Source organism: Genypterus blacodes, unplaced genomic scaffold, assembly GCF_046128005.1.
Source record: "Genypterus blacodes isolate CSIRO-AG114 ecotype Tasmania unplaced genomic scaffold, CSIRO-AGI_Gbla_v1 ptg000017l_1, whole genome shotgun sequence".
Taxonomy (NCBI): domain Eukaryota; kingdom Metazoa; phylum Chordata; class Actinopteri; order Ophidiiformes; family Ophidiidae; genus Genypterus; species Genypterus blacodes.
The window spans coordinates 3,437,419-3,509,507 of NW_027466831.1; the positions used below are offsets into that span (position 1 = coordinate 3,437,419).

Consider the following 72,089-nt stretch of genomic DNA (forward strand, 5'->3'; position numbering starts at 1 on the left):
GTCGTTAAGTAAAGTTGCATCAATGGATTTTTGGCCGCAGATGAACTCCGACCAACTGTCTATTCACAGACATAGAGCCGCATGAACAACCCACTGAATCTTTTTTTAAATATCTATTTAGCTGCTTAAAGGCTCAAGTCTCATTTCTTTATCATCTGTCGTTAACTTTGTCCATTGTTTGGTGTAAGTAGCGATAAGATTAACCCATCAAGACTCAGATTCTACAGTACCTACAGTAGAGAACTTAAAAAAGGCAACAAGTCTGAGCTGTAACTTATAATTGAATCAAAAACGCAACCAGGATTCAAAAATCCAATTTGCTTTTGCTATTGGCAACATGGAGATGATGCAGGAGTGAAATGAAGGCACTCGCAGGCAATACTGACCTCCGCCCTCATGAGCAAATTACACCTTTCTCTTTTTCCTTTCCTCTAAAGCAGGAGAACATAAAGAGAGCGGTGAGGTCATATGTTTCCAGTAGCAGTAGATGGAGCTATCGTCTCTGGAGACAATCAGTTCTTAACTCAGTTTGTACTGAGACGTGGCGTGCTGGGTAGTGATTTCATTTTTTCCTCTCTGCAAACTATTATAAAGCGGTCAGGAGGATGATGAACAGACCCTGTGAAAGGTTATCGGCTCAATCTCAAACACAATGACGGCGCACGCAAAAAAACCTGCAGCTGCCACCCGGAGCCGGCCGGGACCATTTTTAGCCACGGGGGGAAGGAAGGGACGGACAGAGAACAGGAGCCACGAGGGAGGTGCAGAACAAACGGGCGCAGACTTAAGCTACGGCGCTTTGTGTTGGATACGGCGTTATGCCCCGAACGGATCGAGCCAAACACCGCCGGTTTGGCTCCCGCTTGTGTTTTTCTCAGATTGCATGACCTCATTCCTATTGGCTTTTGGTTTGGATTCCGGCATGACAGTCTTGTTTGAACTGTGCCTCAGGTGAGAAGTAGATAAAGGAGCCTGCACGTGTGACTGACCTCACCGATGATGATATCAAAGGGTTTCCACATAGCGACGCAGGTGTGAGACCCGAGTTTAGACGCGATGGCTCAAGGGCACGTCGGCATGTGTAGCTCTAAATCCACACAGGAAGGACTCGTGTTTTTCCACAACTCTCAGTCTGTTGTATGAAGAGTGACGCACATCATGCTTACAAATAACACATTGTCACTATTGTTGCGACGACTTAAAGTGCTTTCTAAAGGAACAAATGGAAGTTGACAAGTTCTTGAGTCCAACAGCTTAAGTAGAAACAATGAAAAGCTACGTTTGCTTCTTTGAATACTGGCACATATACATTTGCGACCAGTCTGTCAGGGTTGAGTTTGAGTGTGACTGTACACTGGCTGTGGGAGGAATAGAACCCAACCTTCTGAGGTCAAAGGTGAAATGTTGAAGCTTGACCTGGCAGGACCCCACACAGACTGACCTAGAGTTCACATTTACAGGCGCTTACACACTCCTCTTCCTCTAGAAGCTGCAGAACGATAAGGGATGTAAATGTCTATGAATCAGTGTCTTTTAGGAGGACGGGATGCAGGGGAGGAGCTGATAACTCTGGAGAAAGTTGTGTATGGTTCCTGTGTCGTGCTCCAGCGACTGCGAGATCGAAATCAGTCACGGTGGAAAGCAAACTGACAACCTTGGCACAGACGCACTCTGTTTTCAGAACAGAGACGCCGCAACAGATTGAGTCCCACATGGTCCAGTGCAGGGGAGACGGCCTCAAATTTTCATGGGCATCTGCTATATCCGCTCTCCTTCTCTATGATCTCCAGGGGGCCGTTTTTATTTCTATTACGTTACCGAACTTTGATATGGCAGCATAACGCGACGTGCCCGCACCCCGAATGAGGTCGGCATACGAGTGCCGCTTGACGGACGTGTGGCTACATCAGAGCAGTCCATCAAGGAGGCAACACAGGCAACAGGCAACAGGCACGGACCTACTGGGGCCTTTACTGGGGGGGGCTGGGGGTCTATCTCCTTTGAAGATGATTCCAAACCAAATCTGTGACAGTTAAGGCTCCTTTGAAACTGAGTGCACAGCGTGGAACTGCCAAAACATTTTGAGTTTGCAGATTTAAAGGAGGTAAAACATGCGACTCTACATATGAGATCAAGGCAGATAATTGGATCTATTAAATAAATGAGAGTGACGGATTAATTTAGGACACGAACCGTGAAACTCACTGTATTCCCCCTGTGAACACAAGACCTCACACAGCAGCTGCTTTAGACCACTAAATCTGACCATTAATCAGTTCAGACATGAAGGAAAAAGCACATTAGGAGGAGGAGAAGATGGTTTTTAAGATCATTAATCTGGAAAAACATCTGTTACAGATGCATGGATGGGGGAGGAGTGGGAAGAGGAAGAGGGGAAGTCATCCTAAAGCTTAATCCTCCTCAGATTAATGCGCTCTAATGCTCCTCAAGTCAAAAGTCAGAGAAATACAGAAATGAAATCAGCACAGATCGTATTGATGTGATTTCAAGCGCGATCATGAGCGATTTCGTTTCTATATTTGTTTACATTTTGTCAAGTTTGGAGGTTTTACATAATAGACTAAATGATGAAGAACACGCAGCAGCAGGTCCTGATCACAACACACACCTCGGCTTCAGATACGTACCACTTCCAGCTTCAGCCGCCTCAGACACGCGTCCATGTTCTTGCATTCCGGTTTGGAGAGCTGCCGGTCCATTCTCACTACAACTGCACAACTTCAACCGAGACAAACACACACACGCTTCACCGGTCACCGCTCCAGCATGACGACGGGGACGATCACACACACGCGGTTTGACGACAGCTGGAGGAGAAAAGAGCTGATGAAGGGGGGAAGAAAAATGCGTAGAATGGAGATGCGCAAATCCTGTTGTGGAATGTTGCGCGTCAGGGGCGATGAACCAAAAACCTCCTGCTGGCGAAATTGTTGTTTATTCCGTGAAATGATAGCGGTTCCCTCCTGATCCTGCGGGGAGTGTGTGTCCCTATCGTATCTCTCAGCACCACTACTTAGCTACTGTAAACTGAGCCGTGTGTGTGTGTGAGTGTGTGTGTATGGCTCGTTCTTCCTTCTCTCTCTCTCTCTCTCGCCTCTCCCTCTCTCCTCTGTTTCCCATTCAAGAGCAGAGGTTACGTTGCTCATCCAGTTTCCTCCAATGACTGAGCTCGCAGCAGGAATCTCATTCAAACTCACCGGATGAGAACACAACAATGTAGAATCCATCCGTCTGTTAATGGACTTGGTGGTGGGATTCGATCCCATCAACATCTGGATTTGTCTCTAAAATCTGCGAGCAAACGCCTCAGATATTGATTGATTATGATTGTCAAAGCTGCCGGTGTGAAGCAATGAGGAAGTTTGAGGAGGATGTGACAGAGGAAACACCTGAGCCGCGCGTGCTCGCGGGGAGACCCTGATTGAATACTTTCTGAGCACAGGAAAGAGCCATATGTAAAGAAATGACGCAATCTGGAGGTGGTCACTTTATTAGGTTCAACTACATAACATGATCCTGAGAGAAGGTAGCGAACTACATGTTAGCTACTTCAATGTTTAGTGTTGCCCTTTGAACTACATTTGAGCTACATTTAAGTTAGCTTAATGTAGCTTAGATGTAGGTCAAAGGGCAACGCTACACATGTTAATTTGCTGTTTCACCATCAAAACAATTAACTTAAATAGAAGAAAAAGACGTATTTGAAAACCTGTGTTTATTCCTGCAGTGTATTCCATAACAATCATAGAGTAGCTTCATAAATGAATATAGTTGTGTTATCAGTGTTCTCAGTTTTCAATGTGCAGCAGTTTTCATTATCCTAAAAGTTTTTCAACAGATTCTTGCAGATTCATGTCGACCAAAATGTACAATTAGGCAAATATAGTATAGAAGTGCAAGTGAAAACCAGCCCATCTGTCAATCAAAATGGAGACGGCGACACGAGGGGTCTATTAAAAGTGAAGCAGGCTCATTCTTTTGGATGATTCAGAAAAATTTCGGCCCCGGTTGTGACCCTGACCTGCAGCTGCTGCTTATGCATGTACCCACTTCCCCCCCAGCTGTCAGCACAAACACAGTGGAGCGAAACACACCGGATTAGGAAACCAGTGTCTCCCAGCAGCCGGACACAGGCAGCACATTCAGCAGCAACTGGTGAACCCTGTGGCACTCCGGATTGAGCTTGATTTGGTTTTAGATGCGTCTGTGTTTTCCCTCGGAGGAGCAAATGTATCATAGAGACGTTTTTCCCCCACAAATAATACACTGGGTTGGGAAAATGTCCGAAAAATGAAAAATCTGTTGAGTATCTGAGGTTAAGATTGTTTTTTTTGAAGTGCTTCCTTAAAAACCCCAAACCTGGAACTTTCACAAAACAACCCAACCGCTCCAGGCTGAAGCCACAGTGAACTTACAGAGGAATGTGTGACTTCAGGATGAGTCACCCTATTTAGAAGGATAAATATAAACGAAACGTGCAAGAGAAACATGCAGAGAGGATAATTGAATAAGATGCTGCTTTAATATTTTAGATATGTCAAGATTAAGATCTGTGTGTAAACAGTGTAGCAATGGATGATGTAATGAGCAGGGGAAAAGAACGAAATGTAAAAGAAGCTACAGCGTGCTGCAGTAGATTATGTAAATGTGACTTTACAAAGCATGGAAGTATAAGAACAACCTAATAACGTCCGTTCTTATATCATTACTAAATGGATGTTACATCTTCAGACAAATCTAATAATACTACATTGTTCGGTGAAGTATGCAAGTGCTATGTCAGCATGTGTTCTTTCATCTGACAAAGAAGGGCATTTTATTACGCTATTAATACATTTACAACATGCAGGGCCTGTGGAAGCAGCTGTGGACTTTGGCTACATCATGGATTTAACTATACTGCCATCTACTGTTCAGAATGTGTCACTGCAGGGTCTTCAGATGTGTTTTGTAAGTTAATATTGCGGAAATTGCTTTGTTCAGTTAACATCAAAGTTCTGTAACATATGACGTATTGTTTATTTATATGCTGAGACAATGTTTGAGACCACAACATTATGGTGGTTGGTTGGTCGGTTGGATCTCCTTTCATCTTTCACGCTCTGCTTTCATCACACACACTCTCATTGAGTCATATCATTGACTCAAATCTTTCTTCAAAAAGGTGTCGACTGTTTTCTGTCTCGGCGTCTGACTCACACACAGAGAGATGACATCACCCAGACAACCACTAATGATAGGTAATAAGCTGTGAAAGTTGGAGATCATGGCATTCAATGATGTGGTCATGAATGAGGAGGGAGACGCGCCCGGTGAGACACGGCCAGGAAGATGAGTTCAGGCAGAAAGATGAAGTGTTTGGGATTTTTTGGATCATGTTGGCAGTGTTTGTGGAGGGGACACAAACAATCATGGCTCCAGTTTGGATTTCTTGAAATGTAAATAATGGGCAGATCATATTCATAAGTCTGTTCAGCAACACATTAAACAGATCTTTGCTCCAGTTTATTTACAGTATATAGTTGTTATGAATTCTTAATGTCAAGATGAAAAAGTTTCCCATTCAATAATACAAAACCGGATTATTGCAAGCTGAGCTATGTCGCAATTTCCACATTGGCAGACGTGATGTAAGAGTGAATCACGTTCTGTTGTCTGAATGTAATCATAGCAATCTGGGGATCATTTAGAGAGCTAATGTGAGCTTGTGTAAAGATCGAGAATAGAGTTCAGCGTTGGTGACCTGAGAATCAAGTATATGTTAAACGTGGAAGTGTGTTCCATCAGCACGGAAGGAGGTGAAGACAGACAGATAGATAGATGGATAGATAGATAGATAGATAGATAGATAGATAGATAGATAGATAGATGGATAGATAGATAGATAGATAGATAGATAGATAGATAGATAGATAGATAGATAGATAGATAGATAGATAGATAGATAGATAGATAGATAGATAGATAGATAGATAGATAGATAGATAGATATGTAGTGTCGTTGGTTGTGTGCTGTGAGACGCTCATAGATGTGTTTATGCTGCCATCTAGTGATACTCCTGCATACACCCTGGAGTCAAACATGCACCAAACACACTGACATAAACAAATAAACAAGCTTATGATTTGGTGAATATTATGTTTTTTGGAAGGGTAAGAGCTTCAGAAACAAAATCCTGAAATTCAGAAAACTTTTGATTTTGAGAAGATTTTGAAAACATATCTTAGGGGTCCACATCCAAAATCCTCTGTAATGCATGTGTTTGTTGTGTTTCTTGCACCCCCATATGAGGGGGTGCAAGATAAATTTTAATTGCATGCGATTTGCTGTGAATTGCATGCAAAATGACGATTAATAAAGTATCTTATAACATCTGATACCAAGCTGGCTGGTTGGGTTTTTGCCAAACACAAATCTTTAGTTTCATGCCACTTGCACAGGTGTGTAACCACTGGGGACACAAAACTCTGGATTTACATTTGTAAGAGATTGGCAGAGTCTTTGAAACAGCAGCCACCTGGGAGAGGAAAGCCATCATCTTCAAGAGCTGCAGGAGGAAAATCACCTGGAGCAGCAGCAAAGTGCTCAAAGTGTCTGATTAGCAACTCAAAGGTAAACCTGCTCATTTCACTGTGCAAATGAAGCCAAGGTAAAATGTGCAGTGTGTGAGTAAAGTCGTGTCTGTCTGTGTGTGTCTGTGTGTGTGTGTGTGTGTGTGTGTGTGTGTGTGTTGGTGACTGAAGATGGAAGAAAGACAAAATGTGACTGTGGCGGCAGATTTTAATTTGGGTCTGACACTTCACAGTACCTTTAACAAACAAACTGACAGACTACTGTAATACACAGAAACCGGACAGAAAAGCTCAATGCAAAAGAAGATGAATCAAAAGGAATAAACAACACAAACGACAAAGCCAAGACTTTTTAAAAACTGAGCCCACAATGCCTTTGAAGTCCATCTTTCATCAAAGTCCATCAAATGTAATCACACTGGAGTGAACGTTGGAGAGATCAAGGATACTGCAAATAGCTCCACTAGTATAGATACAGTATCAGTGGTAACCAAGGGACACCAGGAGGATGCAACACATTTAGAGGATCTATTCATCTTTAGCAAATACCAGAGGAAAGAAAAAAGTCTCTAAAGGGTTTTTCAAATATATTACAGCATTAAAAGGAACTACGACGTTGTTTCTCCTACAAAGGGTAGAAGAGATGAAGTTGATGGCACAATACATTCACCTTGATTTTAAAACGTGATGAGATAGAACACAAAGTGTATCAATACAGCAAAAGCAGCTTCACTTGGCACTTCATCATTGAAAAATCTACAAAGTTGGAATCAAACAAACAAAAAAGGAAAATAAAGACAAATATTTTCTATTGATTTGAACCACAACCAGGACCTTGGAAAGTAGTCACAAACTATTCCAAACACAAGGAATGATAATCAGTGTGTGGAGGGTGAGAACAGAACACACTGCAGGTTGTATTCACACAGGAGTCCACAGCTGGATCGGAGGGAGAGGCACAACACTCAGTCATAACCAGAATGCATCTCTTTGGTCATCTGCGAGTTCATTCAGCAAATTTGTGACGTGTGGATCAATGATAAGTAGACGACTTTATCCCAGGAGACACATTTGGCTGTATTCTGCTTTCTTGGGAAACTATTGAAGTAACTAGAGGCTCATGATTCTATTCAAAAGGGGACAAAACTACTTTACCAAAACAGTCAGCAGTGAGATAACGGATCTTTGGTGACAGTCAATTCAACTGGTGACAAAATGGTGCGAGTGCCCACAAATTATTCAGACATCACAGAAATCAACCTAATTTTCAGTGATGGTTAAATAATAATCCAATAACTCAATAGTTTACAAATGGAAAATACCGACTACCCACAAGCCACCGACTCTGAGAAACATCACAGAAAAACCAAAGTCATGCACGTTCATTCTTCACTAAAACACAATAATCGTTATACTAACTAAAAACTATTGATCAATTAAACATGTTTTATTTGTCAATTATATAGCACAATTACAGATCTTTCATAGATTTCAATTGTTTGCCTTCTCTGGAAATTTCTGGTAAAGCCTTGGGCACTCGGGGTACCACTAAGGGTACCCCTACCACATTTTGAGAACCCCTAATTTGACGAACTTCCATTCATTTCTTTTTATTTACACTGGATCTGTTACAGACTGCATTACAATGTCCCAGACTATTTGCATTTCTGCTTTATTAGCTTTTATAGAGTGATGAGTGACAGGAAATCAACTCCACATTTACACAATTGACCACTTTTCATGTTCAATGTAACAAACAGACAATCAATTGTTTGTTTTTTCTCTATAAGCTGAATGTGATTTGTCCTCCTCCTTGAATTGGTGTTGGTGGTTGTTTGTTTGTATCCGACTGGTGCTCATCCTTTTAAAACAGCTAAGCGTTACTCCACAGGACAAAAATGATCAATCACGACGATATAAACCTGATCGTTTCTCCAGAAATATTAATTAATCCTTGTACAAATCTGAGGGTCACTTGGGTGTTTTGACCGTCACAAAAGCTCAGAATCCCAAACGCCACGAGGGAACTGCAGGTCACCAGAGTGGAAATCAGACAATAAAAAGTACAAAGTCCTCCTGGGTTTGGATCCAATCTGACACAATGAACACATAGAACTTCTCTAAATCAAAAACACACTTCTACAAATGTCACACACACCCACACGCACACACACACATGCGCGCACACACAGGCACACACTTACCGTACTTAAGACAACACACAACAGAAACAAGACCAATCAAAAGTTCAAGTAAGCAGTCAGCAGGTTTGCTGGACTTTCTTCCGTCAAAGTCAACAGAAAACCTTAAAACTTTGAATTCACTGTGAATTTGACAGTGGATTTGTTTGAGTTTAAAGAGCTTTCAAACTTTCTCACAGTTCACACCACAAAGCATCTGTGCTGCTGCTGGAAATGATTACAGATTCTGCCCATACTGATGAACCTACAAGCCACACCATCTCTCCTCACTCCTTCTGTCTCACGCCGATGTCCCCTCTGCTGTACGGTCTCGTCCTGTTGACCCTCAGAGACGGGGACACTGTGCACCAAACACGGTAGCGTAACCTGCTTGCCTCTTCCTCCTCATCCTCCTCTCCCTCCTCCTGCCAAACTGAGTCAGAGAGTCACAGAGCGGAGACTTTCACGATGTTGATGCTGGCTGAGCTCGCTGTGGTGTGGATGCTGGGGGGCGGAGCGTGACACGGCGGTGGGTGTGGCCTACGCTGTAGGGGCCCGTGTGGAGCGTTGCCCTCAGAGGTCAGGGCGGGGGGTGATGGGAGGCTGATGATCGCCGTGGTGATCTGGCCGCCTTTACAGTTGATCCTGCTGCTGTCGATGGTTCTCAGGTTGAGGTTGGAGCGACTGTGTGTGTGTGTGAGAGAGAGAGAGAGAGAGAGAGAGAGAGAGAGAGAGAGAGAGAGAGAGAGAGAGAGAGAGAGAGATTCAATTTCTGGTCCCAAAGTAATTGACAAAACTGAACTTTTGTAATGCCACCATCAGGTCGATTGATGTTTGTTACTAGTAGTTAGTTTGGTGCTAGTGGGTGTGGCCTACATGGATGGAAGAATTCAGGTTGAACAGATATACAACAAAACATAAAAGTGGTTATCAGAACGCCACCATCATGCTGACGGCTGAATTACTTTGTATTCAAGACCAACCTTCCCAACAAGTTTCACAGAAATCTGTTAATTTTTTGGGAAGAGCTGCTGCACACCTCCTCATGTAGGTTGATCCTTGTATCTCACCTGGAGGTATGGGACAGCTGGTCGCCACACTGTATGTGGATGGCGCTGAGCTCCTGCAGGGGCCCTTGGTGAGCTGGGATGTGGGGGGCCTGAGGCACTCTGGTGTTGGGCAGAGGGGGAGGAGGGGGAGGTGGAGGAAGGTTTCTCTTCACCCTGCGGCTACAGCAGGTGCCCGAGGAGCTGTCATGGCTGGACACGGAGGGGCAGCGAGACATGTAGGGCTGCAGGGCCGTCTCCAAACAGTTCCTCTCGTACAGCTGCTCGTCCACAAACTCGTGAGCCTGCACAGGGAGAAGAACACAGCACGGTGTGATTAAAATGAGCTCAGAGAGGAAAACAAAGCATTTAATAAAAGACAGGACACACTCGCGGGACTTGATGCCTGAAGTGATAGAATTTGTAATTGTACAAATAAAAAGCTGGCTCCAAAGTTATTATAAAACTGTCACACAGAAGAACACTTACTTACTTAACTTACCAGGAATTTATCCTTTATCCTATACTGGCCTTATTGTTTTTGACTTTCAATCATAGGACATTATGTTGTTTTAGGATGAAAAGACTTCAATGGTGTTCAAACAAATAATAACTATTGATAACTATTGATAATTTAAAGGGTCCATTTATAGTCGTGTGTAGTTTATTTTTTGATGCTTCAGTACATATTTCTGTTCATTCTTGTAGCAGATTGTTGCTGTGTTTCCTCAATGATTTCTCTCCCACCAGACTTTGAGCTCAGTGACTCAGAAAAATCTTGATAGTTTCAGGCACACTTCTACTTATGCACATCACACACTGAGAAGTGTCACAACTGGCAGATAAACACTTTTTTTTTTTTTTAAAGTGTGTGTGCCGAAGCTCCATTCCTCGCGTCCAACAGAAAAGCATGAATTCCACACACACACAGTGGAAAACATGACTACCACAGTGACAGACATCTGCGCTACAAAGCTCCCTGGAGACTGAATTACGTCTGCTGGGGAGAAAATGAGAGGCATGTCAGCAACAAACACACACACACACACGCTGTCAGGAGCACTTGTTTTCAAATCCAACATTCTTACAAGTAGAATGAATATTGCATGCATGTATCACGTGTGTATATTACTGCATATCCACTCGCGAATATAAAAGCAGGGAATCATAAAAAGGAACAAAGATGTAAAGAACTCACAGTTGTTTTCTCCAGACAGTGCAGTAGGTGGTGGTGTTGGCTCTCTAACAGGGAGGTGATCTTAGTCAACTTCTGCTCATCCTCTTCTGTACCCTGAGTGGACACACACACACACACACACACACACACACACACACACACACACACACACACACACACACACACACACACACACACACACACACACACACTGACGGATGAGAGTGAGAATCAGGCGTATGTACGTTGTCATCAATAATAATGAAGAGGCAGCGATGTGAAGCGTCCGTTCTGCTTGGCGTGCCTCGTTTTTGAAGCCGGCTATCTCAGTGCATGCTTGTTGATTTCATTCTCATTTTCATGATGATGGTGGCCAACAACTCCCATTGTTTGCATTTAAATCGTTTACTCTCCAATTAAATTTCATACATTTCTAAATAAATGCGTATATATCTCTGTCTGCAGTTGTGCTTTGTTTGAATTTGTAGAGCTTTTCCCGTCTATGTATTTTATTTGATGTTCCAGACAGACAGGTGAACAGTTATTGATTTAAGAAGTTTCACACAGGGAAAACAGATACAGAAATAGCAGTAGAATAATGGTATTTCTTTTCTCCAAATGAGTTTCACAGCCCAGTCTCCAAAAAGCTTCCTTTCCAAGTTATCAGTGTTGCCAGATAACACAAAAACGAAAACAAATTAATTCTCTCCCCACAGTGCAGATTTTTCCTCCAAGGGGTTTGGATAGTAGGCGATCCAGTCCAAGGACTCTCATTCAGATTCCAGACACGTGAACAAAGCTCTATGATGAGAGAAGACTACACCTTCTGATGTCTCTATGTTTGGCTTTCCTTTGAAGCTCGGCCAGTACAAAGATGTTATGTCGAGAAAAGATTGAGACCCGTATCAGGGTTTTAGGTTCAAAGGTCTTCTCATGTGAAGCTACAAGCTCACTCATTACAGCTTATTCCTCCACCAAGGCTGAACAAACCTTGGAAAAAAAGTTTAGTTCTAAAAAGAAGCTTACACTAGAGAAACAACTCTAATAAATAGAATATACTACTGGATTTATCGCCATAACTATCAGATCAATAACTATCAATCATTCTGCAGAATCAATCTTAATCTCAGCTAGTGAGTGTTGCTTGTTTCTGCCCTGTTTGTTTCTGTGCAGTTATTTTCTAGCAAATATATTTTACTCTCCTAGAACAAATTTCAGCCATGTCAAAGGTCCAAGGTTGGACTCAATAGCTGGAAGCAGGTGGCAGGAAAATGTGTAAACAGTCTTTAGAAAACGAGTTAACAAATACCACACAAGAGGTCCAAAAGTCGAAACATAAAGAGAATACAACAAAAAATGGGGAATGAACATTGAAAAACTCACATATCAAGGATCAAGTCATAGCACACAACCTGGCAGAGAACACCGGGGCTGGAATGGGAATCACGTGAGTGGAGCTGGATAAAGTGATTAATGTTTTGTTTTTTTTCATTTTTCATATGGTTGTATTACTTTTGAAGAATCTGATGCAGGTATTTGAAAACACCCAAACCCACAATATTACAAAATCCTTTTAAAACCTGCCCTGGATCCATTTCTGGGCAATGTTTCACACCTTCCACTACATCAAAATTGGTTCCAAACTTTCTGAGTTATAACAAACCAACAAGCAGGTGAAAACATAGCCTCCTTGGTGGAGGCAATAAGACTGTTTGCTGCAACCTGTGAGCCTTTATGGTTTGGCACAGTGCGCCCTTAATTTATCTGAGCACGTATGTAATATTTAAATTGACATATACAGTATAATTGAGGGTTTGTCTTACGTTAAACCTTGCTGTCGAGCACAAAGTGATGAAATCAACTTGCCCAACATTTGCTGAAGAAGAAATTAGTCCACAATTATAATCATCCTCCTGAGACCCAGACATTTCTTTTGTATGCATTTTTAATGTGTCCTTGCTTTACAGAAAAAACTAATTTCTTCTTGTCTGCTATGTTTTCTAGTGACCCAAAGTGGTTTTACTCAGTAGGAGACAGTGAAAAATGTTCAGACATGAAGACAACAGAGTTAAGCACACTGTAGTATAAGGTGTAGGGGAAGGAAAAATATAATGTCCACATATGAGGACAAAGGGTCTCAGGAGGTACATTATTCATAACATGTAGGCAATGCTGGAACAGGTTATTAATACTCAGAGGTACTACACTCTACAATAAAAACAATATAAACAGGCTGTCAAAAGAATGTCACTTTAAGACATTATATTTGCAACTTCATTCTAAAACTTGGAAGGACTATCAAACAATTTCACATCTGAGTAATAAAGAAACGTTTGTCAAGAGCACTGTGGAGGGAAACGCAAAAAGGCAAATATAGACATTGCAATCTAAATACACACAATGAGAGAACGAGTCGTTTGCATCTCAAAACGCAGCCTCTCTGATTGACAGCAGTGACACTGCCGTAATTTGATGTGCCAAGATGGACTGTGGCAGCCTCATCACACACGCTGAGGAGGGAGGGGGGTCACTCAGCACTCACAGATGGCATTTATATGATAATTCTAACCACTTCTAGACACCCATGAGCTTTTACACTGGACTCGATTAGATCCAAATGGATTTTAGTAACCATCTGCAAGGAAGGCAGTGTGTCACTGAAAGCAAAAGTGATGGACCGAATGGGAAGGATACAGGCAATTTGCTCATGCATTACCAAACCCATTTTTCCATGCAGGTGACAAGTAAACACCGATGAGTGAAGGAGACCAGAGCCAGGTGAATGCTGATGCAGAAAAATGGACATAGAAAGGGAACAGTACGTAATCTAAGGAGCGGCACTTAGAGAAGACAAGAATGCATATCAACACCTCTTTGTGTGACTGTAGAGAGGAGGACAGCAACACATTCTTCCTCCTAAGTGGCTTTTAGGGAATCGTTTGCTTGTGGAGTTGGAGCTCCTTGGTACACACTCTTTTTAATGATATAGCTAATTCTCCACAAAGAGTGACAACAAGAGTAGGAAACCTTTGTTGTCTGAGCTTTCATTGGCATGGAATACATCAGACAAATGCCTGACAGACAAATAAAAAAAGTGCTTAGTGTGTCTCCCCAGCAGCCCACCCAGATAACACACTCACAGAGGATTATTGGCATAACTCGTCTGCTATCGGCCCACCCCGTATAACAACAATGGAATGACATCAACTTTCATAGCTTTTTTATAGCTTCTGTGTGACTTTTAAATAGAATGCTTGGTTGATGTGAACGTTTGTCACAATGTGTGTCTGAGAAAAGTTTTTGACCAAATTAAAATTACTGTTATAAAGCACATTTGGCATAGAACAATGGAATTCATCTGTTTGACTTAAAGATGACATTGGAATATAACACAGCTGTACTGGACTTTGGAATGACTTCAGTCGTCATCATTAAACCTTGCAGATGGGTTTTTTGTATTCAGGAAGGTTCTCTTACTGTCAGTTCCAGCAGCTCATTGAGCAGTCCGTTGCGTTTGCTGTGGAGGAAGGCATTTGCGCTGCCAGTCTTGGCTACTCTTATCCTGGTCAGTCTGGCTTTCTGGGCATGAGAAGAAGAGAAGGGCAAAGCATCAGAGGGAGTGAAAACAGAATGAGTGTGAAGGTCAAACATGATGACTTATGTCTTGGTGGTGGTGACAATGTGGCAACTCATCAGAGAGCCTCATCATCACACCTAACTCCTACAGCTTTCTTCCATACATTTCCTTCCCTTTCATTTCAAATTGATCCCTTCTGAGCAGAATAATGCTGAACATCAAACCTTCTTCACAAACAGCCAGATTGTTACTAATTTAAGAATGAGAGCTGCATAGAGACTGCATGAAGCCTGACAGTGACTCTGACAGCTTCAGCACTAATGGATGCTTTACAGCAGTACTCATTTTGCCCATGAGGTGAGGATGTGAGGATTTCACAATACCTGCCTGCCTTCCTACATTTCCTAGACATATATGAACATAAATGAACTCAAGTCTGTACGTCTCATTTGATATTTTTTCAGCGTTTTTCACATCTTTTCAAAAAGAATAATAAAGACGGGAAGAGGATTTCTTAAAATGAAACATATCAGCATTGGACGATATCATACCACGACCCATGAATGTACACATGAGGGGGGAGAATTCTTGTCCTGTTGGATTCTCTCCACCATAAATACAGAAACAGCAGACAGGTAAGAGCAATATCTGCTGCCAGACATGAATCAAAAGTAATAGAATAAAATTGGATTGTTCAGAAATATCTGTCTGGTCCCCGTTAAGGTGTGAGGAAGTCTGTGGACCTGATTTAATAATGATGACTGAGTATGTTCATGTACAGTATGTGAAAAGGAAAGAGAGGAGAAATAAAAATGAAAGAGACTGAGCAGAGAGTGAGAGCAGTATGCAGTCCTCCTCCTTATTGATCTTAGGTCTTGTTTGACAGGAGGAAAGCAAAAATGTGAATTAATAAATGATGGTCATATTACTTTAGCCCTTAACATTTCAGAGCTCACTGAACAAGAAGTATGTATTCATGTTGTGCTGTTGATGTTCCACTCTGTTTAATCAAACTGTTGCTTGAATTTAATCTGATAATGATTTGTTAAAAGGCATTCAAGGTTCTTTTAAATTGAATTGGACTCAGCTCTGATGTTTCATTCATTCATTCAAGCTTTGGTGGCTGATCAGTCTGCATGTATTCCTGTATCTGTCTATAGAATGATCTGGATGTCATATGCATAGGTAGAAAGAAATGCCATGATGATGAATAATATACTAAGCACAGAAAAATGGAACAGGGCCCAAAGCTGACCCTTGTGGCACACCAAACATAATTTTTGACAGTGAGAAGGAATGGTTGACCACAGAGAAGCATTTTAGAGCAGTACCACAGACTCCAGCTCCCTCCCTGTCAATGAGGATATGACGGTCAACCTTGTGTCATGCTGCGCTTAAGTAAAGCAAAATGAAAAAGGAGCCCATGCCAGCATTCACACTCAACTGGTAGATCATTAGTTGCCCCTAGGAGAGCAGATGCAGATTGGTACCTATTATTTTCCAGATCATCAAGGAGTTGCTTGGCTACTACTTTTTCTTGTACTTGATATAAAAAGGGCGACTTGGAAATTGGACAATAGTTGTGAGGGAGCCAGTGATCAACATTCAACTTCTTTAGATGTGGCTGAACACCCACCATTTAAAAATCACAAGGGACACGTCCTGTAGTTAAAGAAGATTACCAATTAAAAGTAACCAAGGGGCAATAGAATCAAACACTTCAAAGAGGAACTGTGTATAATATTATCAAGTGAACTGGAGGAAATCCAGTTAGTACAGTTAGTTTTAAGTTTTCAGGATGGAATAGAAGCAAAACATATAATCTAGCAGCTGGCAGACCGGCTTCATTTTAAATACATTCTGAAAAGTAAATAAAACAAAAATCTTTCTGGTTTCCAAAGTTATGGATGGATATGTTTTTATCATTATAAATGTTTGGTCAGTGTTAAGATAATTAGTGTAGCATATGGTCTGAATTCTATTTAAAATTATTTTCCAACTTCATAAGAAGAAAATCCATTTGGAGAAACTTGCTAACAATTTCTGATACTGCTAAAGATGTAACATAAATAGATTTGGGATTAATGCAGCTGACATTAGCAAAGAAAACTCCAAATCTATAAATCAGCACCACCAAACAGACTATTAATCTTTCCAGCCAAAGCCCTGTAATTGTTGTGATTTACTAAATATTTGTTGGCTCTTTGTCTCGACTGAGCTTGTAAACCTTCTTACATTTTCATCCGCAGTTAGTCAGACAGACAGCTCTGCAGCAGTGCAGCAGACAGGCAAAGATGTTCACCTCCAGGAGAAGAGATCCTCGAGACTGCAGACACCTCTTTCTTCTTCCATCTTTCCCAATCAGCCTCTTTCCTTTTCTCTCACACATTTCCCTCTGCTTTCTCTGTCCTTCCTTTTCTTTTCCATCTTCTTCTCCCTCCTCTCTACCCTGTCTTGCTCCTTTCATGCTGTTTTGCCCTCACGTTTCTGGTCTCCCACCCCCCCCCCCAACAACCTCCTGCCTCTCTCAGTGTGGCTCCACTTGACTTTGCTGTGGCTTTACTGGTGTGACCTCAACACCACTCGCCAGCACTGTGATCACGAATACTCTGCACCGCTGATTGGAACAGAAATACAAATTCCCCCTCTACCTGTCTCCTCCTGGGAAGTTTACTTTCCCCCTCACATATCATCAGGGAGTTAAGCACATTAGAAGCAGGGCTGTTTCTCTCACTGGCTGACTGAGTATGAAAGTTGACACAGAGCGACACTGCACTCTACAACTATGCAGAGACTCTCTCATGCAGACACACACTGAATACAATCTGTCAGACATTGGAGCTATTACAGCAAACTTTCCCACATGTAGTATCCATTAGCCTGGAACCGTATATATATATATATATAACACTGGAGATGTTAGAGACTAGCTGCTATCAAATCCAACCTGGATTCTATGAACTCACAGTGTGAACCTGTGACGGATACACATGAGGATGTTTTTGCAAAGTTAAATCTCCAGGAGACTGCATAATTATTATGGGAGTCTGGAGCGGCCAGCTGTTAGCAAAAGAATAAAGACGAGCCAGAGGAAGAGAGAGAGAGAAGGGGACGGCCAGGGAGTAAGAGAGAGAGAGAGAGAGAGAGAGAGAGAGACAAATTAGGTTTGTTTGAAGCAGGTTTTCTCTTTCCTCGTCTCCCTTCTTTCTCCTCCCTTTTTCTTTTTCACCCTCATCATCTTCATCTTCATCAACCTCATCCTCATCATCATCATCAGCATCATCAGCATCATCAGCATCATCATCATCATCATCGTCGTCATCATCATCATCATCATCATCAGGGAAAGGCACTTTTCCAAGTTCCAGGTCTAGCAAATCTCTATCTCAATGCTTCACTCTATGATTGCATGCAAATCATACACCCCCAGATCACAGAATTATAGAATAAAGATGAACCAGCGAGTCACATCTTATTCTTTTAATAGCACTTTCCAGTCGAGATGAATTCCAACATAATTGAAAATCACTTTACCACAGTGCCAAGCCTGTTAGAGAATCTGTCTGAATTTCTGATAATGTGTGCCAATATGGAACAAGTAGGTCAAGACCCGAGAACAAGACCAAGATGGAATCAGAGCCGCAGTGACTAATCAATGAAAATATCTCCTGCTACTGTAAATGTGAGATGCAGAACAGAAAATCGATGAAATGTTGCCTTGTTATACGTATCGCCGTTAGAAAAGTCCGATTCAGTGTTCTGTAATACGCATAACCAACATTTGCATTCTCGGAGTTAATGAAATGAAACAGTCATAATAATATTTGTGTAAGTTGCAAAGCTTTTCCTATTGCATTTGTGTAATCAAAATATGAGATAAGGTTCTGACAGGAACACAGATAAACATGATGCATTATCCTCATTAAGAGAGACGCTCTCATTTTGCATTCCGTCTGCGATTCTGAGTCCAAAAGTGTGAGTACAGCATTTTGTTTTATGAGCATTGCAAATGAAAACCCTGTTGAGATAACGGAGTCAAGGCAAATGCAAAAAGGTGGAATTTTTTTTTTTTTAAATTAATTCCTCATTCACAGAGGGTTATCTATCCTAGAGTTTCTTCTTCCTCTTATTTAATGTAATTTGGATGCCTGGGGATCTGCAGATATTAGAAGAGTTTCATTAGTAATGGATTCACTGAGGAGTTTTACTGCCCCATTGTTGTTTAGAAAGTGCTTGATCAGAGTAAGAAAGAACATGAATTTCCCTTCTCATTCCATTTAGAAACATTTAGTTCAATAAGTAAAGAACCGTGAGCGCAAAACAAATATGAGAGGAGATCAGATCACTTAAAGATGTAAGAAACACAAGGCTGCTGCTGTTTTGTTGCCAAATATGCGGCAAATTGTATATTAATGCGATTCCAAATTCATTTCAGAGCAACGTTGGGATGTTTGCAGCCACCATCAGACACTTTAACTTGATGAGGGATCTGATGAAGGTGTTACAGGTGTACTTAATCGTTCATGTCATTACTGTACAGGAGAGATAATATGTTTGCGTTCAATCGTTGCGAGACATTCCTATGTGGGTTTGAAGGGTGTGTGTCACCCTGCGTATGTGTATGTGCATCTATGACAGTCAAATGGGTATTCTGACGCAGGTTCAAAGGCGGCGATTTGCAATGCAGATGCAGCTGCAATTCATAGCTGAGGTCAACAGTGTTCACCCTCATCTGATTTTTATACTTACATTGTAAAGTGTGTACTCTGAGCTTTTCATAATAAAATAAATGTAAAATGTTTTTTTTTTAACAATCATTAATTTTAATGGTTTGAATTAAATGCAGACTGCTGCTGAGTTTCAAGCAGCACCATGGGATCATCCAGGATGTCTGCTCAACACGTCCACTTCCTCTCTATTCTCATTAAGTACAAAAGACTCTCCCTGACACAAACATAGAATACCTTGAAAAATCAACAATGGAATATATGAGCAATAATAATATCAAAACGTTTTACAAGCCCTTTCTACTCTCTTGGTTATTTTTTTGAGTTTGGAGGATTTTGCTTTGAAAAAAAGACAAAACTGACTGAAATAGAGCAAAATGCACAATATCAACGATTTGAAATATTAAAGATCTGGATTTTCATAGTAAAAAGTGAGATATTTGACTGTGATAAGAAGCAGCATTGCCCCAGTTGCAGCAGATGGATGGGTGTTGGGTGTTTGGTGTTTGATGTTTGGTGCTTGGTGTTTGGTGTTTGGTGTTTTGTGTTTTGTGTTTGGTGTTTGGTATTTGGTGTTTGACCCCTGTACCTTCTGAGCTCGCCGTTTGTCTGCTCTCTGGTTCTGGTGATAGATGCGGCTGAAGTTGGAGACGATCACGGGCACGGGCAGAGCGATCACCAGCACGCCGCTCAGTGAACAGATGGAGCCAAAGATCTTTCCAGCAATGGTCTTTGGCACCATGTCTCCATACCTGCAGAGAAGAAGAGAAGCGAAGAGGAAAAATCAAGACAGATGTATGATTCTGTAGGAAGATTTTCACCTTTACCGTAAACCCAATGTCTCTTTTTTCCTGTCCCTCTTTTTCTGTTTCCCTGTCTCACCTTTGGTCTCCATTCCAATGATTTTCCTGTTGTTCTCCTCATTGTATGGGGTTCCAAAAACCCGATAACACCGGTGAATGGCGGTTGTAAAAGGCGGACAGAGGCAGAGAGATAGGCCAGCTGCTGTCTACGGCAGTTAGACAGGCGTGACAAAGCCAAGCTGGGGAGGGGGGCGGGGGGGGGGGAGTTAGGGACCTAGTGCCAGGACAAAGCCGCGTTTGGTTTGGCGGTGAGAGGCCATGATGGCGTGGAGTGGAACATGCACATTTAGAAACGCGAGGGTGTAACTGGTGAAGGAAAGACAGTAGAATCCTGTCATGGAGGCGATGCTGACATGTAGCTGAGGTAGTGGAGAGGAAACGATTTGTCCTGGTGCATGATGGGTATCATTTTGAAACTTTGATATTCTGCACATTGGCGACTACCCTTGTAACACTACTCCACTGATTTCTCCCATCCAAAAAACCGATGGAGCAGCAGTTTGATTGGGTTCTCAAGGTTTGACTCAAACATGTACTTGTCAGGAGATGCTTCCCCCTCCCCCCCTTTTTCTCTCTGTGTCTCCTCCACGTTTCCTCTCCACTGCATTCTCGAAGGCTCTTGACAGGTAAAGAAACCCGGCGCACTGTTGACCACCGCTTCCTCTTGAGGGACTCTGGCTGCACAGGCACAGGTGGGTGCCAGATTTCCGCTTTTCTTGCTTGCATTGTTTGGTCAAAGCTCCCACTCCATGCTGAAAAACACCATAATCGCTAGACTTGGACACCTTCTGCTAAGTACCCACAGAGTGAAGAGCGGCCCGGATTATTGCACACACCCAGCCTTCTGCTCTGCCTGAGTAAATACATGCAAGAGAGAGCGAGAGAGAGAGAGAGAGGAAAGGAAATGTGTTCAAATCCGTCTTTTTTTTCTTTTGAATATTTGGATTGACAGATGACGCACAAGAGTCTATTAATGGAACCAACAAGCAGGACAAAGGTTTTACTGCAATTATATGACCAAAACACTATAATCACCCTTATTACAGCTTCTACACTACAAAATAGCTGATCATCCTTGCCTGTACCAACAAGGAAAATGTGAAATAACAAAACCTTCAGGATAAAGCAGGACGCTCACCTTAGAGAAAATGAAATCTATTAGCTCCACCTGAACTCCGCCTGCTCCCAGGGGACCGTCTGAAGGTTACACTCACTGTCACTACAGCAACTAACATTCATTTGAAATGTCTTCCAATCAGGAACAATATCAAACTAATTTGACCACAGTGCGTTGGTCGGATCAGTTCCCACCGTATGTGACTGTACAGATTTCGATACTTCAAGCCTTCACTTCTCTCGTTTAACAACTTTTTATTTGAGAACTCAGCGCAGCGTACTCCCGCCTGTTTTTGCTGAGTTCAAACAGCAAAAACAGGCAGGAGTACGCTGCATCTTTAACAAGCTACTTAAGAGATTTGAGCGTGGCTGCTCGTCCTTATCGTCGCCCTGTGCTCCTCTTGGCTGCAAGACAATCAGACAAAGGATTTCACAGCTCACTCTGCTCTCATCTGCCTGCCTGCCAGCTGATGAGCGGTGACATCATCCTGACCGTGAGTCTGACCACTTTGGTGTGTGTACGTCGTGTGTCAGAAATGATTACGGTGTGGAAGATTCAAACTCTCTCTTCTTCTATAAATCCAGCCAATCACAGCAGAGCAAAATAAAGCAAATCCATCCATCTCTGAAATGTTTGGAATTTAGGAATGAATGTTTTTGACTTGGTGATGGTACAGAGATGTTATTTACTTGAGTTTTCAACGTTCAGAGCGGAATCAAGACAATAAAGACAGTGACTTGACACATCAGTAAGAAACCTTCTCTACTCCACATAATTGTTAATTACAGATTCAACTGTTATTGACGACCAGCAGTTGCAAAATAAATATTAATTAACGCAGGTGAAGACGTGTTCATCCCCCAATCAGCAAATATGCTTTGGTTGTACTCCTTCATTAGCGCAGAGGACTGTTATTAACCTCACAATTGGCTGGTTGGCTGCACGGTGGTAGCCGTGCGTGTCTAAAAATAGCCCAGTTGATTATTAAGTAAGTAATGCGCTGAGGAGAAACCCTTAAAGAGGAGCTAATGTGTCGAGACAATGGAGTCAGGTAGCAAACAGCAGCGGGCCTGTTTGTGCTGTAAATGGACTTCTGCAGGCATTCATTACTTTGTTTTTCCATCTGCCACACTTCACAACAGACTTAAGAAGGTGGGAAAAATCAATTGGAAGGGAATTTATTTGTGGTGTGGTTTATCTTTTTCAATCATTTTCTTGTTTTGTTCTTCATTAAAAGAACCTCGGCTGTCGCTTCCACAACACGTTTGCAATCCCTTTAAAGAGGCACGCGCTTCAGCTCTCTGATTGGCATCAAATAAAATAGATTGGTTTGGATGTGTCGCACCGGAAAGGCTATGAATCCAAAGCAACCAATTTGTGTGAATGATCTCAGCTCATCTCAGGCAGAAGAACTGCATGAAGTGGAGTGAAACAAAGGCAAACTTTGTTACAGCTGTGATGTTTAATATCTAACACCTCCTGAAGCTGAAGCCTGTTAGAACGGCTCCAGGATGAGGATTGTTTGTAATGCAAGGATAATGTGTGTGTGTGTGTGTGTGTGTGTGTGTGTGTGTGTGTGTGTGTGTGTGTGTGTTTCCGGCTTTGACAGATGTCAAGAGCTCCTATTATAATTTCTAATTCCTTTGATTGTACTAAAAACTTATTGTATCTATAAAAGTGTGAGGTTTTAAGTCAAATCTTCATAATTCTCCCAAATCTATGAGAAATCCACAAACACAGCATGACGAGTATAACCTCATTATCATTCAGACTTCTTTCAGATTGTAGGATTGTTGCAATGACATTATGAATGTCAATGTACTTATGGATTATTGATTATGGATTGATTTGATTATCAACAATGTCTAGCCCTAAAGAGAATTACACAGTTGCAGTAGAAACCTCATCTCCAACTTCTTCATTACACATTCCAAACCAGACAAATGCTTCCATTTGGTGTAATTAACTTCGAGGGAACAAACAAAATGATGGATTTTCTGCTTTAAGTAACCAGGGACTAATTAATAGATTGAAGGAGACCTTTGAAGAATGAGGGGAGGCAGTGGAATACTTTCTAGCAACAACATTAGAGGCAGTGTACTGAGATCTATGGTGCCAGCAACTGACCTTAAAAAGGTTCACAGAATTAAAAGACAACAAATCTGTCACATGTGAAGTGAAGTCCTGAAAATGTTAATTTGGTCAAATTACTTTTTAGTCTGAGTTCAGTTAAACCTCTTAGACTATGTTGCAAACTGTTGATCTTGTTTCAGAAATGTGAATGCTGTTGAAAGTTGTCGCCTGGTTCGGCAGGAGCCATGAAACAAACAGGAGCTTCTAGCACTTCCTGTTCTTGCAGCATTGACGGGTCAAACAGCTCCCTGCAGCACCACCGGCATCTGTTCGCTGCTCTTTTTCACACACACACACACACACACACACACACACACACACACACACACACACACACACACACACACCAATACACACACACACCAATACACACACACACACCAATACACACACACACACACACAAGAACTCCTCTTTTCATCAGTGCAGCAACAGCTCCAAAAACAAATCGGCGAACTGAGCCTCAAGAAAGGGAACACGAGCAACGACTGCCGACTATCCAGGGAGGCTGCAGACAACAACCGTGCTGAGTAAATCTTCACACAAGTCTCACCTCTGCGAGTGTTGATAACACATGAAAGGAGAAAGAGACGAGGCAGAGGGAACAGGACTAAAGAGGGCTAAGACAAGGAAGAGAAACCACCTAATGCCGGTATTACACACACACACACACACACCATACACAGCCATGGGAGGCATGCGGGATATTAGTTTGTGTGACCTGCTGCCACTGAGAATAACACGTCATCCAGGTTGTTGGAGGCATGGAGGGCGACTCACCTGTCCAATCACACACAGGGCTGAAGGAAACAACCTCAAACATTGATCATTCAAAAGCTTCAATAATGATCCAGATCATTATGATTCAGATTCAGACGTATATCATCTTATTGTCCACCAGATTATTAGGTTATTTCTATTATTATCTTAATCCTTCAGGTGTGGATCAATATCTGGATATATTGCACCTGTTGATCAATCATTGTAGGATACACATGCCTGAATGTTGTCATTAATTAAAAAGTAAAAATCATTCTTGTATCTGGATCTACTTCAAAATCAGCTTCCATATCCACTGATTGTTTCAGATGTCAGACAGACAGACAGACAGACAGACAGACAGACAGACGGACGGATGGATCTTCCTGGTGGAGTTAATAAACAATGACTACAGTTCATTCATCTCGGGAGCTTTTCGAAGCAGCGTTGTCCTTTCCAGCTCACCTCCTGCACACACACTCCCTGCTGGAGCTGTTTAGTTCAGTCGCTTTCCCCCTCCGGGTTATTTATTGATTTTCACATCTACTTTTTCCCTGCTGGTCGATTTGAAACACACTCACTGTTCTCACCTGAGGTGCAATGGCCAACGATCAGCGCGTTGTGTGATTCCTGCACGTTAAAGCGAGGCCGTTCATTCCGTCTCAGACTGAAGTCTCCACAGCATGATCGCATGTTAATCATGTCGCGAACCAAATTAAGCTAACAACTTTAATTCAATTCCTCCTGTAGGCTGACACATGCAGGCAGGTCCCACAATCCCAATCATCAGGCGTAATGAAGCACAGAGTCCTGAGGATATGATGGTAAAAGGAGTATTTATCTTTGTCTCTTAGTCTGCAGGCTTACAGAGGTGCTGGGGCAGCAAAACATTTATTGTGCATCAGTGCTGAGCAAGGCCGCAGGATTAACAATTGACTTCCACATTGTGATAAAGGTAATATATGGAGCAACAGTGAGCAGACTGAATGTAGCATTTCAGTAGACGCAGACAGTCGCAGAGTTTTAACGCTGCTAATGTCATGTTTTCTAAGATGGCGTGAAGAAGTGAAGATTTCTGTTCTATTGTCTGCAGTTGATGGCAGACAGATTGATCAGGCTGCAGGGCTCAGGAACGGTTTGCATCTATAATGATGAAGATTTATCTCCTTTATTTCATGTGGAAGGACTGTTGAGGAAGAATCCTCATTCACAATGGTGACGAGTTACACACACACACACAAAAGAATAACTAACTAAAAATAATAATAAACAACAACAACCTCTCTCTTCTTGCTGCTTTGTCTGGTGTTTGTCACTTCTAACACGTTTGTGAGGAAGCAGGAACCAAACCACACCATAGTGTTGTTCATGCTCTGATTTTGGACTTTGTGATGTATTTTAATAAAGAATTGATAAGTACAAGATGTGCCCGGCCTCACTTGTACCTGACTTGGGGCGAAGATGTTGAATGATAAATGTTAAGCATGAATGTACTGTGTTGAATGTAAGTGGTGCTCCTCAAATACATAAAAGTAATGATCACCACTGCTCCTTATGGGAACAGTGATTCTGGAGTGTGTGTGTGTGTGTGTGTGTGTGTGTGTGTGTGTGTGTGTGTATATATGTGTGTGTGTGTGTGTGTGTGTGTGTGTGGGGGGGGGGGGGGGGGTCTATTGGTCAAAAGAGTCTCACCACAGCTAGACTCTCCCCCTGCCACACACACACACACACACACATGCACCCACACACTGTTCTGCCTTCTTCTGCTGATCAGCAATTTACAAATCTGCGAACATTAGTTAATATGATGACAACAATTGTTTGCAAGTCGCATGCAGGCGTGTATTTTACTCTCACCGTGTCTAAAAATAGTAGCAGGATCCGCCTACACAGTCGCACTCTGGAGCCCCGTAAATAGCAAATTATCTTCAAACAATTATTTCAAATGCTTTGTTTTGCCTGTTTGATAAATGAGCCTAGCTGTTCAGGGCCTCCTGGTTGTGTGTGTGTGTCATTCTATTCAAACACACACTGCAGTATGCGGCTCTGAAGGAATACCCACCTAATAGCTGGGGAGGGAATAACCTAAATTAGGCGTCTGCGTCCCTGAGACCTGGTGTGTTATTAGTGTTAAGAATCTAGTTTGCCCTGAGAATAAATATCCTGGAGTAACTGCATAACTTTATCACACACAGTTCATTATCTTGTACAGTCTAATAAATCATTTTGCTTCAGCAAATAAATCATGGAAAAGGTGAAAGCTGCATCCCACTGATCACTTCTGTGCCTTTATTTTTCCCTACAGCCATGAACATATTCCCATTGCTAATTTATTATGGACTCTACCTTCTAAATAACACTCATTGTGAACTTTCCAGTCCAGGAGCGCACATCTGGTGAGTCCAGCGTAAGAAATGAGGAGCCGTAATTACAGCCTGTGTTTTAACCCACAACCAATTAGTTCCTGATCCTTCCCTCTCTTCTTGGCCTTCATCTCTTTTGCCGTGGGGTTATCCAATAGAGCGAGCTGCACCTCGTGATCGATGATGTCTGAATTTCCCCCGGCCATGACGTGACGGAACGCTAAACAATTAGCTGTGAATCTAGAGGAGCTCGCCTCCTGCTGCTCCGGCTGCTCCGGCTGCATCGGCGGCAAAGCGATGAAAACGTGGCAATTAATTAAGCAGGAGGCACAAACCTGCCACTCCCTCTGTAATGCACCAGTCTGTGCTGATCCTAACATCAATCTGGCCTTTCTACCTCTACAGCCCCAAGAAGCAAGCAAGTCAGAGTGGTTACATTGGTGATACATTCAAATGATGCAAAATCAGAAGAGAGCTGTGGGGGGTCAGCGGTTCTTGTACACCCAACAGTAAAACAGTTGGGTGTACAACTGCTACAGCTGCTGCCTGACCTTAAACATACATAATTCATGCATTTTCCCCGAATAACACACCCCAAAAAAAAATAATTGGACGGTTGAAACGTATCCATAACCACAAACACACTCCCCCCCTATAGGCAGGGTCAACGGGACACAGTTACATCATTATTTGTGTCTTGTAACGTCTCAGCAGAGTAATTGCCGCTGCTTTAGTGCCATGCCAGAGGGCAGTGAGTGACTATTTACGCTTTGAGATCCTCGTTTTTTTGAGATTCAAACTGCCAACCTTCCTAAAATGACCTTTCCTGGCCTTTTCAAGCCACAATTTACTGATGGCAACTATTCAAGACACAAACATACATTACATTATTCATGAGGCAGGAGGGGCACAGACTGGAGATACTTTGTATGTTGACATGTTTTTGGATGGGTACCAGTTTATGAGAGCCCATGAGTCAGAGAGCAGCGGCTTAGTGTTTCTGCCACAGATGGACATCCAGCAGTCACTACTGGGTCACACACAGGCTGAGAGCTTCGGTCCCTCCCAGCTGGACTCACACACAGCTGCTCGGATACTTAACCTTTTCAAACACAAGTTACGAGGGAAGACTGAACAAGATTGTGCCTGAGCAATGGTGAAAAAGATAGATATGATGATCCCAAATGGAAGTGACGAGTCAGAGATGAGATTAGATTGACCCCATCTCACCTTTGAGTGGAGGATATGATCCCTCATAGCCTCACGAGCCACATTTGCCGATTTGTGTTCCTTTAAGCACACTCAGCTACTCTCTTTTACTGTATTTCCCCTTTTGCCCAGCCTCTAATCAGCTGTTTCTTGATTGACTTCATTAGAAAGAGGGAGATGAGAGCAGAAATGAAAAAGCCTTCTTTGGGATCTTTTTAAAAAGCCTCCTAAGTAGGTTACAGCAGAAAGTAGGCTGCCAGAAGCACTCAGGAGACCCAAGGAGCTACTGTTGTATCACTCGAGAGGGGTGGCATCCCACTTCAGGAGTCCACATGATGAGATGAAAGATGGGAGAGGAGAACTGCAGTGTTTGTGATGCAGCAGGTAGAGTGGAGAGCTCACAGATATCCAGGCTCATGGGGTTCATACATACTGAGGGATGCAAAGGAAAAGCCTGATAAAAGATGAAATCATAGGCTCAATAGCGACTCTATGGATCAGCTGCCTCCTGTGTCTTCCCTTCTCTTCTACACACAATTTAAAATGGTTGATTTGATACAAGAAGATGACTTTAAAGGGGAAAATATTGTAGATTTGCACATTCTTATTTTGTTTGGTCTATTTTCAATCCTTTGCAATGCTTTAATATGTAAAAAAAAGATACTGATCTGCTTCTAGGCTCTTGCTGCAGCACCAAAGTGTGCACTGAGAGAAAACAAACCATTTCAGACACCGTCTCCTTCCCAAAAATAAACCTGATTTTAACAAACAATCATGGATTCTTGACGCATCATATTCTTCCACTAACTATGGAGCCGCGAGCCACATAGAGGCAAAGTGACACGATTTGCACACGATATTTATTTAAACAAGGCGACGACAAGCGAGAAAATACGACTTGTTCAGAAAAATAAATTCCACATTTTGTTGCTATTCATCGGTTTGCTGATGTTGGCGTGAAACCACAGCGGCTCTGCCAGAGGGAACAGCGCTGAAGAGGTTAACGGGGTGATCGCTTAAGCTTTTGTCCGTCTCTCCATGGACTGTCTCTGAGGTACGATAAATGTGGGACGTGGTGTGACAGATCATCTTTAGAGAGAGAGAAGCACACAGGGCGAGTGTGAAGTGAGTCAGGCTTTTGTCAATGTACGAATAAAAGTAAATCAGAGAACACATGCAGACAAAAGTGTTGGGTCCATTCATTCAGATTGAACAGCCTGAACTTTATCGACACATGCGACGCCTCTATTTCACTTCAAAAGGGGGACAAAGACAATTCAGCAAAACAGCGTAGAGGTGTTCTAATTAGACGTGTTAATTAAATTGTTGAGCCGCAGATGTAATCTCATTAAATGATATCATCGGTAAGTTTCTGTTGCTTTTCTCTTTCATCACGGACAAAAACCTAATGGGAGAACAGAACCCTGAGAAGTCCAAAACTCTAAAGGGCACAAACATGGAAAATGGGCAGCGAACAAAACAGGAGGGAGGATAAAATGTAAGCGAAGTGCGGGATTGATCTGACCGTCTCTATTCACTGGACTCTTAAATGATTTTCACAGGCCAATGTTACATCAGACAGCAGTATCAAAATAAAGTACATTTTCAAATTTGAATGTATTAATACAGGATGAAGGAGTTGTGCTGTCATGTTCCCTTTGCCTCTTCATTTCTTTTAAAGAGAATTTTGCAGGGGAATATGGCCACAGTGAAGTTATTAACGGGGAGGCAGTAGCTCAGTGGGTAGAGCTTCCGAGGTGCCCCTGAGCAAGGCACCAAACTCTCAATTGCTCCCCCCTCTGCGAAGGGTGGTAATGTAATGTAAGTCGCTTTGGATAAAAGCGTCTGCCAAATGATTGTAATGTAATTAAGTCTAAATGTAACATATGACTCATATATAATTCATATATCATGTTAAAACTTGAGATTTAGCCCAGAGAATGAAAATGAATTCAACTTGTGTCAACACTAAATGTTGTCCTAATGTGTGTGTTTGTTTGTTTCTGTTCTTTGTTTGCCACTCATCAACCACACTCATCAACCAATCACGTCTCCACTCCAGTTCTCTGCTCCACACCTGTTCCCCATTTCCTCCTTTGAGCCCCTCAGTGTTCATATCAGCCTGTTCTCCTTTGTCCCTTTGCCAGATCCTCCTTGTTTGTGTCCTGATATGTTTCCTCTTCTGGCTCATGTCCCTGGCGTGTATTTGCGTCCTCACCCTGGACCCAAACCCATGACAAAAAGAGTTTATTAAAAATATCCCAAAAATAAAGGAACAGCTGAATAAACAGATTTTCTTCTGTGGTTTTATCTAAATATGCTCTGTTTTGGTTCGCTCCTTTTAGCTGATTTGGCTCCCAAAAATCACAAATAGAACACTGTGCAGTTATGTGGAATCCGAAACAATTAATTCATGATCCTTTTGTGTCGGATTAGACGAACCTGAAACAACTTAAATGGCAGAAATAAGTGGAAGGAGTGATTTAACGATGGTTTCAGTGCTGCAAACATTTCACAGGGCGGAAACACAAACATTTAGGAAAGGCAGAGACAGAGAGCGGCTTTATCACAGCCACAGTGCAAAGAGGATCACAGACAAAGAAAGAAAGCATGCAAGGTTGTTTCACTCTGGCATGCATATGGAGAATCTGATGTTCAGAGACAAATCAACACCCAGGCCTCAAAACCAACCTGCTGTAATGTCAAACACATTAAACCGGCAGATAGTGTGAGACTCTTCACACAGGGCTTTCAATTATCTAAACACGAGGCGAAACCTTGTACAAAGACGTGCATTTTGTTCTTGTGTATGTTTGTGTAATTCCTCGACGATTACCGCCTGTTTGTGCTTGTCTCTTCGTGTTTTTTCGGCTTTAAAACAAACAGTATTTACGCCCGTGTTCCCCTAGGCAAACATCTGCTCAGGCGCGATAGGTTTTTAAATATTACGGCAGCAAAGCCTCCTCAAGCTACTCGGCAGCCGCGGAATGAATTATATTTGACATTATCCATGGGGTGATAATGCAGGGCAATTCAGTGGCAATGAAAAACACTTTATTTCCCTCCGTTATGTACATGCAGGTCGATTTCCTAATGCTCAGCGGGCGACTAGTGTCTCTAAGAACTCGGCGATGAATGAATGAGCTCCGGGGTTGCCGTTTGTGTCACTGTAATTTTCATGATATCTCTGTTTGGGTGAAATCATGCGGCGAGAGTGATAAGGAGATGAAGAGACCGGGGCAGAAATACAACGTGTGAGCAGCGGCTTGTAATAGTATGGAAATGTGAGTCATCCAGCAGGGAGACAAGATGCAGTGTAGATGTGATCCGGCAACACGTGCAGAATAAAAATGGACTCCAGCCGATCCGGGGAGATTTTCAAACTGCCTGTACACGTTCCGATAGAAATATACAACTGAGAATATGCTTTGAAATCTTTCACTGTGAAGCGATGGCAGAGGAGGACAAAGATCACATAGTTTTGAGTAACTGATGATAAAAAGTGTTATGTGCTCTTCTAACTAAATGGTGTCTTTGAAACATCAGGGATTAAATAAAGCTCAACAGCAGAGAGAGTAAAGCTTCCTGTACATTTATATATATGTACTTATATACTGTAGTGGTTGAAAATGGATGAGAGTTGTTGTGGCTGAGTACCAATAATTGCTTCTTGTAAAAAAACCCCAAAAGAAAGCCTCATTACTTTCACAGGTGACACCCATGTGTAAGAAAAAACAACGTAGTAGTTGTTTATGCGTTTGCGTCTTTGATGTAAAAATACTTATCTTCTGAGCAATATGTGAAAATCCTCTGAAGGACCTTGTTGATGTGTTTACACGTGCATGGAGGCTTTTTGTCCTGAGATTCTTTCCACCTGGATTGCGATGTTAAGCATCTGTTATTGCACTGCAACGTTCTACCTTCTAATTACATGTATCCACAACACAAGCAGGCGCAGCAAGTCAGACTCCTGGCACACACACACTCGCTCTTTGCTGTATCTGTATTCAAGGTGCAATAGTCGGGTAATGATCATCTCTGGTGGGGATTAGAGAAGGGAAGGACAGTGATCATGATTAGTTTGCCCCGAGTCATTCGCTGGGGCTGAGAAGAAGTCTTACAACAGAATCAGACCAAAGTTTGGCTTTGATAAAATAATCAATAATCACCTGAAGCATCCTGTGGAGATCAGATGGCAGACCTGACAGCCAATAGGATTTAGTGCAAAGAAGCGTAAAGGTATACTTGTACTGTATGTATGCACCTGTCCATATGTTAAACCTTACAAAAAAAACAAAAACACACACACATTTCCTCATAAAAGTCACTTTCAGAAATATACTGTATTGATTCCTGCGAGGTGCCGACATCTCCTTTATCATCCCTGTTTGATGTCAAACAATCCGAGGTTGGCCAGAGAGAACAGAACACGTCCACTCTATTCAGAGCTCTGCACCCACTGTGGTCCTCAGCGGGACAGTCTGCAGCCCGGCTCACCTCCCCTCCCCGGCCCACTCCGGCTTTGAGGCTTCACCTCCTGCTCTTTCCCGCCGACCTCAACCTTTAACAGCACGCGAGCACAGGAGGAACCGTCTCCCTCCATCTCTGCGATTGCACCAAAGTCAAAACATTTTTCTAGTTCATCAAAGCAACGGGTCAGTCTGAGGAGCCGTGCTGAACTCAATCCCGTCTTGGTGAAATATACCATGTTTATCAATGTACTGACAGAGTGCCGTGCTGAAACCTCTGAAAGTACTCACAAAAAAAAGGTTTCAAACATTGCATTTCATGTCATGCATCAACACAATGTTTCTCCCTATAATATCTGCAGAGGAATGATTAAGTTGTGGAGGTTTGGCAATTAAAATCATTTATTTAAGCTTAGGGAATGATCATGACACTACTGTTACCATGGGATACGGGTATCAGAATGGCATTACTTTGTGCTATTAAAAATCACCACCAATGAGCATAATCATGAAGCAATTAGGTTTTATAACAAACATAACAGGATGCGCTTCAGGACGTATATAGATGTTATTTGTTGAAGCGAGCCAATCATTTGAAGTGCAATAAATAGTAATTAAATTGTCTATTTGAAAGAAAATATCCTACTCAATTTTACTTCATTAAATGTTGACATAAAATTCAAAAACCAATGTTAAAAAAAACAGTTAAAGTCCTTTGTAGGTGAAGTTATCCAGACATTAACATATTATTTCATATTATTGTAATGTTGCAGGCAGTCCGGGTGTTGCTGGTGCTGATGGCGGCTCTAGAGTTGCAGATGTACTTCACAACATAAAGTACAAAAAGCTTTGGTGGAGTTAGTTCCTATATCTGCGGTTCTGGTCAGGCCGGTGTTATTAGTCCGGAAACATTGAAATGGTCATATGATTGTGGAATGTGATAATTGTACAATGGTGCGGTAGAAAATAATTGTTTTTATTTCTTGTTTCACAGGAACATGTTGTTCAGTCTGTGTTAGCGGTATAATACAAGAAAAGGGCTTTTCATTTCAGCCAAGGGCATCAAATAAAAGCATTTGAACTGTGGGTTTGCTCTTTTGTGCTCCACTGAGTGGCGAGGCACCTCCACTGAAATCAAATAACTCAGTCAACCTTTGGCTCCACTCATGGTAACTCTGAGCAATTCACCTTGCACAAGGCCCCGTAATTTAAAAATCACCTTTGTTTTCGCACTGTGGGGGTGTCTGCGGCGTCCAGCTGTCAGAGACGTTTGTTTACCGCGGTCAGACGGAGCAAGACGAGGCTGTGTGTTCCACAAATTACATCCAGCCACTTAGCTACACTTCCCTGGACTGGGCAAGCGAAGAACACAGCAACACAGATCAAACAGATCAAGGCTTCTGCGTGTATAGCGAAAGTGGAAAATTATTAACTTATTTCCAATGCATATACAGAGAAGCAGAATTAATCACACAGAGTGCAGCGGGGCGGTTCTGTGCACATGCGGTGCCTTCACCTGACGAGTTCGTCTCTAAATGCACATCCTTCTTTCCTTTCATACAGACTTAATCTACAGTAACTTTACAATGGGCACATCTTACTTTTGTGGTGTTAATGTGCTTGAGAAATGATGAAAATTTGATGAAGACAAGCCTTTGAAGAGGTCCAGTGTGAGTACATTTACAGTCAGAAAGCAATCAATTAAAATAAGGGAGAGAATGAGGAGAAGGAGAAAAAGACATTGATTTAATCTATAACTGGGCAACAAGAGAAGTTCACCACTGGAGTGAAGAAAAATCAATGCGTAATTAATTAATCAAGATGAAATCACACACATTAATTCTCCAAAATCATTAATTGGACCACTGGCAAGTATTTCCCTTATATTCAGTCTTCATTCTGCCGATAAACAACAGAATATTGTGAGATTCAGGACATTTGGACAAGCTTGGAGGTCAAGCAGTGTATCGTCCCTGCTGAGGTTTTGGTCTGATGGCTTTATGTCCATTTTAATGCTGTTGTGAGCAAAGAGAAACTGACATAATCCTGAAGAGAAATAGAATGGTGAGGATGCATTTCTGTCTGTCTCTGCTTGTGCTAGTGCTGTGATTTACCTACACACTCTGACATGGCACAGTCCACAGTCACAGGGCACATTTTCCAAAGCCCATTTTTGCAGAGTCTGACAAAGAATTAATGTTTAACAGAGCCAAACAGAGCTGGTTAGGAGTCAAGGGAGCCGCACCAAGCAGCGAATCACGACCACATAACAAAAATGAGATGGTTTGGTAAGTTCACAGGATCACTGGGGAGAACTCCGTTTGACCCGGCACTCATTTGGTTCAGCTTCTGCTTTTTGGCCTAACAGACCCCAGTGGTTGTGTTGACACCATTATAGCTGCACACGATGTTAAGACATTCACAGATGTCTTACTTGGCTGTGGGAGTTTTATTTCCACTCACTTAACAGTCTCTTAGGTAAACCTGTACACACACACACACACACACACACACACACACACACACAAGCAGCACCGAACAGGTCGGGAATGAAACCTGTAATTGAAAAAGTTAACATGTCAGTGTTGAGGTTTTGTCGACACTGAGTCAGGCGCTGAGAAACACCTCCTAAATAAAGCTTTTGTGTAGCAACAACTTTGACATTTTGTCGTTCTGAGAGTGTGTGAATGCAAACAGTAAAAGGAAACCAGGTTCATCCACCTCCTGCTATCACACAAACACTCCCAGGTGCCTATTTTTAGCCCTCACAATTGTATTAGCATACATTTTCCACCCCATGCTGTAAAAATCAACAACTATGTTGGACTGCTCTGATTGACTGCCATTAAGTTCTCCCCTGTATAAAAATCCTTTGCAGCTTGTATTCTTTATGGACTCAAAATAAACACATTTAAATGAATCACACACCTCAAGGTAAACAAAGTATGTTTACCAGTGAACAGAGCAGTGAAATGAAACGATGCAGCAGTAACATGAACTACTGCACACATGTATCACACATATAAAGACAAATGATTTGTTATCCATTTCATACGTGTACATATACTGTACAAACTCAACCCAGTGCATGCATACAAATGGAGGGATGCTTATGCTGCAGCAGCTCATCTAAGACTTCTCTCATAAACATGTTTCTGCTGTGATTCAGCTAGCAAATAAACAATACAGAATGGATGTTAGTGCGCGGGACATTAAAAGTGTATGAATACATGAGAATTCAAAGCAAGTAGTTGGAAAGAGTTTGTTTCAGAGAGGGATGTTAAACTATTTGTAAAATTAGGAGCAGAGGAATGGAAGAAGTGGGAGGCACACACTCAGATGTGTTGTGTGTGGATGCTGAATGAGTTCATCTCAAAGCCTGGAACACAATTCATCGTCTCTGAGTGGCCGGCCTGGTTCACTTATGAAAGACTGAACCATCATCATCAACCACTCAACCTATTACACAGTACAGCGCTCCTCTGGTTCTCATCTGTGGCTGCAGAGTGGATGCAGTGCATGGTGTGTGTGTGTGTGTGTGTGTGTGTGTGTGTGTGTGTGTGTGTGTGTGTGTGTGTGTGTGTGTGAATTAGGGTGCTTGGAAACAGTGAAAGCAGATGGGCTGCTTATCAGTTGTGGAGGATTTAGTTTTCTGTAGGTGGGCTGCACCACATATGACACAACAATGAGACACAAAGAGCATTTGAATATTGAGGTTTGCATTTGGATGTGGTCAGATCTAGAATCTTACAAAAACACACACACATCTGCCTGCACCTCTGCATGGTGTTTATTTGATTGAAAAGAGCTACGTTTATTACTTTAGTTCTCGTTTACCTCGGATATGTAATGACTTTTATAGTTTAACACTGTTGTTGTAGTAAAAAAGTGAGAAACTGTGTTAAGCTTTATGCATCTTGGTGTGATTAAACTGCAGTACAGGGTGAAGATAACAAATCAATGTTATGAGACATAGGCAAGATTAATCCATAAACCGCAACAGGTGGTTTATTACATTGTGGGTCATTTTGATCATAACCATATAGTGAAATAGACACTTACAACTGATTCATTCACTGTCTAGCATACTGGGTAGCGGCTAATTCCTGTTAAATCCCTGTGTGGATAAATCGAATAGCACAAATCAGAACTAAAGCGCCTACGGCCATGAGATTTTCCAGCATGAGCAACAAACAAGGCAGCCTGTCTATTCTGTGGCAGACAGGAGGAGAGCACATTGCTGACAGCTCAAGGGAATGGAGCATTGTGCTGCTGCTTCTTCTGCAGAGACAATGACAGAAGAGAAAAGGACACTGGAGACAACATAGACTGAGTCGCTTCGTATCCATGGTGACTCCTCACTACGGGAGCGCTGCCCTGGTTCTTCCAGTGTGACTTGGCGCTTACAATATATCTCCTATGGAGATACAGGAGGCAAACATAGGCAGCCCCTCAGACAGATGAGGTCCTTCTAGATCAGCATTTGCCATTGGAAGTTTAAAGCCTCTTAGTCTCTATGATTTATCTGTACAAAAACATTATCAGTCCATCCTCTTTTCTGCCGCTCTTGGTCTTTATTTGGATTTATCTTCACTGGTTGATGATAGAGCAGCTGTTTGAGTCTTCAGTCTGTTAAATCCATCCTCCTTATACTACATGAACTACACAAACTTGTTCTTTTTACTTTACATACACTGTCCCTGTTGTAATACCGAGTACATGACTTTACAGTCTGTACTACTGGGAATTCAATCTCTGCAAATTGCCATCAGTTTTTCAACAAGTGGCGTCAGAAGGCAGCGTGGACTTTAATCAGCGCAGCACCTGCAGTTGAGGAAAGAAGGACAAATCTCTCGGCAGGTGCACTCAGTTTTTCCTAAGATGTACTCGACATTAATATATCCTGCAGCGGCTGCAGTACGATTTGCTTCATATATTTCAAGAAACTGCTTCAATAAGGAGCTTTCATTGGGCTCCTGTTGTGATTCAACAGCAGGGTGTGACGACTCAAGGGGGGGGGGGGGGCAGGGCACGGTGATTATTTTTTTGGCCAAAGGGATGAAAGAATAAGAGGAAATATTACCACAGTGTGAGGAGTTGGCTGGTATCAGGCACAGGCATTCAAATTCTAGTTAAAGTCACTGCACCCAGCTCTCTGGAATAATGGAGCCAAGGCTTGGATATCCTTGTGTGACTGGTGCCAAATCACAAGGACTAAATATACTAAAACTTGAATTGAAAAGACCCTGAAAGGTGACAATGCACTTAAGTGCCATGTGGCTCTGTATCAGGGAGAATTGCTGCCCAGTGACAAGAAAAGGTAAAAGTCACATTACAATGAAGGCCAAACAGAGCCAGAGGCAGCCAGGAGCCGAGCCCAGCTTCATCTACTGTACTCAGGCTGTGGTCACCTCTACAATTCTATCAATGTGCACACTGCTCTCTCCCTGCTGGAGCACAGTAGGGACTTGAAGTAGCCGCTGTTGCAAGACTGCTGTGCTGACCAGAAAATACATCTGTGCTCATCTGTGCATTGAAGAAAATGACAAGCTGCTGCAGTGTGTGCATCTACTGCCACCGAAACACACAGGTTTCACATAGAGGGTCTACAGGCTTACAGCGATGCTTCAAACCTTGAATCAGTCACAGAATAAAACTTTTATGTATATAGGAGGGGAAAAAAGCTAAGGTAATAGGAGTTTGTAAGATTTTGAATAGTTTGACTACTTTCACATTACTTGGTAAAGCCACAAACCTTGACGGGCGCGACTCCAAATGTCAGTGATCCTGTCAGCAGACTTATGCTGTGTAATCATTACTGTCACACACCGGTGCCTTAACCAAAAGAATCCACCGCTACGTAAACACCGGCTTCTGGAAATGCTGCGTTTAACTGGATTCCCTCTGTCCAACTGATTCATCATTACTGTATGTGATCAGCTAATTATAGAGGTGTGTGGAGCTCTCACGTAACCTCATAAAAAGGATGTCAAGGATTTCCAAGATGAAGACTCGAAGCCACCGAGGAGAAGAGGACGGGGAGGACAGATATTTCCAGAAATGAGAAAGATGAAGCGGTGAGGCCACTCTTTCAACAGGTGCACACGGGTTTCCATCCACACTACAATAAGGATGTTGTCGCTGTTTGAAGGTCTGATTGCTTGACCATCAGTGCCTCATGCTGACTGAATCATTAAAAAAGTAGTTTGTTGTGAATCTATTTTGGAGTGTGAGTGAGTGTTGTGCGATCGTCTTGTGTGTCTCTTTGCCAGTAAGGAGTGTCAGCGTATAAACCCAAAGAGTGTCTGACATTGCTGCCTCGTTATGAGCAACTCAGAAAAATCCAGAAACAACACTGTCCAAGCAACTAAATAAAGAATAACATTAGATTCAAATGAGATAAACAGTGAGTGAGTTTAATAGCCCTCAAAACTAAATCTTGACGCTAAAATGGGAGCAATATTATTATCTGTCCTCTAAGTTCCAGTTTGCCTGTTGCGGTCAAAGATACAAGGTTTATGAGTCGTGATGCTTTTACTGTTTGGGGGATGTTCGCCCATTTGTGAAGTGAAGAGGCAACCTGCAGGGACCCACACACACACACACACACACACACACACACACACACACACACACACACACACACACACACACACACACACACACACACACACACACACACACACACACACACACACACACACACACACACACACACACACACACACAAATCCAGACAGCTGTCATGTTTGATGAGCAAGCCTCGCCATGAGGGAATTTAACATATGACAAATATATCACAACTGATGTCGTCGCCGGCTGAAACTGCAGGATAAACCTTTTTTCCAATGCCGAGCCTTTACTGCGCACACACACACACACACACAAATTGCCTCATAATGGCTGTCCCAGGCCTCAAAACAGCCTTTTGAGCCCTCACACTTCCTGATCAGAGGTGAAGTATTGAGTTCCAGCTTAAGGTGGACACTGAGAACCATTCTTGTCAAATACCATCCATCAAAAGCACTACATGGTTACTTAGCAACTCTGACGTTTCCTGCCCTTCACATTCATCATATATGCCTATATACTGTATGGGCTAATGTTCCCTTTTCTGGACTATTTATCATGCATATGGATATCTATCAAGCAGATAAACATGACTTCCCTCTTCCTGACGGTCAGCTTGACCTGTATTTCCACTCTTTTTCATATCTTTATGTTTGAAGTTGGGTGTATGAATACCTATCCAACATTTCTGTAGATGCCAGACTTTAATTCATGCCGGACAGAGGTTGTGTTTGCTAATTCTTTTTTTATTGGTTACCTTCACCTGAGCATGGTGTGTGTGTGTATGTGGGTGCATGTGTGTGTGTGTATATGTGTGCATGTGTGTGTGATTTGCAATTTTCACACCAAGATAACCCTCCATCACAAGTATGTAATAGTTCAATCTGGAGCTCAACCTAAATTAAAATTAAGGTTCAATCATGGCACTTGATTGTTCTGTTAATCATCTTTGGAACATTCATTTGCCAATCCACACTGCTATTTATAAGGGACTGCTTGGAAATGGATGCAGTGTATTTTTGATGGATGTTTACATGCAATTCACTTGTTCAATTTACTCCTCCAGTTGTTTTGTAATTATCTGACACGGGCTGCTTGATGATGTTTTAATGTCTGCTAATATGCTGTCATTGTTTTCTCTCTCATTGTTTTCTCTCACGTACATTATTTTCCACGTTTATCGCCACATGTTAGGGTGTGGTGATAGAAGGAAAGACAGAAGAAAAGTGTGTGAACATGCAGATGAAGACTAACATTGCTGTGAGGTGTTCAGGGTCCTCTCTGGTCCATGATGGGACTCAAGCCAAACAGACTAATGGGAGAATCTTAGCTGCAATTTTACATCTAAATAGGTTTGATGTGTCCAGGCTAAACAGGTGCAGCCTAATGCTGTGCCTATCGGTGCCAATAGTCTTACCAATTTTGAAATCTGCTAAATTACCTTCCCAATAATAAACATTCACTTAACATGTGGTTGGTTGACTGTATTCATTGTAATCTTACTGCTTGAGTTCTACTTTAAATGTTTTTGTCTTTCTTAACTTCAAAACTGCAAAGGAGAAAAAAAAAAAAAAAGACAATACACATAAATGATGTCATTGGAATATAAATACGCAGACACAAAGAGGATGTCATCTCAAACAAGTTCTGCACAACAATCTGGCACCAAAGCCTCAATATAACACATTTTGTTATAATCTCCTTCTGTCTATGACAAACGATGGTTCCTTGTCAAAGTTATGGCTGCTGCAGAACAGAATAGACAGAATAAGTGCCTTTGTGATGCGGCAGAAAGAGATAATGCCACTTCTGAGAGTTGGCGTGTTGCAAAAGATAATGAAACACATGAATTTGTGATTTCATGCTAAATAATTGTGTGTCAGCCGTGTAAAGTTCAAATATGTGGCTACCTGGAGTAATTAAGCGTGAAAGGTCAGCAGGGGGGCTTATCGATCGCTCTCGCACACAGAAGCTTAGATCACAGTAAAACAGTATCATCGGATGTTCAAGTGTTCCTTGACTGAACTGTTTACTACAAATTACAACATCGTAAGTAAGTAAAAAAACTAAACCATTAAAATATAAAAATTAAATCAATGAGCACCACATGAGCAATTTACATGAACGCTCATCAAAATGACTTCCAGATGTTGAGCGTCAGAGTGACCGAGTGCTTAAATGCTGTATGCAGAACACATTTATTCATATTGGATACATTATGCGGTAAATACAACCAAGATCATAACTTTATTTCAGCAAAACAAGTTCACTAATTGGATATTAATGAATGTATGAAGTTTTCAAAAGAATCCTTCAGAAATTCAACTGTTTGTATGAGATTTGTAAACGTTGCGTAATCATTTTAGCTTGAGCGCCGAAAACCATAACCATCCATCAATAATAAATGCACCTAGAATAGAGAAATATGTATTCTGGGGTGAAAGTCTTCGTAAACAACGGTAAGATATTGATCTCTGAACCATATATGAATGATTTGAGTCGACTTTCTTAATCTAAATGTGATGCGCCAAGGTTAAGAGCATTTAGCGTTTGCTCTTCTTTGTTTTCCAACAAATCCGGTAGCTAATATCCTTGGTGAGTCGAAAGTGTTTGCCGAATGAAATACCAAGAGAAATACAAACTCTAATTGGGATGAAGAGAAATAACAAGTCATCCAGAGAGCCGGCGTCCCAGTCCTTCTCTTCTCTCTCATACTATGCCACTCGCCTCCTCCAGCAGCTGTGAAAACACACACGCACGCAGTCGTGAAAACGTGCGGCGGATAACAAGCCTTTGAGACGCCTCTAATTCTGCGAGGACACCAAGGTCACCGCAGCCTGGAGATGTCAACATAATTGGCATCCAGAGCTGTTGATTTGCTTGAAAAGAGAAGTGTCACTTTGATGCAGCCAAGGATGGAGGAGCACTGCTCGTTTGATGAATGATAACGATTGACTGGAGCCTTTAATGAAGGAATTAAATCTTAAAATGGACGGTGAGAAGCTCCTTGTTGTTTCTGTTTATCATTGTTGCTGTGTCTTTCCCTCGTCATCAACTGTGTCAGTCAGCGGCAGAGCTCAAAACTGTCATAAGCAGTGGACTGTGCTATTACTGACATGAATGAGCAATTTGAGCCAGAGAGTCAGCGGTGAGCACACAGGACTACTCCAGGAAGAAGAGAGAGGAGAGCAATTTTCTTTGATCAGTGTGAGACGCGGTGTATGCAGATGATGCTACATTCTCTTCGGCAGCATTTCACAAAGTTTTTTTTTGCCATTAAATATAACAGAGGCAACTAGAAATGCAATCGTAGAGAGGCTACACCCACGCCACAAGGTCTGTGAGTTTATTGTGGTCGAATAAACGAGTGTTTTCTGCTTGAGTGTTTGTAGAAGTACACTTCAAACAAAGGCAGGATGCAGGAGTGGGGGACTATTAGGTGCCTTAACAGTTGGTACCCCCCCCCACACACACACACCCCACCCACACAAGCGCCACTCATACACACACAATTACAAATGTTGATGACTTCACAACGGTTAACAGCAGTCACGCAGCAAACACACATGTATTTCACAGCCAGTGAATTATTCCCATCTGTCCCAGCACTCAAATCCTGTTTTCATTATCAGCATTCAACTGGTGGTTTTCATGTTGTGGGATTATAATGTTGTATTAAAGTGAGTTTTCTGACTTTGACCACACATGCCACTTGTAAATCTTGGGACAAAATTCAAAATGTTGTTTTCACAGCGCCTCCATCAGGTTGACTGATGGTTCTTTTGGTTGCATAGAGAAATGAGTGCAAACATGCACAGGATTTGGTTACAACAGATGAGCATTTTCTGTAGAATGAGACAATTTCACACCATTCAAATTTGGCGTGAAATTGTGGCAAACAGTGAGGAGTATCAACAGATGCCAGCGATGACGACCAACCTGCGTTGCAATCCACAGTTACAATAGACTAACATCATCAAATACGGATAGAATTACTCTGAGGAATAAATGTATGAATGAACCAAATCGTCATTTCACTTCTGCTACTTCACAGAAATAAATTAAACTTGATATAAATGCTTGGTTTTACAACTGATGGACTCGGTCTGCATATAAATTTGTATTTATACAACTCTTCAATCGCAGCGACTGAAACAGAGAGCTTAAGCCTGAACCACAGAGCTGCATTTGAGACTATAATGGATCCATAAATAAACAAATGGTGGCGAAGGGAGTACACACTCACACACACACACACACACACACACACACACACACACACACACACACACACACACACACACAATCAACTTGTTTCATTTGGTGCCAGTGTGATTTTGTAAAGATACAATCTGAAAATCTAAATGATCCATCTCGTTTTGACTGGATTTTTAAAGGACCTCTCAGACGGTGTAACTGTATCCGCCTGTATCCTTCCTCCCTGGCAGCACATTGGAGGTGATTAGTATATTCTTTCCTTTACCTTTCTCTGTGTACCTGTGTAAGCCAAACCCTTGCCAGCTGTGTGGTGAGATAAGGGCCATGCGTCTAAAAATATCTCTCATTCAGGGTACAGAGCATTTGTAGCCATTCAAGGCTCCTCTTTGTGTTCTGATAAAAACATCTCCAGAAAAAGACACATCAAGGAAACTGTATATGAGATTGAGATAACGCTAACACTAATGCTAACCCTAACCCTTTGTTACTTTTCTTGTATATCCCCATGGTTTCTAATTAAAAATTCTCTGTACAGTTGAGATCTGAAACAGAATCTTCAAGGATGATTGACTGGACAACTGGAACGCTATGAATTATTTCAAAATCTAATTATTTCTATAAAATTCTTTAAGCGAGGTCGCGTTTAGCGCCACACAATTGACCAAACCTCTGTGAGGTTGATCGCTTTTGATTGCGAATGAGGAGGAAACAGTCGGACGCTGCTCTGGACGTGTGGAGGTGATCACTTCATTTCATTATCACGCCGAGGCCCGAATGTGCTTTAATGATTTGAATGTTGCATACATGTTGTGCTGCTAAAGACGGCAGCACTCATACAGCACAAGCACAGATCCAGTAGGCGAAGAAAAGACAAAATGAACCTATGTCTTGTGAGAATGCTGATGTAATCCAACTAACAGGGCTGAGAACATTGACACTTCCTGCAGCATGCAAAAACATAATGAACATAATGTCCTATTTTGCAGTAAGTGGATCTTCAACATTTTCTCCTGTAAGATTCTAATGACTGTGTGTTCTACAGGGAGAGAGAGAGAGCGAGAGAGCGAGAGAGCGAGAGCGAGAGAGTACTGAGAATATTAGTATTCCTGACAGCACTATATTTTGTAGCTTTAATTCATTTTAAATGAGTTTAGGTGTTAAATGAACCTGTGCTGGAGCTAAATTAAATTCCACAGCTATCATTGGAAAGGTTTCTATTAAACAGTCGTCAGTTGGGAAATTGGCTCCCAGAGCATTTTTGCCAGATAAAGGCATAATATTTCTAATTTCCTACAAGCGCTGCACTCATTCTGACCCCAGAGGTGTTGCAAGACAATAATATGCTTCTTTTTCTCTTTTGTTTGTTTTTGGAACCAGGGTGCCATTGAAAGTCATCACAATACGTAACATCAAAAGAAAGGTTGTCCTTATAAACTATGCAGCTCTATCCTGAATTATGTACGGAATTATGAGCCTTTCCAGAATTACTAACCAGGACATGTGTTGCACATCATGGGGCCGCACTGAGGTTTTTCTCTTGCCAAATGGCAGAAAAATGAAGAAGGAATCAGAAGAAAATGCTGTCTTTGCATTAATGCGTTGCATATTTTGGGTGTTCCTCTGGGGGAAAATGTGGGCCGACTACGACAAGGGAGGCAATCAAGCTAATTTATATGCTCTAAATGCAAGTGACAGAGTTCGTCAGCTGTATATGGTAACAGAAGGATGCCAAGGGTCAACAGGTCAAAGCTGAACAGCACTGTTGATGAATAAGGCAGAAGATGAACTGGTGACAGTCTGCAGCACGCACAATGTAGAAGGATTCTGTCAAACGTTGGTCTTTAATCGGCCCCTGCAATCCCCGTAACACAGCGTTGTTAGGAGCACGACTGACCTGACCTCTCTCCTGACGTTTAGCACCTAAAGCTCAGTCCATTTTGCCTAATAGAGATGTTAAGCACACCGAGCGGAGAAGCTAAAAGTCTCTCTGAAAAAAGAAGCGGATTATATATAGCCACTGATTAAGGCAGAGATGGGAACATGACCTACATGCATAACAACATTTCGCTCACTTTCTGCTATACAGAACAAGCCTTCGTCCAGGACCAGGACTCCACAACTGGGAGAATCACTCTAATTATAACACCAGAGTCAGATTTCAATACACACCTCATTAATATTTCTTTCATTATTGGGTTAATCGTGTTTTTTTTAATTTTTTTTATTTAGGTGTGACAGACTTGGGAGAGCCGAGAGAACCTTTGCTTTCAGTGCATCCGTGGTGCAGGTAAAATAAATGCCCAGCCCAATCAACTGTACATGAATCATATATGAGATTACAGCTGAAACTGATAACTATCAGTCACACTCACACACTCACACACTCCCTCAGCCTGTGTTCTGAAAATAGCTGCTCCCCTGAGAGGCTCGTGGGGGGTGAGATGGGTGAGAAGGAAGGGGAGCAAGAGTACAGTAGTTAGGGGTAAAAGAGAGAGAGAGAGAGAGAGAGAGAGAGAGTTGTGATAGATGGATTTTATTGTATTTTAATAATTTGGTTTTGCGTAAATGAATCAGGGGCTGTCAGTGACTTCCTCACCTGAACATCTCTTCTACAGGTGAAAGGATCGACAGGTGACAGGCAGAAGAGAACACTGATAAGCTTCATGGCGTTCACTGGTGCTCATAATAACTGATAGATAAGCCTCTTTTTACTACAAATCAAAGAGAAAACGGCAGGAACATTTTGTGGGTTTGCGGTGATGAAAACATCACATCAAACATTGCATTTTCCCTGCATTCACTGCTTCTACGGTACATGATCAATTTATTTACTTCCTATGCTTGTGTTGTTTTGATCCTGCAAAAAGATGAAGACTGAACACATAATTGTTGGGATATTATCAGGGCAGCAAACAAAGCAGAGTATTATGCATCCAGATCTATTTATTATAAACTGTGTAATTTCACAGTAACATTATTTTTGAGGCATTAACAGATCAGATTATCTTAGAAATCCCCAAATTCAGTATTATTGTGCTGATAAATCCAGTTTTCTCTACATTAAAGGATTCAAAGGGCTGTAATCTGATCCTATTCAGATATCAAATAAGGAGCAGTATTATGGAGTCCTGTGCTCAGCCTAAGAGAAGGATTTGATGCAGAGAAACATGTTCACAATGATGAGTATTCATCAAGTGATTATTTTCCTGATTGCCTTGCTTTAGTCATTATTGACGAGGAGCCCTATTAAAGCAGAGGACAGACACTCTGCTGCCTATTGTGTGATGGATATAATGGCTCTGCAGTAATTCATTGATTATAATTTCCAATAATGCTTAGACCTTGGCATTTCAATTCTATTCAATAGAACAGCCTCTAAAAGTACTCATAACACACACACACACACACACACACACACACACACACACACACACACACACACACACACACACACACACACACACACACACACACACACACACACACACACACACACACACACACACACACACACACACACACACACACACACACACACACACACACGATAAGGTCAGCAGGCCTTACATGGTAGAGACACTAATTGCACTGCTGTCTGAGGTTTTATTAGATTTCTTTGTTATTTTCTTTTTTTTTGGGATGCGGAAAGAATATAACATATTTTACAAAACACTCTCGGTCTGCCAAAATGAAAAGCTTTCATTAGAAACTTTATGTTATTGTTCCTGGTTCACTGTTCCATTTCTCCAAACTGAACCGAATCAATGACACAATCCTAAATGTCACAGCGTAAGACAGCTTCACCTTAAATTAAAACCAAAATATTTTCTGAATTTATGAAGGACGACCTCATCAATGGACGCTGCAGGTGCAAAACAGCAGCACGACAACAGAACATGACAGAAGATGTTAACAGCACTGTTTGATTGTCTGTCCAGCTCCATGTGTGTGTGTGTGTGTGTGTGTGTGTGTGTGAAAACAGCAGTCTGTAACACTGTGTGTGTGGAGCTGACTCTGTCCTCCCACTTCCTCCCTGCTGCCCCCCACAGCTCCTCACAGCAGAGAACACCACACATGATTAACAAATGACCAAGCAAGTCCCCTTCTGGTAAATGATGGTAGTTTTGGGGCTTAAAGGTTTTTTCCCACATCAGATTCTAAAAGTTGTATACAGTGGTGATGAAATGATATTTCTCCCACCTGTTCATGCAGTATTCCCACAAACGTCGTCATAATTCACTCATCTGAACAAGTACAGCCAGGTTTGCATGCCTGTTCATTCATATCTTCATGTTTCTCTGGAGAGACTTGAAACTGAAATTACGCTTTTCAGGAACAGCTAAGGTCAGCAGCTATGGATGAAAAACACGACCAACAAATAATTATTCAGCTCAACAGTTCTTGTCAATAGTTCAGTTCAACCATCGGGAATTCTTTCAAGTTCACCTTGCTGCTCATGCCGCTGAATCTCGGCAAGCTTGTGAGAAATAGTGAGAGCAGAGTGGATTCAAACTAAAGGTGACACAGGATCTCTCCTGGGACTCCTGGGCCTGCAGGCACATAGAGATCTGACTTTGCAATGCCGTTAAATCAATTCCAGGCATTTTTACACCGAGCAGCCATAAATGTAACTTCTCTACTGTGACTGCACTTGGTAGACGAGAAATCCCTTCGAAATGTAGAGAAGAAATATTCTGTCATCAAAATGAAATGTACAGTCGTCATACTGCTGTTCATCTGAAGGTTAACGTTGAGTCATCCTCGCTATACATCGCACCATTTAGAAATAGTCAGCTAGCTTTGAACCTTCTCTGCGTTTTATCGGTTCATCTTTTCAATAAGCAGATCCCAAGATTCAATCTGTAAGTGGGGAGAATAACAATAATGGTGTTTGTAGCTATACTGTATACAACAGTAGCCATCATTACTCATACTGGCAGGCATGAATAAGCTGTAGAGTACAGAAATATGAGGCAGTCTGCCTCGTTGGAAATTCCATATTAATAAATTATTCCATTTATATAAAACTCACAGGGAAATCGAGTCCATCCATTACATCATCGTGTTCTGAAACAAACTGTAACAGTTCGAAGTCTAACAGTGAGAGAGGACAGAGGGATGCTTCTGATCAGTGTTCCAATAGTGTCAGATGTCTAGACCAGACCCCCTGCAATTCAAACCCTGGCTGCATTTAAATCTGTGTCTGTCTTCCGCCTGCGCATGTGTGTGTGTGTGTGTATGCATTCACTCACCCCAGCGTGGTCATTGTGACGATGGTGTACCAGAAGGAGGCTGGGATGCTGGTGAACTTACTGGAGCTTGAGCCCTTCTCCGCGTAGAACATGACAGTAGCAAAGATGATGATGGCCATTGTGAGGGAGAAGAGGAGGAAGCCAAGCTCCGATGCACAACTCTTCAGCGTGTATCCCAGGATCCGCAGGCCCTGAGAGTGACGCGAGAACTTGAAGATGCGAAACACTCGAAACACACGTAGCGTGACAAAAGCACCGCTCACATCCTCGTTATTGGTCATCACCAGGCCAATGTAGTATGGCAAGATGGCCACCACATCGATGATGCTCATCACCGAGCGCATGAAGCGGTAACGGCTGGGTGCAGCAAACAGGCGCAACAGGTACTCCACTGTGAATATCATGACACAGGCGGTGTCCATGCAGAAGAAAGCCACTGTGTAGCGCTCACCGCATGGCATGTCCTTCTGGTTGGCCGTGGACCCGCAGGGCACCGTCTCCACCACATTAGTGATGACCGAGATGGCGATGAAGAAACCGGTGACATAGTAGAAGACCAGAGCCATTGTAGACGTGTGGGGGTTCTCAAAGGCTCGCCACATGGTCTCCCTGAAGTTCATGTTGGGAAGCTTCATGTCCTTGTTCTCCTCCTGATCATCCTGCAGCCGTTCTAAATTCTCCCTCTTTCTGTCCTTGTATTCTTCATAGCAACAGTCGCCGATGATCTCAGGGATGATGCCAAAGAAGGTCAGCTCCTCATCATAAGCTGAGATACACTCATGACGGGGGTAGTGGAGCTTACCAGTCCGGTAGAAGTTGAGGATACTTCGGAAAGCATCGGGGTCCCGGTCAAAGAAGTACTCTTTGATTTCCTCATTGTAAAAGAATTCCTTTTCAGAGCTGCCTAGCAGTGTGTCGGGGTAGCGGTCCAGAGTGGTTCTCCAGGTCTGAAAGCGACGGCCGCTGACGTTAAGGATGATGAGCTCATCCTGTTTCTTGCTGTTGTCTCTGGGAGCAACAGGCATGGGGCAGTTGGCAACGGGCATCCAGCCAATTGCCGCTGCCCTGGCAAAAGGGAGCCATGCAGCTACGCCTGTGGCCATTCTGAACCAAAGACTGTGAAGTGGTCTCCCTCTCCTTCAGATGTGGCTTTCTTTCAAATCAACTGGCATCTAAAGCATGTGGTAGTAAAGACAGAGAAAGGATAGAGATCAACACTGTGTCAGTGCGGCACTTGCAACCATGGTGTTAACACAGGAGGACGCCTCTTCAGAGGGTTTTGGATTCATTTCTATCATCATTCCAGATTGTAATCCAGTCCTATTCCCTGTCCTTGTGCACTGACTTCAGTACAACTCCAGCAGAAGTTGTCCTAATTTTCCATCCAGCTTCAACAACGCAATTTACAACAACAAACAGAAAGACGGAGAGGCAGGCGGCACAAAGCTCAGTCTGTTCGTCCATCCGTCCATTCATCCTCCAGACCCTCTAACTGCAAATAGGCCCAGGAACTCCTCTCATCTCCAGACATTATTTCAATTGAATCTATGATTCATCTCAAATGGAACAACATGCAGCAGCGACTCTCATCCTCTGACTGATGCAGGTGATGCTGGATACCGACAGAGATTGAATTTGCCAAGAGGCTGAGTCGGTTTTTGGGAGCTCGAAACGCGTCTGCTGCATTCATGCAACATGTATAAAATAGACGAGCAGGCAATTAAACAGGATTTAAGCATGCAAAGCTCAGAGGCGATCAACAGCATGTGTGAGGTGACCGACAGGGAGCAGGACAATGAATGAGGCAGAGGCTGGAACCTGTTGAATCAGAATACGAAGGTAATCTAAGAAGTGTGAAACAATAACCAACTGTTGACAGACGGGATTCGATTTGTCATTAGAAAAAGCACACACCACTCCAAAATGTTTCAAACTATTTCAAATTTCAATATATTCTGAGAGAAATCGGACCATTTGTAAACGCATCTTGATATTCTGAAACAAATAAAATGCACTTGTTTGTAGAAAAAAAAAGCACAAAGCTACTCACCGATGATAAAGTGTGTGTCACTCCTCCTCCAACAAACACGGAGTTTTTGTCGGAACAAAAGAGTCCTCAAGAACAAGTGAGAGAGCCGAGACTCGATCCGGCGAGCAGCGAGCAGCAGCAGCAGATGCTCGGATCACAGCCTCCTGCCGGAGACACGAACAATGAGGGAGCCGCTCACAAACACAACTACAACACACGGAAATGGTGGAAACTGGTGAACATGCATCTGTCGGGATCTACATCCTGGCTTCTTGGCGATCAGAGGAATGTTTGCAAAGTGAAATATATCGCTGGAGGGCAGCGGCGCGTCGCTTCTCCGCGCATAAAGTAGCATACAGTGTGTGTGTGTGTGTGCGTGTGTGTGTGTGTGTGTGTGTGTGTGTGTGCGTGTGTGTGCGCGCTTGAGCAGAGTAGAGTGTCATCACATGTGACAGCTGTAGTACATTAGACTTCCAATTCGTTGCGGTATTTTATAAAGTTGGGGAAAAGATACAGCAAATCGATTTCCGTCCAGCAGGTGATTAATATTAAAGCCAGTATGTGCAGACACACACACACACACACACACACACACACACACACACACACACACACACACACACACACACACACACACACACACACACATTCCCTATTGCAGGAGTCTCACACACTTCAAACTGCTGGATCGGGCATCATGACTGGTGTGAAGCCCCTCTGCTCCATTGGAATATTAAATCATAAGGACATTGGTAGCTGCTACTGTCCTTACCTGCTCCCCAAATGCATGATCTCTTATAGGATCTTATACCTACGAGGTTCAAAGATTGTACTAGTAGTCGTGGATGCAGTCATTTTGGCTATCATGCATCTTCCAAACCCCAGGACAAACCAAAACATCAAAGTATCACCTCACCAACAAGCCATCAAATCTCTGAAAAATCACTGACAAAACTCATGGGTGTTCACAGTCGAAGCATAAAAAGTCACACAGCAACAACAAAACATGTCATTCTTACTTAAGAACTTAGAATTATGAACAAAAAATGCTCTGAATGAAACTGTAATTTGTCACAGTGACTTGTGAATTGTATATTTAATGTTATTCTGTTCTCTGCAGGAACCTGATATACCACAAGGGGGCGCTCCAAGCACCACCGGTGGTGCATAATCCACAGTTTGGCTGTAGAAGTTCATCACAGTCGTCCAGGTGCTTATCAGCTGCTGGAAGCTTAAATGGCTGCAGAGGTCTGATCTCCCTGTATGCTGCTATCCTAATGCAATACCTCACTTTGTCTGTTAGTGAAGCAGGAGTCTCTCTGCCTGTGTCTTTCCATTACAAACCGACGTGTTCAAGAATTTCCTCTAGTTTCCGTATCTTCTAACAATACGGAACAGTTACACTGCTGGTGAAAATGGAAACCAAAATGCCACTTATTGATTCACCTCAGTTACTCATCTAACAACACATAATATGGCAGAATTCTGAAAGAGAATGAGGACAGATGTCGATTTCTTCAAGCATAACATTGTGTTTTTTAAATATCTTTTGTCAAGCTTGTATAACATATTTTGTAACTATTGACAAGATAATTTCTTAAGCAAGGTATTAGACAGCACCAAAATCTATCCACTTTTCTTCCAGTCTCCCTCATACACCCATAACAAGGCAAAGACTGGTTCTAAAAAATCACTTATAAAACCTTGTCATCTGGAGGAAGAAGGCAAGACCCCCAGTGGCGTTCCCTCCCATCACACACTTCAGTCCCAATCAGCACAGGGCTCTACATCAGCACCTCAGGGGACTGCTGTGGCTGCATGATGAGGCCCTTTGAATGGATGGCCTTGTGTGTGGCCCTGCAGAGGAGGGAGGCAGGGAGGAGAGAGGCAGAGAGGGGGAGAGAGGCAGGGCTGTGTGGTCTGGGTGTTCAGACAGATAGGCTATTGATGGACTGTTGTCCATTCAGATATCGTTCTGAAGTAGCTTTGGGCGTGTTTACTTTTTTACCCGGTGCAATTTCGATATAAGACAGGTGACATACTATATATTGTATAAGCAGTATAACCTCCATGTTTTCTAATGTACAAGTACACTTCCTCCACCTCTCAGATGGATGCATCTATGTGACACAGTTAAATACATATAAGGAGCTATTGAGGTACTTCTTCAGATACAACTATTACTATTTCCTTTGTTGCTATGTTGTGTGCATAAGTATTCGTGCACACAGTTAAAAGAGATGAAACAAATAAAATAGAGTTTTTGACATATCACCTCAATCTGTCAAAAGCAAGTATAACTGTTTTGGCGCTGTGGATCATTTTGTTACTCCCACTCTCTTTAGTAGCATCTTCAAACCTCTGGGTGGCAGTTGAACTTTAAAAAAGACGCTCCTATAATGCAAAAATGATTTCCAGAGAGGGAATAATGAAGGCAACCAAAACACATCTTTTGAAGCAATGCGATTATGTTTACTGCTAAATATGTTTGGTAAATCCTCACTAATCCATCAGGGCTGGATTTTAACAGTAGCTTCTTCTATTTAGCCTCAGGTATAAGGAAACACAAACATTTGATAATGTTCATCTACAAAGCATCCCTGGGCAGAACGATAAGAGAAAATTCAGTTTTACAATAGTTGAGCTGAGTGTGACTGTTATATTTTATACACATAAAACTGTAAATAAATGAAGTTTTGAATAAATAAAAATCTCAGGCTGTACATGTTGGATCAGCCAAGTATGTGTTTTCATTTTGAGGGTTGTTGGATTGTGGGTAGTCTTTGCTGTGCCCTGGTATGCAGTTATACGGGTACACTCAGACTGTGTTTAAAGGACATAGATTTATATCATCACCTTACTTTTTACTCATCCTACAGCGTCCTGATTCCTGGATCCTACAGTCACAGCCTGAGGTGCCGTTTCTTTGTTTGATAAATATTATGTTGGAAAGAGCTTTGTTTGAAGTCAACCACTTATCCTTCATGATTTTCATCCGCTATGCGCAACTCTTTTGTTCTGTGTGCAGTGCTGGTTTTGTGGCTTTCCAGATTGGATGCTAAACTGAAACTGTAATTTAGTTTAGTCAAATTGTCTGTAAAAAACCGAGGCTCATAGCTTTGTGTTTTTAAGTACTTCTGTCTATCTTTGAAGGATTCAAATCCAATACAACAAGGCTTTTAAGAAGGTTGTTTTTTATTCTAATATATTTAGCAAGTGTGTAATCTCCCTGTTGATGCATCGGTGCGTCAAAGTCAAGATGTGCAGGTGTACATGTTAATTAATTTGTTCACTCATTCAAAGATGAAACAGGTATTGTCAAAAGAAGTGAAGCCTTGGAGCCTCAATTAGAAATGTTTTAAAAGCAATCTTCTGTGATTCTTTTTATTTCTGTCCAAGACTAAATCTCCTCACAAGGCAAACATGACAGTTGCGTCTTGCGTGAACTGGGACGAATCAGACACTTGAGTAACCTGTAAGCTTGCTGCAGAGCCACACCCAGATGTTGAGCAGGCATTGGCTTTTGATCCTTCTTAATCTAAAAGGAACTAGTCCACAGCATTGAAGCATCATACTATTGCCTGTAAGTGTAGATGAACCTAAAAGAACATCACATTTCCTTATTTAATCTTCACAGGCAGTCAAATCAATAGAGACCCAGGACTTGGGTGTAAATGTTGAACAAAGAGAGAATAGAAGGTCAACTCATCATGGTGGATGTGGGGCACAGATGTCGTTTAAATGAGCATGAACAGCTGGAAGAGGCTGTTGGCTGGAGAGGCTTCAAGAAAATAACAAAGAAAGGGAGAGCGTCAACTGTATAAAGTGTGAAAAATCAACTATGAGGGAAGGCAAAGAGAGGCTGTAAGTGGATAAATGGGTACAGGTGAGAGCTAAGAGCACTGATTGTGTTTGAATAGTCCTTTGTACCGCAGTTTCTTAAAGACTCCAATCCAACCTTCTATAGCTCCTTGGTGGATCCTGATTATCCAGCCTGTAGCAGAAAAAAACACAAAATCACAGACAAATTAGGAATTGATGGCAGCGTTGAGCAACATTTCTTAATTTGTTCATGCTGGATCCTACGACACACACCGTTCACTGGGAAACGTTTCTGGAATAACAACATAAAAAATGCAGCTTCTTTCTTATAAAGGTGGGAGAGAGTGGGACATTAGCACTGCACGCTTCAATAAGTGTTACAGAAATGGTGCATAAAAAATGCAGATACTGTATGTAAAATGCATGGGTCATTTAATCAATTATACAACAGGAGAGTGTTGGATTCTAGAAATTGCTGGTATGGGCCATTTGTTTGATGAACCTACACAAATTGAGAAACATGTATTTTCAAAAATTAAGCCTTTACTAAAAGTTAGATGAATTCAAAGTTGAATTGTAGAATGTGAGTAGAAGAATGGAAATCTAACTTTCCCCATTATATTTCAATCACTTCCTACATTATCAGAATTCAGTGTTTAGTTAATTAAATGTGTATTAGTCTAAGGGCCCAAGAGGATTTATGTCAAAGGAATGAATTACACAAAGACTGAATGAATAATTCTAATTACAGAAACAAATAATCTGCACCAGTAACTTCATCCTGTAAAAGAGTTGATTGGATTTGTAAAGCAGTCCCGTATTTGAGTGTATCCATTTACAAACAAACAATAAATCCCTAATAGATTATGGGAGAATGAAAATGATCATCTGGTTTTCTCTTGTCTTGATCCACTTCCAATAATCGGATTGTGCTGTGAGGGAAGCAGGCTGAACAACACAAAAATCCAGTTCTGGTGTCCAAAAAATGTTTTGCTTCGTAAGCAAAAACTGTATGAGAATCTTCACTTTGGAATGGCGAGGGTTAAAAGAAGGGGGGGCACACTAAGGCCATCATCTATGGGTCAGTGACCAAACATACACACAGAGATGAAAGGTTTGATCTTATGATGACATTTAGATGATATTTTCACGGAGAAAGTTAATTTTAGTTTGAAAGGGGCGCTCAGGCTCCCAAGATGATGAGCTTTAAAAGTCAAACACAGAACCTCATTTTGTTGACGGCAGTGTGTGTTTAACATGCAGTCGCAGCATTCCTGAAGGCAACACAACACACACACACACAACACAATCTATTTAACAGGCAATTCTGTTAGAGATTGAGGTTAAGAAAATTGCTGCGCTGACATTTACACACCTTCAGACAAAATCAATGATCTCTGTATTCTCATATAAATGTTTTGTGTGTTACAAATACTGAATTATTTCATACCTATGATCCACATGAGCAATGAGACAATGATGTAAGCCTGGCTGAGCTTTTACTTCATCTTTGGGAACCTTACCTACCATTGGAGCTGGTAATCCTAAAACAGGCTTGATAATATCATTACATCCCATTTTCTTTGGCTATTATTATCCCTCATTTATAAAAGCTCTGTCACTAACCTTATTCTGGGGCTTTAATTTCCAACTCAATTAGATTAGAGTGAAGTATGACTAAGTACTTTTTTGGGCAGGGGATTCAGACATTTTTGCCTGTGTCCAATTTCCTCTCTGGGAACAGTATGTGAAATGGGAAACACCTTATCTGAACACAAACCTCCCTCATTGGAAGTTTTTGAAGCCTTGTTTCTCTTCCGCTGGGATGCTTGAAATCATTTGAACTTTAGTTTAATTATATGAAATATGAGTTTTCCTTGTAGCTGTTCCAAACACAGAGCTCCTCAATTTGTCTGTCGACGCTCAGCTGCCCAATGCAAATGCCGGAGTAGTGAGCTCATTCCAAAAGTATTTGCCATGGTGACAAATCAAGGCTGTAAAAGAGGACCTTGGACAAATATATAAACAATTTACTTCTGCTGCTCTGATTGAGCTTCTGAATAAAGCTGAAGGATGACCAAATAATTTGAGCAGCCACACTCACACAAAATTACATAGTTGTACTTGATCACCTGCAAAGTCAGATGGTGTTTTCACAGGTCCAGCTCCACATCAGCATGGGAGGGAGGAGGACACCGACTTTGAAAGGTTCAATAGCCAGAGCATCCTGAGTCTAAATATGTTTAAAAGCAGAAGATTTAAGGGATTCTGTCATTGTTCTGTCTCACTAAATCATCCTCTCCATCTCCATAGTGTTTACTACCTGCTGCACTTCTTTCTCTTAGTCATCGCTGGAATTCATTCCGTTGAAGAGTCATTGCCTTGATTTCCTGAAGTAGTTGCTCCGATTTTGGTTTCCTTAGAGAAATACACATGCAAATCCGTTCAAATAGATTTGTGATGCACCGTTTCAAAATAAAAGTACAGAATGATTGGCTTTTATCCTTGCACCAGCTGGACAACACCCTGCCATGTTGTGTCCTGTGGGATTGTCGTCATCTCAAAAAGGAGCCCATCTTCTGAATACAGATTACTTACTGCCAACAATGGAAAAAAGGGAGAGTTAGGAGGATATAACATTGCATACTTTACATTTAAAAGTCAAGTGAAATATGAAGACCCCATTTCTATGCAGATAACCGCTGAATTATTGTCACAAATGATCTGCATATTGAGTTCAAAATCAATAAATAACTCAGTCTCAATGAACTCATAAAATATACCATCGACCAATGTAAAGAAATCCACTCAAACTATCGACTTGAGTGCTTCATATGTCAGCAGACAAAGCTGCATACTTGCATATTGAAGCAGGAGAAGAAATGATGAAAGCCTCTCCTCAAGTTAATACTTTATATTGACATATCTTGTGAAGCAGATCATTCATTGTGACTCTGAGAGTGTTCATATCAGATAGGCATATCTATGTGTTCTCCTTCTGGTAATTATATTGAATCTGTTGAATGTAATCATTCATCGCAACAAGAACAGAGGTGTCTAAGATGGAATAAAACAATTATCCTCAATATCCATCATTAGAATGAACTCTGCATACTTGTTAATAGTGAAGCGGATAGCAGGAATCAAATTTTTATGGAGTTCAGAAGACATTATGCGATCAAATTACCATTCATAATTTTGCCATTCTTTAATTTAAGCCTGGATGGTTGCCTGGATAAAAAGATTGCCCCTTCCAACTGGCATGTATCTATTCTGGAATGTTCCATTATGTACTTAAACAGAGCTTTTTAGCCTGTGCTTTGAGTATCATAGGCAGAAAGAAAGAACATCTTCAGATTGTCACATTGCCTTTTTTTTCTTCTTTATTTGTGTGTCTTAAATGATTGACAGTGTGTTAGGAGTTCCCAGCTGGTGGAAGAAGAGCTTTAATTTAATTTGTCAGTTTCTTCTAAAGTTTGGCCCCGAAAAGCCAATTTGGATCATTCTGCAGTTCATTTAGGATTATTTCAAAGTGTCGGAAAGTTGGGCCTGGTGTTGAAGCGGCATATCGAGTGGAGCAAACTCTCCCGGGGAAAAGCAATGACCCGTTCCATTTCTCTGTGTGGCATGGAGAGAAATCCAAAACACAATAAATCCCATTTGAAGAGATATAACTTCAAGTGCATATAATGGCAATGATTTCTGGTTGTGCTGCATTATTAAACCAACCTGTCTACCCTACAGCCATCCATTGCATGCAGCTTGATTGATGTATTCCTCCATGTGTTGCTGAACTTTAGTAAACAGACAGTTCACCTTCAGAACGCGAGCTTTCAGGTTTGCTGATGAATCACATCAAAACACACAAAGCCTCCATTTTTCTCTTTGTTGTCGTATAAGTCCATGATTTGTGGCAGCTGCTGTGTTTGTCAGCAGACAGACACATAGCTCATACCCGAGTGGACTATAGTTAATCTAAGCTCAGAGGGTTCTTCTCTGCTCGTCCATAAATTGCACTTGTTAGCCCTTTTCTGTTATTTCATCGAAAGACAATACTCACCATTGCGGCTCTGAAGCACAATCACATCTAAATTTCTATTGCGTCATGATAAGTGAGATAAAAGGGAACGCTTGTTTCAAAATATCAAAGCAACCAACTGTTCCTGATCTAGCCTGATTGGATAAAGAACAGAGTACTACATGCTGACATTTCACACACCCAGCTTTGCCACCGTGAATGTAAAGCTAATATATGGGCAGCAGTAACACTGTATACTGCTTGAATTCACATTACTACTCTGGAGATATGCAAATAATTAAATGGGATAGTTTCAAGGTGAGGGATGTGGCTAATTAATATTTTACATGACCATTGGCACAACAAATACAATTCCCCAACCGTGATCTCTTCTTGCTGCACATGCAGTCACGTGAACTGTGTATTACTGACAACTGACAGACTGAGTGAGAGTGGGGGGGGGGGATAAATCCTCCCACGCTCCTGCATCAATCGTCTGTAAGTAGAGTCAGATACAGAAAGCGACAGATATGGAGCAATAGAGGAATAACTAAAACCCCCACAGAACTGGGTGCCAGGCAACAGATGCTGATAACTGCCTCAGATTAGGTCCTGGATAGTCATCGGCTCCCACCAAGACACAGATGCTATATTTACTGTTCCCTCTGCATCCCCTCTCTTATCGTGTCTGTGCCACAGCGGTGCGTTGACTCCTCTGCATTTAGCCTGGCATCTAGGATGGAGCACCAGGTGGGAAGAGGAGATGAAACTCATTCTAAGTAGATGGCAAGGCAATGGAAGAAGTAAGGGAAACCGTAGATTTGTAATATATGAACTGAAGGGGAATATATTGGCTATATAAGGCTTGATTGGGCTCCAAATATATCAAGATTAATATGGTTTCTGTCTGATTCGTCTCACTGACAGTCACAGTCGGGCTTGTGGCACCATGGGACTTTGGAGCCGCAACTTGAAATGTGCAAGCAAAATATACTTTTTGTGCTATTTCAGCATAATTTATAAATTCTATTCTATAGTTTGAATCACGTACAGCAAGACAAGGCACTTGACAAGAAAAATGCTAATTATTATGTCAGTGGAGATAAGAAAGACAGTGGAGGAGGTTCAAAGTGAGAAAGAAAAAAGGATCAAAAGCTCTAACTGCTGACACAACACTATTATGACTGTAGCTCTGTATTTTGAAAGGCTTCAGTATTAATAAAAGAACTGGTACGTGTTTGACGGTAAATGAAAAATAGAAAACAATATGATGAATACAGCAGTGAAAGAAATAGAAATGAAATCTGATCTGTCTCCTGAGAAAATGTAAATATTTTTGCACAAATTCAATTTTCTGTCTGCCAGTAAAGTATGGCTTGTCTAAACCTGTGGGCACCTTTCTAAACAATGTACACAACAGAATGAGACTCGAGCAAACAATATTATGTGGTGAATTATTACTAATGAGGAAACATATTATTGTGTATGTATTTTTTTTAGGATGAAACAGAGTAACTACAAATCTCCATAACTTGTTTGTTAAAGGCTCCAGGGACACTGATTCTCCACAGCAAGCCGTCAGCAGGCGGGCTGAGCAGAGTGGCTTAATTGAAGAGCCTGAAATAGAAACTCTCTATTAGGACTGCACAGGCTCCCTGCTCCTGCAGCCTGTCAAGAGTGACATTCTCTGGCTTTTCATTCACTGTAAACCCCAGATTGCAGAAGGAGGAGAAGGAACACATTTATCACAAAGTGCAAAGATTCTGAATAATTATTAGAGTGGATTGGACCTGTTGTGTGAGCCATGCCAGGGTAATGGTACCCAAGTGTTGCAGGGCAGTTCTAGGCTACGTGGGATGATGTTGTGAGCTTCGAGCACAACTGAAATATAACAATTAAGCAAAATGTACTTATATTATACTACATTACATTACATTACATTACATTACATTACATTATATTATATTATATTATATTATATTATATTATGTTATATTATATTATATTATTTAAACCATTGTTAAATTAAAGATTGGCTGCCGATCATGTTATATTGCATGTTCAGAGGCAAATGAAAACAACGGGACTGGAATTGTGTGAGCATTGCACTCTACTGGCAGCTGTTACAAATTACAACAGTGGATCCATATTAAATTATCAGGGAACAGCATCTTGTGATTAATGTCACCTTGCATCTTTTCCTCTGCGTCTAACACATGTAATAAATAACAACATCTGCTAATCTGTTGGAAATGTGCAGATTCAGGTGTAGGAATTTGTCTCTGAGTCTCTGGATAGTTACAGTAATGTCTTCAGTCCAGCAAGCTCTCATTGCTTATTCGAGTTTGATTCAGGATATCAGGCTTATTTATTAATCTATTAATTGATCTACAGTCTGTGCATCATCAGATTTGTGGGCAGATCTTGCTCTTGCTTCTTCCATCAGACACACACTCTTATTTAAACCCCACAGGCTGGAGAGTTTACAGTCACCATACCACCAGATGGCAGCCAATAATACTGTAATTCCCTTTAATTCGCATTCCCTGTAATGATTAATAATTCTGGCTGTAATTAATTTGTAGAAATAGCTAACGGAGGCGTCATGTTTATAACTCATCATGTCTCTATCGTTGCATTGCAAGTTGTCAATTCCTCAAGTAGACTTTACAAGCACAGCAGCATAACTCTAAGCTTAGATTTATGATAATAATGCTACCAACTCTGTATTTTGGACACATGCTCTACACGTTTTCATGGTAGTAATGTATATGAGTAGAACATCCGTGTATGTCTGTTGTGTGCTCCCACAGGGATGTTGTTGAAAGAGTTTGCAAGACAGTGAGAGATTCTTTAAGAAAAGTCAAGAAATTCTAACAAATACTAAACAAAGAAATCCAGGAGGCGGTACTACATTATCCCCGCCTTCTTTTCTAAAAAGCTGCACTTTAATTGGCCGGAGTACTCCGTCTGCCTCACCCATTGGCTGCTTTGCCTGTCAGTCAAAGATATTTGGTCGCCCAGTGTTCCGCGGAGGACGCAAATCAAGTGAAACAAATCTTCTGACAGGAAAAAAGTTCATGCCGGAGTTCTCTCAGACTTCACAGGCCCGAATGAAGGTAAGAGTCGCTTTACGAATCCATCTGTAACTGCTGTGTGAACGCGGGGAGGGTTTGTGTTCACTTTCTCGCTGACTTTTTGCTCCGGAAAGTAGAGAAAAGAGATGCGATGCGGTCCGAGCTGCAGGCCGGACCGTTCGGTTTGTGTCTCGGCGAGATCAAATGACACGAAGATCTGTTTTCTTCTTGCAAAACACTGCACCACTTAAACACAAACACAGCATGTATCAACGTGGAAACGCAGGGAATAACATTGCGACGCATCTTGAGGAGATAGAGTTGAATCTTTGTTATTTAATTCATTTAAAACGACTTTACCTAATTACTTAATAGCGCGCAATCACGCTTCAATAACTGTAAACACCAATTTGCAGCCATTTGTGTGTTTTTTGCGACGTTTTTGTAAACATGAGGCTACATCAGAGTAAGTAAGTCGACCCAGAAAGGAGGTTTTGCACTAAATCCAATTGAGTGTCCAGTAATACACGCAGTCAGACCTCCTGACCGAGGCTGGATAGTCCCCTGAGTTGACCCCACATGTGGGTCAAACACATTCTGGGACATGTGCTCATCCAACGTTCAGATTCTCAACATTTACAGCCAATATCATTGAAGGATATGGAGAGAACACTTGATGATTTGATATTCCACTGCAAAAAAAAGTGCCTCCTGACTTCACTCCATGTGAAAATAGTAATGGGATTTATTTTCCCCGTTTTATTTGAATAGAAAGTGCAACTATCTACCCTTAACCTGGGGGCCTCTTTGCCTGGAGTCATTGTATGTCTAAGCTATAATGGATGTAGCGTGTTACTCCCATGTTTACAGTGGTCCAGGCCAAGGTGCGTGGCTGACCAGGCTTAAAGCAAACACGGATAAAGGGATTATGGAAGCAGGGCTTTCATAATCGGAAGTGATCTGAGACAACGTGTGGGAATATTGTAGTTTCCCATGCTCTCTCCCTGATTGTAAAACCTCAAAGATTACCCAATCCAACTCTGGGATTAGGAGAAATGTTACTGAAATCGCCAAGGTCTAAAACAAATGTTGATTTCAGGAGTAATTCCTTTCTCAGCACACACTCCTACAGTCATGACAGTAGCCAGTGAAATTAGGAGGGAGCCTGTAAACCCTAAACCAAGGGAGGTGTGTGTACTGCAGTTTAATTTGCATTTTACCCCTGTGGTTAAACCACAGACCATGAGTGCTGGTAAAGGCACAGTCACAACACTGTGAGCCTTCTTTCTGAGAGCACTGGAGGGATTTAAGCTCTGGGTGCAGTGCAAAGAAATGTATTTGGAAGAAGGATGGCAGCAGATTGGAGCCATTTTGTCGTCTGCATACTGCACTTTATGGTTGTTAACACGTTACTGTTATTGTATATGTAAAGTCAAATGCCTTATGGTCATTGTCAGCACAGTTTTCCATTCAACTGTTAATGTTAACAGGTTTGTATTTTTCTAATGTTCCCACATGTGCTTAGGAAGTATTTTAGTCCAGAAGCTACTTCCTGTGATATGAAAGGCCCACAGCTTATGTCTGTTATTATGCAACCAGTGCCCAGACAGACACAGGAGCCCCCCCCCTCCTCATGACTGCTTGATGTGGAAAAGTTGTAGTGAGCATGGAGCTCGGAGTAAAGCCCAAACTGAGCTCAGGTGTGGATCTCCAGCCAGCCAACTGGAGCCCAATCACAGGGGAGCATACACGCTTGTGTGATTCAAGCTGGAGTGTATTTGTGTTTTTCAGTAGTCTTCAAGTACAGTGTCCGTCTAATCCGACATGTCCCGCCTGATGATTCCCATCTGAAAATGATGGGTAGTGCAATAACACTTTGCACAGCTTTGATCCTATTTCAAAGAGGGGCCTGCGTGTGTTCACTTGGCCAGATTGCGGTTGTGGATGTTTGAAGTGTGGACACCGCAGGGCTCGTCATCAGAACCAACACAGCTGTGAGATTAGGGCGCGCTGACACTACAAAGAGACCGCATCGTGTTTCCAACACAAAATCCCCCCCTCTCGGACTCATTGTGTACGGCGAAACAAAACAGAACACCACGTGACATAATGTGCAGCGTCGGATTTGGCATTAGAAAGTGAACAGTCAGCTTTGTAGCAGCGGCCCGATGATAGAACGTGATCCGTCTGGTGTTTGATACGCGATCAGTTCCGTCCGTGCCTGATGAACACACGCCAGCATCTATTTCCTCGGTGAGCTGCAGTATCTGAAAGGCTGCAGGAGAATCAAACGAGTAACTTCGCTGCAAAGTTGCACTTTAAAATTTCCCCACGTGCCTCAGCAGCGGCCTCAACGCTGCTAAACCGTTTAAGTTCAGCCTGCGATTGAGACAATATGGTTTCTCTATATGCAGATACTGTATACTGCACATCCTGGATACTTCATTAGGACCGGACGCATCGGAATAACTCAAGTAACCTGCTTTCTCCCATCAGTCATATGAACGATCAGTCAGTCAACCCCCGTCCTCTGTTTTCCTCCCTTTTCCCTCTCGCAGCCCAAGCTGAACATGGAGAGTTTGAGCAAGCCGGAGCTGCTGATGCTATTCAGCGTCCTGGAGGGAGAGCTGGAGGCCCGGGACGTGGTCATCGATGCCCTCAAGGTACAGATCAATGACGCCGGCCACAAGTATTACAAAGTCAAGACGGGGCAGGGAGCTAAAGAGTGTGTACGGATGCCTGTGGGGGAGAGAGAGACCACTGAGCTGTGTTATGGGAACAGGTGGTGCATTCAGGTCCGGTGTCTTCACGTAGGTACAGTGCATTCTTTATAAGGTTTGGGTTGTGAAAACAGTCTGGTTAAGGAGCCGGCGGCGACTCGTTTGATCCAGGAAAGTGGAAAATAAGAAGAAGGAAATGGGCAAGGACAGTCGACATTTAACCCACATAACTCTGATTTCCTGTAAGGAAGTTGTACGCAGTGGCAAGCTCGACTAATATTTGGATCTATTTCACATTTTCTAAGTCTACTACAGTCTGTGTGTATGGTATGGAGTGAATGTTTGGAGCTTTGTCCTCTTTCTGTTGTCCTCAAAGGGATTCTCCGATCTTGTCTTTTGTGTGAATTGCAGCGTTGTGGAGATATGTGGCTTTCACATACCAGGTCCTGAGGCTTTTCAACGGACCCTCATTCAAGGTTTTGCAGGCCAAAATAAAAGCCTTACACGTCTTCCGTGTCCCACATAGAACTGTATAAACTGAATAACTCTCAGGCACTATCACTCCTTGCTTCTTTTCATTCTCACAGCTACTTGGCGGTAAAAGAAATGTTGGTGTTTCAGAGCAAAATGTCAAAGGAAAACACTTTCTGAGGCAGAGCTGAGCCTATTTGTGTCCAACTAAGCTAAAAGCCTCACGCAGAGTAACTTTTATTCAGCTCAGGTCCATTCAAGGGTGAAAAAAACCTGGTATGTAAAAACCAAGTGTCTCTTCAATGCTGCAATTTACTAAGTGCGTGTAACTTTGAATACAATAGGGGGCTGCAGAGTTTCTCTCCACTCGAGCCTCTTGTGCCACACTCACACGTTTCTGACGTCTCACTCTGGCAGGATAAGCACCACATTACAGTAAAAGGAATGTTGGACTCTTTTCCCACACGTATTGATCACGCTGCGGGGCCACGTCACCGCCACACTGCTCGCTCCAGCCTCAGTCAGGATGTAGTGGGCCTTATGAATGGAAGAGGTGTACGACCCCACTTTTGTGAAATCCTCCACCAAAGACCGGTGACGAGCCGTGTTTGTCTCTGAAACAGAAGCCCCAGCTATTAATTTAAAGTTTTAGAGCCATTACACTGTTGGAATGCTGTTTGGGTTTCCTGCAGTGAAACGCTCTATTGAAAGAGCAAACTCGGGAGAGGCCGTAGCAAAGTAGAACACTGCAGTCCATTTCAAAAAGGCCCCGGCTGCCGCTGAGTGTCGGTGTGTTGTGTCTAGACCGCATTCCTCCATCTCTCCTGGGATCTGGCCATCTAAGGCAAGAGGAGTTACAGCACGCTGGGCGCCTGATGACTCAATATGAGGGAGGCTGCTGTGAGAGAACAAATAAACATGGACCTTAACTGGAGCTTGAAAGTGGCTGCGCTCCGTTCATGCCTCCCCCCCCCCCCCCCCCGCAGCACACACACGCCGCAACTGGCAGGACAGAGGCCAGATCAATGCTGCAGTGTTTTCATTAAGGGCACATTCACTGACCTGGAGTAACTGCTCCTCTCTTCTGCCAACGTTGCATAGTTTAGGGGAAATGAACACACACACACACACACACACACACACACACACACAGTGGCATAAATGGAGACTAATTAGATGAAAACTGCCTCGAGCCGACTCCTGAGATAAACTGACAATTACACGGTGGCGTGCCGTTCATTCTCTCCCCTCTGCAGGATTCGTTTTATTCCTAATGAGTCAGCAAGGTCAGACGCGTTTGTCCACAACACTCGGCTGTTGACGGTGTGGAATCTTGGCCCCTCGCACGAGTTTTTGTTTTCCCAACAATAAGCCGGCAGAGGAGGCTTCAGTCCTGACAGGATCAGGCTCAGTCCTGTTGCTGACAGCTGACTGACAGCTGACTGACGTGACGCCACATCTCAAGCTGACACTGGCTGTCATGTGAGTCTCTAAGTGTCTAAATAGAATTAGTTATGCGTCTTTTACTAACCCATCCAGTAGGCTCCTCCTTTCTGCTCTGGTTCTGGTTCTGGTCCTCCCACTCTCTTCTTTCTTACCTAGTTAAACGTGTTAAAGCTTCATGCCTGACGGTTGAAGAGCCGCTCATTGCGGCTGGTGAATAGCAGCGGTTTAAGGCCATGATGAAAGCTGAACGCTGTGGTTTCTCCACCGTATTCTCTATTTAATTACACAGAACTATCAATGGCATCCTAGCCATCCACTGCATTCCCCCCCCCTGTGACTCACTTGCGCAGCTGCTGACTTCTCTTCATGCTGCGGCTTTCAAAAGGAAGTTCGGCTCTGGCAACGCTGGCGTTTTGGCACACAAACCTCCCGCAGTGAACCAGTTTATGCTCTGGGAAGAGTCTTAAAGTTCAAAGGGAGCTCAAATATGGAAATGAGCCTTTAATTAACTGTCGAGTTCACATGGTGTGGTTGGCCGGGCCTCCTACAAATGAACTTAGTTTTAATACGGTTTCTGTAGTAATGAGACAGCTCTGAATGAGGAGAGGAGCCTGGGTTCCAGTTTTTCAGTCGCCTACACTGATTGGGCCTGGTGGAAGTTTATTTTTAATCTACTTCTCTATTTTTCTCACACGTAGACAGAGAATGAGACATTGTCTATTCATTTTCCCTTTGCAGAAGTATTTTAAACGTGGTTCTTTAGCTGCTGTAAGTGCTTTGATATTTGAAAGGATTTGCAGCCTGTAAGTGCTGAAAGATGTCTGACTGTCCTCCGGCTGAACCAGGGCTTCACTCATCATCAATCCACATCCTGCCACGGCTATAGGACACACAAGCAGCTTTGTACTCTGAAGTAATCAAGTGTTTGAGAACAAGAGAAAAAGAGACAAAAGTCATAGAAACTATAAGACAATATCAGATGTAGATCATCTATGCAGCTCTAATGGTACATGTAGGCATCAGCATGACACACACACACACACACACACACACACACACACACACACACACACACACACACACACACACACACACACACACACACACAGAGGCTCTACAGCGTGTTGGATTCTAAACATGAGGTCACCTTATGAATGTGTTTCCTGTCTTCCCACTCCTCACTTCCTCCTCTTTCTTTGCAAGCCAGTCAGAAATGGACGGAGCGGCCGGGGGAACAAGTCTCCCTTTTGTGGAGGACGTGCACGGATGTCTGTGCGCGCTGAAGGTCCGGGGGCGGAGACGGAGGGGAAAGAGTTGAAAGGAGGAGAATTTGTGTAAACTCCACACACAGAGAATAAGAAAACAGTGCTGCCTCAAATAAGAGAGAGAAGTAATGCTAGGAAAGTCATTAAAGGAGTTTCATCTTCTGCTGCGGAGGCTAGTACATCTTTAGAATTTATAATGCCAAGTTGGGGAACCTGCACTGTAAAATTTAAACCACTGATTGAGATTGAGATCATCCCTGGGCTTTGAGGCTCCTCCTCCTTTTCAGCTTGATTCTCCTGGGCCCTCTTGTGTGTCCCTGTTACCCTTCATCCCTTTGATCCACCTTCACTCCAAACCCCCTGCAAAAAAAACACCAGAACTAATACGACAGCTTTGCCCTCTTTTCTGAGATAGAAGTTGGACGAACTGTGGTCCTGCGTCTCTGGAGTGTTACCGTTGCTGTGTTGTTCAGGAACGTTAAGAAGCTGTCAAACTGTCCTTTTACATGAACCAGCTTGTACCAAACATGAGGATGGAGTTTAGTATCGGTAGTTTCCCTCTCACTGTTGCATCCTTCTGCTTAAGATACAATTGATATCTTAATCAGAGCAAATAATTAAGGAAGCTATTCTTAAATGTAGGGATTCAGTGTTTGCGGCTCAACACAGTGGGGCTTTATTGTTCTTATTTTAACCTAATATCAGTTTGATTGATGTTGCTGGGAATCCACACTGAAAACAGGATGATCACCTTTTTATATATAAAAACAAGTAGAAATCTCTCTTATCAGACGAGCTCCTCCATGTAGCCGAGCTCTCATCTACACAGTTGTCAGAGTCATGTTGTCTTGGCCCATCAGGATCTGGGCCAGAGAGGATCCTGTCCTTTCTAATCTCTTGATCCTCTTTGGTGGAGCCCTGGTCAGCAGCTCTCCTGCAGCCCTCCAAGTTAAACAGAGAGCAGCTCTGCCCTGGTTGAAGCTCAGTCCACAGCTGCTGTCCGTGATGAAGACAGACAGACAGAAAGAGACACACACACACACACACACACACACACACACACACACACACACACACACACACACACACACACACACACACACACACACACCATCTGTTGCTCTTGCATCTTCCTAGCACAATGTGTGTGGTGATTTGTCTACATTCATGCTGTGGTTTCTTTATTTCATCCCCACTCCTCCTCCCTCCTCCAGTGTAGGAGATGTTTCTGGTGGTGTCCAGCCCTGGATCTGATTTCCTGTAATGTTGGGCTGTTGAGAAATGACAGTCATGAATCATATGTGACATATGAATTAAAAACATAAAAACATAACTGCCAAGGATCATTGGAACAAAGGCAAAAGCTAAATGTGTGTAGCTCAGTATCACACTGTCTCAAAGGGGTTAACAGACCAATAGATCAACAGATCCCCATCCCGCCCCCTACCATAACGCTATCCTTTAAGGAAATGAAATGGAAATTGAAGAAACCTTCATAAAGAGAAATCTTGTAAATGTAGCGGCTATACCGTCCCTCCCTCTCTGGCTGCCGTCTGACCTTTCACCTCTTCTCATCCAGGCCCAGAGAAAAGAGCTTTTTGTCCAGGAGCGGTACGGACGGTACAACCTCAGCGACCCCTTCCTGGCCTTGCAGAGAGACAGCCAGGCCGTGGGGGGCCAGGCCAAAGACCCGGGCGGTCCCTCCACCTCCAACCCTCTGGTCATTCTCAAACTGGTGGTGAGCCACTGCAGGAGGATGCAAGAGAAGATGCTGGCCCAGCTGGCTGCAGCTGAGAGCAGACACAGGAGGGTAGGTCCTCTTTTGTTTGGATCCCAGAAGTTCAAAGATTACAATAAACTGTCCCGCTCCATCAACACCTTCTGTGCCAGAAATAGTAAGCGTGTAAAGTGTGGGGTTGTTATTTCAGGTTCCCTTTGTTTTCAGTGCACTAATCACTTCAAAAGTAGCAGTAATTGTCCTTAACAGCAACTTTTAGGAGAGGTGATGTGCTTCATGAGCCTCTGTCTCCCCCCTGTGTGTGTTTCAGGTCATTGCAGATCTGGAGGAGGAGAAGAGGAGACACGCCGAGGACACTGCCGAGGGAGATGATGTCACCTACATCCTGGAGAAGGAGAGGGAGCGCTTGCAACAGCAGGTGCGGGTTGAGCCACAGAGCCAGAACAGAACGGCTGCAGTACAGGAAGTGCATCTCACTTTTACCAACAATGACAAGTTTGACTTGTTTTGTAAACCCGTCCTGTTTTTACAGCTGGAGTTTGAGCGGAGCCAGGTCAGGCGACTGGAGAAGGAACAACAGCGGATCACAGACCAGCTAGAAGAAGAACGAGCTCAGCACAAACAGCTCTCCTGTGCTTTGGCCAAAGAGTGCAAGTGGGCCAGCGCCAGAGCTCTGGAAGAGGGTCACCGTCTGACCGAGCTGGGCCGCAAAATGGACAAGGTACCAACGCTTTCACCCCAAGTTGGAGTCTTGCATTTCTCCCCTCACAGTTCTTCATGATTCAATGTTAGTTTTGGTGGTTTGGTCTCGCTGGGTTAACAGACTTCTTCTGATCCTAGGAGAAAGAGGCCTGTCAGGCCCTGAGGACGGAACTGGAGGATGAGAGGAGGAGAGCCCTGAGGATGGAGGCCAGGGTGGAGGAGCAGCTGGCCGAGTTTGACACGGAGCGAGAGCAGCTCCGCTCCCGGCTCAAGAAGGAGGAAGCACACTGTCGTCAGCTACAACAACAGGTGCCAACACTCACACACTCGCTACCATGCAGTGTAGAATTACAGTAACCAGGCACCAAGTTTCCGTTTTTACAATTGCCTAACAGGAGTTGCTTTATTTCGCTCTGTAATAAGGTGGAAGAGCTGAGGAGGAAGCTGGAGGAAGTGAACGTGATGGATGCAGTGAGGGCAGCGGTTACAGAATCAGGAGGAAAGGAGGAGTGGGCCGCAAAGGTTCCTGCAGGAAAGACCACAATAGAGACCATTAAGGTGGAGGACATTGAGGGGGGTGGAATCCAGCACCCGCCACAGCCAATAATCAATGGTCACCATTGTCTGGTGGAGGCCATGGGGCACAATGGTGCTCCTGAGAATGTCCTCTCTGAGATATGTCTGGAGAATGGCGATGAAAATTCAGTCCACGTCCATCATCAAAGCCAGGGGGTGTCACCCTCCTGCAGTGCCGCCCCCTCACCTCTGCCCCCCTCCTCACCCTGTGCCTCTCCTGTCCTTGCCAAATCCTCTCCAGGTAGCCCTGGCCCTCCTGGCTATCAGTCCTCTTACCAGGCTGGGATCAATCAGCGTTTCCACGCCGCTCGTCACAAATTCCAGGGGACCACTGAGCCCGAGCCTCAGTCCCAGGCCACCCAGCTCGCCCCCCTGCACTCTCCTAAAGACCTCCCGCCTCCTGTGACCAGCTCCTCTCCAGAAGCCAGCCCTATGAAGCAGCTGGCCCGGAGCACAGTCACTCAAGTCCTGTCTCGCTTCACAACCGTCCAGCCAAAGCTCACCGCGCCAAACAACTCGCCCTTTGGTACAGACTACCGCAACCTGGCAGCCCCCTCTTCTCCTGTCATCGGGAGGGCGGCGGCGGTGGCGGCGGTTCTCCCGCAGGGCGTCAGATCGCCCGTCATCCCCAGGGCGGACAGAGGAAACCCCCCGCCTATCCCTCCAAAGAAGCCCGGTCTGGGACAGGCCCCGCCCTCCCCGGCCCCGGTGCCTCGCTCTGCCAGCCATTTCTCTGACGGTCCACTCTCAGGCAGCTGTGGCCTCACCTCCAGCCAGGAGGGAGTCAAAGAACTGGACATGGTGGTCTCCTCTAATTAAACGGTTTCATTTCATCTGTTAGTAATCACCCAGCTGCTGCTCTGCTCTCATAGTTATGATTAAAGCATGACCCTTTATGTACTTCTTATGATTATTACAGCAGAGCCCGCCCCTTAAACACTGTTATACTACTTGTCTTTTATTTATATGAATGAATATAGTTTTCTAATGTAAGACACTATTCCATGAAGTGGTTAAGGGACTAATGACCGATCACAGTCAGTAGGTTTAGCTGCACCAATATTTATGGCAAACCATACAGTTATGAAGTATATCCAAAGAGCAGAAGTAAGTTTGTTCTTTCCATGCTTTGTTCTCATTACTTTGCTTATTAAAACAAATCATTTTAGACCAAATTTAACACTGACCAATGTAGACAATGTTCTCATCTGCATATGCACTCCTATGTAACTGTGTATCTTTTTTTACATATATATATAAATGGATAGTTTATTTTTCAATCTCTCTCTCTGTATGATAGCTTGTACACAAATATCAATATAATTCAGTATTTTAATGTATATTGTAAGGCTGGAGAAGCAAGACGTCATGTTTTCATGCAATAAACTCAAGTTTTAAGGTGGATTCTGTTCGTCAAGATAAAGATCATATACAGCACAATCAATTCTAGAGTATTGTAGTATGGAGTATTATACACATTAGTAATCAGTCATATAGCTCAGATTAGTTACATTAATGGAAAAGCCTTTGAATGAAATCGTCAAGTTTTTAGATTCAGATTTGATTTCCTAACAAATGACATAAACATGAATTTCCAAATTGCATTGTCCTGTGAAATGTGCTGCACAGACAGATGATGTCCTCTAGGAGGCGGTGTCTGATAAGTAGTTACTGCAGCCTGTGAGACGAAGGGAATTGAACGGTTACTGGCTGCACAGATGTCACATCCTGGTCTTGGGGCTGAACTGATCATTATCTTTGCCTTGTTGAGCGACTCGCCACAATGAGTGATGATTCTACTTCTATTCCTTTCCCCGGATGGTGCTTTTTTTCATTAAAAAACAGTAAGAAATGAGCAGACGCATGCACACACATGCTATCTTTGTATATTTCCCACACTCACTCCAGTCAGTTGGTCATGGGTGGTGGAACTACTCGCTTCATCCAGTACTGTCAGATCTCTTCTCTCCT

At 42.6% G+C, this 72,089-nt stretch overlaps 3 protein-coding genes across 3 annotated transcripts in view; 1 reads left to right on the top strand and 2 right to left on the bottom strand.

Annotated features, from left to right (window-relative positions):
• The window catches only part of inka2 (inka box actin regulator 2), a 10,797-nt gene extending 7,693 nt beyond the window's left edge, over positions 1-3,104 (bottom strand). Inside the window, exon 1 of the mRNA XM_076140819.1 lies at positions 2,649-3,104. Coding sequence (XP_075996934.1) covers positions 2,649-2,720 — 72 coding nt within the window. The 5' untranslated portion in view covers positions 2,721-3,104. The remainder of the gene's footprint in view (positions 1-2,648) is intronic.
• Positions 3,105-9,220: 6,116 nt separating this feature from the next.
• Positions 9,221-49,357, bottom strand: LOC142991202 (A-type voltage-gated potassium channel KCND3-like). Its single transcript, XM_076141246.1, has 6 exons — positions 48,255-49,357; positions 19,891-20,053; positions 14,475-14,576; positions 11,019-11,111; positions 9,845-10,125; positions 9,221-9,458 (listed from the first exon to the last, which is right to left on the bottom strand). The coding sequence occupies exons 1-6, from the start codon at positions 49,355-49,357 to the stop codon at positions 9,221-9,223; spliced, it is 1,980 nt and encodes a 659-aa protein (XP_075997361.1).
• Positions 49,358-61,136: 11,779 nt separating this feature from the next.
• LOC142991229 (CTTNBP2 N-terminal-like protein) lies at positions 61,137-71,520 on the top strand. The gene is made up of 7 exons (XM_076141281.1): positions 61,137-61,242; positions 63,759-63,863; positions 68,682-68,912; positions 69,151-69,258; positions 69,373-69,561; positions 69,681-69,851; positions 69,966-71,520. Exons 1-7 carry the CDS (start codon positions 61,204-61,206, stop codon positions 70,935-70,937), a joined length of 1,815 nt encoding a protein of 604 aa, XP_075997396.1. The 5' UTR covers positions 61,137-61,203; the 3' UTR covers positions 70,938-71,520.
• The last annotated feature ends 569 nt before the right edge of the window (positions 71,521-72,089 follow it).

Bases quoted from the DNA above. Each gene is read 5' to 3' on its own strand.
- LOC142991202 (XM_076141246.1), bottom strand. From the start codon at position 49,357: ATGGCCACAGGCGTAGCTGCATGGCTCCCTTTTGCCAGGGCAGCGGCA. The intron at 10,126-11,018 runs GTGAGTTCTTTA...CTCCCTGTGCAG, and splicing joins ACTGTCTGGAGAAAACAACT to GCTCACGAGTTTGTGGACGA. The intron at 9,459-9,844 runs GTGAGATACAAG...ACACACACACAG, and splicing joins CAGCTGTCCCATACCTCCAG to TCGCTCCAACCTCAACCTGA.
- LOC142991229 (XM_076141281.1), top strand. From the start codon at position 61,204: ATGCCGGAGTTCTCTCAGACTTCACAGGCCCGAATGAAG. The intron at 61,243-63,758 runs GTAAGAGTCGCT...TCCCTCTCGCAG, and splicing joins CTTCACAGGCCCGAATGAAG to CCCAAGCTGAACATGGAGAG. The intron at 69,852-69,965 runs GTGCCAACACTC...CTCTGTAATAAG, and splicing joins GTCGTCAGCTACAACAACAG to GTGGAAGAGCTGAGGAGGAA.